We start from the raw sequence: 61,006 nt of genomic DNA, 5'->3' as shown, positions 1-61,006 counted from the left end.
GCAGTAAATTACTACCTGAACACTTCCTTCCTTTGTTTGTATTCTGAACTAAGAATCCTTATTTGCTGGGTAGAAGGGATTTCTTTGGAGATTGTTAATTTTAACTGGTGTTTTCAGCAAATGGACAAAATCACTGCAGTTTCATCCCAGCAGGTCTGTTAAGCTACATGAGGATTGTAAAATGTGGACTGCTCATAAAAGCATCTGTAAATTAGAGGAAGGAGAGGATTTTCCTCATAAGTTTTAGTAGAGTTTATGTTCTACATCCAGTAAGATAAAGTCAGCCTTTGAAATCTGGAGTTGTGTGGAAGGCTTCTTGCTGAAAGGTCAGAGCTGTGTTTGTGCACAGCGTCCCCTCACCAATGGGAAATTTCTGTCAGCTCCCCAAAAGGAAGAGGTGGAGGAGTGCAGTGACCCTGGCTTAGAATGTAAAAATGCAGATCAAACGTGTACCTTTGCATTGCTTTTTTTTGGAGTGGGATCAGACTTGCAGCTGTGTCTCAGATGTAATAGCAGTATAATGTCTGGCAGCCAGCACAAAAAACTGTTGGTGGGAATTGCCTCTTCCTGCCTTCAAAATGCAGAACCTGTGATTTAGCTTGAAAATGTTGATCTTTTCAGATGAATCACATCTGTGTGCATAAGCTCTTCAGCCAAATGCTTCTCTAATCAGCTTCTTCTCTCCAGTTAGATAATCTGTTATCCTGTCTCTCACCAATGATACATCCTTTCCCAAAAAACCCTGTACTTGTGGTCCAAGCTGTGGTCCTGCCTGTAGGTCCGTGGAGGACCACAGCATTATGCTGCTCTGTCCAAGAACAAGGAAGTGCTTTGTGATCTGGTTTTTCCCACATTCAGGTGGGTGTGTGACTGGAGCAGTCCTTCTTTGGTACATTGGCTCAGCATCAGTTCCAAATGAAGTGCCTTGGCAGATCTGTTCCAAAGACTGCAGGTGGTGGCTCAGTGATACCAAAGTGAATTTCCAGACTCCTACTAGATGCTTCAAACTGTGAATGCCACATTTCCAATTACGTAGCCTTGGAGTGTGTTTTTAAGCTGTTCTGCTATTGCAAGGAATCTTTCCAGCATTTTAAACCTGCTTTTGTGTGTGTATGGTTTTGGTTTGGTTTAGTTTTTGTTTATTTTGTTTTTGCAACCTACCTATAAAGTGAGCACTTTGTCTTCAAAAATTTATAGTCATTCTCTTTTACCTTTGACCATTTTTGGATGCTTTTTGGGTTAGTCTCAGTAAACATACACATGGTTTGCATTGATTGGACTAAAGCACTCAGCAGTTTCATGCATGCTTGTGCTGATCTTTGGACATGTATAGTCAGGTGCAGTTCACATGTTGCTAGCTGTGCTTACTACCTATATTATTGTATTCTAGGCGTTTTTCTTAAATTTGATCTTTTTCATGGGTGCCCTAAAGAGTATTACGATATTTTGAATGGGATCAAGTTATTGGTGTTGCAGTTCTAGGCGTGAAAAATGCATTGTCTTTTTTTGTCCTGAAAACTTCTGACTTTGGTTTTCAAGAACAGAAATGAGAACTTTTGTTTTCAGCTGTATTCTGTGGAGATGAGAAAACGCTACTATCAGGCATGGACTGTCCCTCCCATCAGCAAGTCCAGGTACATCCAGATCATAAATTACTTGCTGCTTCTTTCTTTGGGGTTTGTCACTTTGCAAAAAGTCTGAATTCAGTGGTGTCATGCTGTGGTACAGAGCACTTGCCTTTCAGGTATGATTTGGTATTTTTAGTAAGATTGGTTACTTTCCTAGGATGGGAGAAAACAAAGTGTGATTGAGGTGGACTTTGGACATCAGCCAGGAGCCATGCCTTGGAATGGGAGCAGGACTGGATATTCAGGAAGCCTGAGCAGCACTCCTGCCACCAGTGCCACTCTTTGGCCCGTGCACAAAGCCCAAGTGATCTGTTCAGTCCTTCAGAGAAAAACATTTGCAAACAAACTTGCAGCATCCTGCAGACTCCGAGGGTTTCAGTTCAAGAGGTTAAGTTCTATTTACCAAGAGAAGTTCACCATCCAGCACAGCGTGTACACACTCACTACCCTTTTGTGCACTCTGCTTAAGCCTCTCAGAAGGTTTCATGCTTCAGGAAGGATTTTTTGCTCCTCTAAGATGCTCTAAAATCTCAGGGTTGGAAAGAAAAGGATGGGAGCAGTGTGATTTGTTGCAGTTAAATTATGTCATTGTATCATTTGAATTTGTAGCCACAGCTCCTGTTTGAGGATGGCTTGATTTAATAAGCAATTTACTCTGCTGTATTAACTGAAATTGCTATGTCATGCCTGCAGTTCTTATGACAGCTCCCATTATGTTTGTAACGTTTAAATTGCATCTGTGTTTATGAGTAGAATACTGGGATTTTCTTTTTTTTTTTCTTTTAACTCAGATAGCTCTGGCAGTGTACAGTAACAATACTGCTGTGTCCTGATCTGATTTAGATAATTAGAGTATATTTCTCCTTGCACTCTTTGAGCATTATCAGCAGAAATGGAGGATACACGGGCTGCTTACATTAATGAGCAAACCAAAGGTAAAATGCCACAGAGTAGCAAGGGCCACTTCCCTCTGTATGAAATGCAGAATTTACGTTTGTGTTGCTCTGATTTATCAGAGACCAGAAAGAAAAAGCTCAAACTTGAAAAATTAATATGACCATGAACTACAGTACCTGTCCAAGTGGACAGCAGTGCTGTGTGATGTTTTGGGACAGAAATGTGCAAAGAAGGGTAAAACTTGCTCCTTGTGAAGGTGGTGTCAGACTTGCATAAATAGTGCTTGGGTAAGATGATGGTGGTGCCAGCTGTCAGACCGCAGACAGCCACAGAATGCAGCACTATTTCTGTGACTTTGTTGGTGGTTAAAGCCCTGCTCTGACTAAATTTTTTTATTTTATTTTTTAGTGGCCCCAGCTTTTCTAAACATGTTGTGGCCCAGCATCAATGTACTTCATTTGTTACATGCTCAGTTGGAAGCCTCTTATTTATGAAAAGGAGCATTACTTGGATTCTCAAATATGTAGGTGCTTAAAGTGGCGTTTTGTTGCTGACTCTGCAAATCTTCTTTTTTTTCATTGATTAGAATGGTTCTGGTGGCAGCTGGATTAAATTAAGACTGAAGTCTCTGGGCTAAAAGCCCTGATGGAACTTTTGTGCAAAGGCTGCATTTCTCAACTTTGGCACTTCTGCAGACTGCCCGCACACAATTATGTACTGTGGACTAAATACCTGCAAACCTTCGTCTCTGATGAAGCCATTTCCACAGCAGCTGTGTTTTATTGCAGTCTGCTTTAAAAATAACTAGCTTGGATTTAGACCAAAAAATAACATGGACGAGTCAAATCCAAGACAACTGAACTGTGTCCAGCTCAGTGCTGCTCTGTCAGTTTGGCCAGAGCTCAGACAAAATGCCAGCTCGAACTCAAAGGAGAGGGAGTGGCTCTGGGTCTCAGTATCCCTTGCTGCAGCTTGAGCCAACAACTCGTGTCTCTTGGTGTCCAAGCACAACTTGGGAATTTAGAAACACAGATCAGTGTCTTTTGTAAATCTCTGGGGTCATAACATTGGTTTCTGAGCTTCTGTGTGGAAAAAATCTAGCAGCCTCCAGGACCAGCCTGAAAGTGTGGCCTCTTGAGCAGCTAAAATACAACTTACTGATGGTTATGCCTGCTTAGTGGCTTAGACAATTACAGCTGTGGCTGATGCAACCAGTTGGGAGAACTGCTTTGTGCTTACATAAAAGGCTGTGCATGGAGGGAGCATTCCCTGCAGTGAAGCTGTTGGCTCTTGTAAGGATCATGGCAGTGCAGCTCTGCAGCTCCAGCTACTGGACGTGGAGGCCTTTCTCCAATGGCTGCAATGACAAGGCAGGGAATGTTGCATGGGTTAGTTTGCTGCCTGTGTATGAAGTTGGATAACATGGGATCTGGCACAGCTGTCACCAATCTTATCCTTGGGCAAAGCCAGCAGGCAAAGATGGGAATTGTTCACAGGCTCATGAATTGGGCTCCCCCACACAGATAAAGGGGAGAAACCAAAGGTCAGGATCCCTCACCAGTTAGTTTTGCAGCTGGTCAGCAAATGCTGTAGACAGTCGTGACATGCCTGTACGCCCTACAGGAGAACTGAAGGATCTGTGACTAGCATGGTCCTGGACAGAAGGTTCAGTTCCACTGGGAGTATGCACAGCTATATTGCTCACTAAACTATCTTCTTTCTGCAGCTTTGTTCCCTCATGGTGGCACCTGAGCATTTCTGCAGTTTGCTTTATTGCAGCTGAAATTCAGGCTGTCTAGCCTAATGTGGGATGTGGGCTGGAGTAGAGTCAGGAGAGAAGTGATCCCCAGTGGTTTTGTGTTTCCACTGCAGTCATCCCTAGTTACTGATTGTGCTTGGCCCAGGGGCTCTTGAAGATGGAATCTAAATTTGCCATCACAATGGGCAGAAAAATGCACAGCAAATTACAGGTCATGACAACTTGGGATTTTGTATTTTACTGCATTCCTCACACTGTTTATCAATAGAGTCCTCTCTGTTTCTGTATGACCTGAGTGTTTGCGGCTTCTGAGGGGGCAGGGGACAACTTCCACTTGAAGCCAACCCAGTGCAGGGAAGCTTCTGAGCATTTGGGTTGATAAATGGAGACCTCCTGTCTGCTGTAACTTGGTTTTAAGGGGCCATTGCCTGATCCAGAATCCAGTGTGTGTATGTGTAAATAGCATTTTAAGAAGATGCTGGCAACAAGGGCAAACTAACCAGGAGTGTGCTATTATTTCTTCTCCCTCATGCAGTTTGAGAACAGACAGCTGACTGAAAACCCAGTTTGTTTTTCTTTATGTGTGAGAAAACAAACACTCTCCAGGTTGAGCATGCACACAAGGCCATAAATCCCTGGGAAGGTGCTGCTGAGGTCAGTGGTTGTGTAAGTGTAGGTAGAGGATGCTCAGAAGAGACACACAAGCATCCCAGAACCCTGACACCACACCGCAAAGCAGGGTGGAAAGGGGCCACACTGAAACCACAGCTGAATGCTCTGCTATAATTTTTTAGTTAAGGTTCCTATCGTGTACTTCTATTTTTAACACAGTTAAAATTAAACTCTGCAGCCAAGGCTGAGTGCTAGAAATTCTTTCTTAACTACTTAGAGCACTGCCAGCATCTTTTTAGACAACTTTCTTCTCCTGTTCTGCAGCCTCAGATACAGGATACTTCAGCTATATGAGATAGTAAGTATCAGCTCTCCACCCTCAGGCCTGACCTCCTAAAAGACTTCCAGCAATGAGTAGATGAGATGGTCGTGAGTGTCTGGTGTCAGCTTTTAATTTGTGAGCATTTTCCTTGGTCCTCTGTTCGTGGATAGTAACTGCTGAAAATCTGCATGAAACTGTCCTTAATTCACCCTGCCTGATGCTGTTGCACAGATGGCATCTGCAATCATTAGATCAGAGAGCACTGGAGTAGCTAAATGAGATTTCCAAGTTGGGGTCAAAGCCTCAATCTTCATTCCAGAGCTCCAGCCTTGATACAGCCACACTTGGGACAGCCTCCTGGCCAGCAGGATGTCCTACATCGAACACTTCAGAGTCAGGCTCTGCCTTCTATCCTGCAGACCCACCTGTCCTGTAGGGTTGTTTTATTTGTCTTTAAATAGCAGAAACTAAATTCCTTGAGGCTCTTGCTTCTGCTTTTTTAATGTGCTCATCAACTGCTCTAAGTAAATATAAACCAAAGCTGTTTGATTTGCTCAGTACAGTGCTCCACTTTTTTTTTTTTTTGTTTTGGTTTATTTTGAATTTGTTGTGAGCTCCATTTAGGGGAATGGGAAGGTGGTGGTTGTTTAGGCTGCTGTATAAGGGCCTTGGCAGGCAAAAAGGATCCCATGTTTTGGCTGTATTGGTTCAGTCAAAGGGGTGTGAGGTGACTGATGAGCCCCTTAATGCAGGCTTGGATAGTGGGAGCAATCTGAGCTGGCCCAACTGAGCCTTCCCATTGCTAGGTCTGAGCACTGCCAGCTACCGCTGCTTTGAAGTTGGTAGCTGGTATCTCCACAAATGTTAAAAAGGTTCATTATCTGGATCTCAATTGGCTTAAATCACTTTTTTCTCGTATCAAAAAGAAATTTACGTTTTGAGTCTGCAAAAGATTTTAAAAATTTCAGAACTCACTGTTTCATAATATAGTGCAAAATTTATAGACTATGGCTGCTCTTTACCTTCCCTGGAAGGAAAGAATATTACAATTATCCCTTTTTAATCTTTTTTGTTATCCATTGTCTCTGGCAGCTGGAGGTGAAAATAGATTGAGACTTAAATCCCAGAATGGTTGGAAGGGACCTTAATATAATTCTGACCCCCACTGTTACAATACAACACGGAATGAACGACACTTACATGTTGAGATGTTTAAGGCGAAAAAGAGCATTGTTATTTTTTGACTTCAATATTTATAGAATTCTAAAGGTGACTATGGATTGGAGGATGAAATTGTTACTTCTTTAACTACACTGGTTAAACTAGCAGTTTATCAATTTTTTCTTTTTCTAGAAAGGACTGCAAAACAATCATTATTTACATGAAAAGTGCATGAGAAACTCTGTTACAAAAATGTAAATATCAGAAGGCTTAGAAGAACTTTAGAAGCACAGGGCGACACCCCACCATGGGCAGGGACACCTTCCACTAGAACAGGTTGCCCAAAGCCCCATCCAACCTGGCCTTGAACATTTCTAGTGATGAGGCATCTACAGCTTTTGTGAGCAACCTGTTCCAGTGGTTCACAGGAAAGATGTTTTTCTTAATATCCAATCTAAACCTGCCCTCTCGTCCTACCACTACATGCCCTTGTCCTTCTCCAGCTCTCTTGTTGGCTCCCTTGAGGAACTGGAAGGTGCTGTAAGGTCTCTCCAGAGCCTTCTCTTCTCCAGGCTGAACAGCCCCAACTGTCTCAGCCTGTCCTCACAGGTGAAATGTTCCAGCCCCCTGATCATCTTCATGGTCTCCTCTGGACTTGCTCCAACAGCTGCCTGTTCTTCCTGTGCTGGGACCCCAGAGCTGGATGCCGCACTGCGGGTGTGGTCTCACCTCCCCTGCCCTGCTGCCCACAGGGCTTGGATGCAGCCCAGGACATATTTGGCCTTCTGGGCTGTGAGTGCACGTTGCCAGGTCATGTCAAGTTTGCCATCCCCCAGCACCCTGAAATCCCACTTCTTTGCACAGCCGCCCTTCTCAAGCCTGTCCAGATCCCTCTGTATGGTATCCCTGTCCTACAGCGACCATGCCATAGATTGTCATCAGAGAACTTGCTGATGCATGAGGGAGCACTCAATCCCACTGTTCTTGTCACCAGCAAAGATGTGAAACAGGGCAAGGCCCAGTGACAACCCTGGACAGTCCCACTCATTACTGGCCTCCATGTGGACATCAGAATATTGACTGCAGCTCTTTGAGTGCAACCAGCCAGCCAATTCCTTATCCCCTGAGCAATCCACCCATCAAATCCAGGTCTCTCCAGTTTAGAGATAAGGATGCCATGCAGGACAGTGTCCAGTGCTTTGCACAGGCCCAGGTGCATGATGTACTGACACAGACTCTACTCAGAGAGAACCTGGCTGATGATTTTTAACAGGTTTTGCACACATTAGTAAAGTATAATTCTATAGTAAAAGAGTGGCTAAGAAGAATTAGCCCATAGAATTATCAGCAGTAGCCTTGCTACATTAATTGAGATGCTTCCTTCATCACCTTATTTATTACTCTTCCAAGTACATTGTTGGTTTGATTTCTCTTTTCAAAAGGCACCCACTGCAGCAGTGAGGAACTCAGCAGAGCAGCATCCAGCTGTGCCACAACAAACATTAACCTTTGGAGGACCACCTCTGGGAAAACTGTGTTTTTCTAAACTGAGGGAGGATTCTAAGATTCAGGATTTCATGGAGAAACCATTGTGCCTTCTTGTTTCTTGCTGCCACGGCAAGGATTGAACAGAATTCCAGTAGTTTTGTTGTATAATCTAAACCTTTATTGACTGAACACTTACAGAAAACTCACACCACTCTAAGTCAAAATGGTTTTGCTCATGATGTGAAAAGTGATAGTAGAAGTCTTAGTGTGAAGGTCAAATTACATGAAAATCCTGGGCATGGTGTGATTTGGGAGTTTTTGGAGGTTTAGGCTTTTTGCTTGGCTTTTGAAGGGTCACAGTTTTTGACTGCAGTTGTGTTACTGCTTTTTATAAGCTGTAGGATGATGTTTGAATTGTAAAGGTACTTTTTAATGAATAATGGGTATATATTTTATTCATTAAATGGATTGAAAACCAAAGGAGTTTTTTCCTTCCAGTGAAGGAGTTTGCACTTGAACCTCAGGCAATTTGTACAGCAATGTCCTCCTCAGGACACAACATCAGCATTGCCACTCAGGAGGAAGAACTGCCATCAGCCTACTTTGAACTAGTGCTGCAAGCACCACATTTGCCCAGGGTGACTGAAGTCCCAGGGCCACACCTGCTGCACTCCTGTGACAATGTCTGCCCTGCAGGCACATCCTAAAGAACAATTCTGAAGGAGTAGCTGTGAGGCCCAAGGTAGGTGCGATCTTTAAAAAGTATGGCTTAGCAGTCTCCAGGAGGGATTTAAGAACTTCAAGCATCTGGTACTAAATGGGATTTATTTCCCCACTACATGAAAATTTGACAGGCTCCTTCTTGTTGCATTTCTTGTTAATGGCTCAATCAGCAAAAGCTGGTTGGGATGGGGAAGTTTATTCCAGATCCCTGCATTTCAGTGATTACTGAAAGCCAGGAACTGAGAAACAAACTGTGTAAAAAACCCAAAATAAAAACTACCAGCGCAAAACACCCCTTAGGATTAAGCAGTGGAGAAGGACTGAACCCCAGCTGAATCCATGTTCCATTCCTAAGCAGTACAGTTCCAAACTGCATGATCCAAAGCAGTACAGTTCCAGATGACAGGAGAAAACCATGTGCCAGAGCAGCAGCAGCCCTGGGCATTGGGTGTGTGTAACATGGGGCCAAGTTCTTGCCTCCAGAGGAAAAAAACCAAACTGGAGCTGTCCTCTTCAGGGCCAGGAGCTGGACTCCAATAATCAACTCCAGCTATTCTGTGATTCTGCTTGTTCTGTTGTAGGTTGTACAGGGCTGCCTGTACATCTGCTGTTCTGAGCCTCTGATGCCAAAATGGGATGTGACCCTCAGAAGGGCTCAGGTACACACCCCTCAGGCACTCCTCAGAACTGAGAGCATGCACAGCAGGTATGTGGGTGCAGAACTGGGAGAAGGTGAGCAAACAATCTGACAGGGTGAGATGCCAGCACTTCTGTCTGTGGCACTACCCTTAGGCTCACAGTGAAGCAGCTCATGGCTTCATCCTTTCCCCTTTTCCCAGAAACCAGGAAGAATGATAGCAGTGAACTTTTTGTTCCCTTCTGTTAAGGCATCGAGGCACATGTGGGCTCCTCAATGACTTCTGGGTGTTTTAATAATTGTTCCTGTTGTGCTCACAATGACAGTGAGTTATGGTGTGCACGCCCAGACTGAGATTGTGATTTGAGATTGTGAATTCCCCTTCTCACAAACAGGCAGACAGAAAAGCTGAGTTTGTACCTGCTTTATTGGAAAACTAACCCATGCAGTTTCAGCTCTCTGTGTACTCACAGACACCTCTGGGAGCTTGTTTCCCAGGGCTGTGTGGAAATCACATTTCCAAGTGCCACATCAAAGCATGGGAGATGCAAATGGCTGTATCCTGCTTTTCTCTGGCCCATCTGCCTTTGGCTGATGCATCCAGGGAAGGCTGGGACTTCAAGCTGCTTGAAGTATATCCAACAAGCACAGTGCTGCACAAGGAGACACCAAGGTTCATTTGCAGACAGAACGAAGCACATGCTTCTTTAGTTGCTTGTGTGCTTCTTCTCTTGTGGCTACCCTGACAGCTTCTTCTCTAGCAATTGCTTCACCAGAACAGGATTGGACCGTCCCTGTGTTTTCTTCTGTACCAGACCAATTAACTTATTTAGAACTTTTGGATTTCCTGCCTTTATCGCCATAACCTTTAAAGAAAAAAAAAAAAAATGCAACAGACACCATTGTTACAGGAAAACTGAACATTTTCACTCATTCCCAACCAAGGTATGAATATTTTTGTTGTTTCGCCTATTGTGATAAAAGACTACATTTTGGATAAAGTGTTATTTATAAAAACTGCCTTCAGCCTTGCAATAAGCTCCTGCTCTGCTCCCATGAGAGAACAGCGAATCCCTACAGCATCAGGGCCTTACAACTAATAGAGAAAGCTCCTCTTATTGAAAGAGTCAGAAAATACTTTTGGATTTTACAGTGTCTGCAGCTTGAACAGCAACTTCCTGGAAAAAAGCCAGAGAAGTGAGATGGACTTTCCTTGCTAATAGGATCTACCATTTTACTGAATATAATGTTCTGTTATAACAGGTAATTTGAAGCGAATCAAAATCTATTTGATAATATTGGTGAGGTCCTTCAAGCACAGATGTAGGTGTTTTTTCTTTCCTTCAAGCAAGGACTCCTTTACAACATGATGATTAATTAACTGGTAAAATATGACCTCCTATCAGACAGCCTTTGATGCACAATCACCTGCCACATTGCAAGGGCCATGTTTAAAAGCTGAAAGGATCAGAAATTTCACCTTTGGGCCTTCCTAAAGGAGATGCTACTGCTGAAAGACAAGCATCTGGCTACTGTTTGTGTGGCAGGGAAGGCATTCTCTACCTTGCCAGAGTTACTGGGCAGAACACAATCAATGCAATGAAACAGGATGACATATTTGCAGATGTTCAGGGAAGGGTTGCAGACACAGGAGCTATGCACTGTACCAATACCAAATTCAGATGCAAATACTGCTTCTCATTACAGTATCTGAATTATTGTCAGTCTAAAATCTTCTTTATTATGTTGCACAGTGGAAAGGACTCATTACTCTGGATCTGCTAGAAATTACCTGTGTGGGGCAGAGTGCAGTACAGTCCTGGTCCTGCACTGTCATAAAGTGCTCAGTGTTGGTTTGAGCAGCTGTTTAGAAGCTATTTTGTTCTGAAAAAAATTACTCTCAAAACACATTGAAATGGGAGCGTGCTTATGGACCTTCCAGCTCCTGCACTTCCCAGTCAGTTCTCTCCATTCTCTCCCTCCCTGCCTATGCTTTCATACCAGCCTGGCAACACAGCAGCACTTTTATCAGGCTCTGCAAATGAGTCAAGTCGGATGGAGGTCATGCTGACCTACTGCAAGCTCATTTTATCAAAAGCTCTTGCAGAGCTCTTAGCATCCCCCAATGAGATCTGGAGTGGGCGGTATTGTTCTCAAAAGATGTTAATGTTTTTTTCCAAATGGCAAATGGAGCTAGACATTGTTTATATTAGAAGTAGGCTATTCACTTCTGCTTTTACATTTTTGCTCCAGAGAACATATAAGCACTTGTTTTCATTTTGCTTTTTATAAAGCAGATTATATAGACTCTGTCAAGATCCCTTCCCACTCCTCCCCTTCATGATCAACAAGGGCTTTTTCCCTTTTTTTCCAGCTCAGACCTTGTTAGACTGAGCCACACTGGCTGCTGTGTGTCTTTCAAGGAGATGGGGAAGAGCCAATCATCCCCCACGGGGAAGTGTTTGTGTTGCTGCCACAGCCCAGCAGAACAGCAGAGTGGGCAGCAGCTCTGGAGCTGCTGCTGCTGCCACAGGGCTCTGGCTCCTTCCCACCCCACAGCCACTGTCAGGCAGGAGAGGCAGCGAGGCTCCTCTCTTTGGCAGCGGACAGAGACAGGGATATGGCAAAAAGTCAGATGCAAGCACAATTTCTGCCTTGCCAGCTCTGATACAGTCTCTAATTCCATAACTAATATATGCCTTGCTGGCAGGTAACTTCAGCTCCAGAACAGTTTAACAGTGTTGCCCCAATATCACAACAGATGACATAAAAATCAGAGTTATGTGGCTGGGTGGCAGGGTCAGGTTAATGGCAGTACAGCTGGAGAGGGACAGAGCCCTGCAGTTTTGCTTTCCTGCATTAAAGTTTTATGGTCTCTCAGAATGACTTAGCACATTAGCCAGACTGGTAATTTGTTTTGCAGATCATTTTGTGTAAGCTTCAGTTTCAAAAAACCCACTTAGTAAAATAAGAAAGAAGAAAAGCTTGATAATATCTTGGCAGCAGCTTTACTGCTATGGCTCTAGAGCTCAAATGCCATCTAAAGGGAAAAAGAGAGAGGCTATTTTAACCCCCTTTCAGTGCCACAGACTGCCACAGTGCAGAAAGTTCCCAGCACCATCATAATCACCTCATTTTTGTGTCCATCAATCACTGCCTGGCAGATCTGTTCAAGCTCTTTTTGATCCTGTAACAGTTCAAGTTTCTGTTCTTTAACAATTTCAAGGGGAGTCTTCCCTTCTCCCTTCCACAATTCTGCAAGCACCTGAAAATCACAATAAAAGCAGCAAAGGTCAGTGGCTTGCCTTACCAACATCATTTACATGCAATATTTCAGTTATGGACCCAAGAAGCCCTGTTTTTGCTAAGAGTGGATTGTCTAAACGAGAACAAGCCCAAGATTTAATCATGTGCCTCTGAAAGAGCGCTTGTACCTCCCTCCTCTTCTGCCACCTGTACTGAGACAAAGCATTGCCACTTCCTGCACGAGTCCAGGCTAATGGCTGGCAGCAGGTGCTGCAGCCTCCCCAGCCCCCCAGTGCCTCTGGGGCCTCCCCAGAGGGGATTGCTGAGCACAACCCCCTGCTCCTCTGCCAGTACTCCTGCTCTTCTCACATCACTCACAGACCTGCCTGGGAGCAGCAAGGAAATGCATCTCCGTGAGCAATGGCTCTGCCCGGGAACTGACGATTAGCTGACTATTGTACCAAGTCCAATCCCAGGTAACTCATCCCATTACCGGGCCTTGCCAGCAGGCTGTAATGAGAATATGTATGACAAAGCAGAAGAAAAATGGTGCCAAGCAGAATGAATGCAGCAGCTCCAGCCCACCTATGCATCATCCCCAAGTACTGGACTGCTGGGCAAACCCAGGCCTGTGGAATAATCACTTGTTAATGCTAGTGTTTTCCTATATTGCAGCAGGACTATTGCCCTGGAATACAGTCGAGAGAAGAGAACATTTATAAAAAACCAATTTCCTTGGGCAGTCATTTTCTGTATTCCCTTTGCTTTTATTTCAGGGCCGTGGGAGGAGAGTAAGAAAACCCTTATTAAAACAGCTCATTGTGCTCCATCCTGAGCTGAAGATATAATTGTGTATTTGGGCCATTGCTGTGTCCCAATATGGAAATGCATGTCATGTCAAAATTTCAGCATTAAATATTCCCTGTAGGATGAAGAAGAGGCTCTGATGGGAAGACAAGGAGGGGCATCCAAACTGCGTGTTAAATAATTTGCAGGGCAGCAAGAGAACTCAGGTAGAATGATGCACATGGGATGGGATCTTAACTACCCCAGCAATTTGCTTCAGCATGACAAATTTCTGGGTACAAAAGACCTTTGGTTAAAGAGTTCTCTATTTCACAGCAAGTATTCATACAATTGCTGCAAGAGGGTATTTGTTTGCCAGTCGCACTCTGAAGCTTTTTATGGGATCTTATCAACTCTTCTGGAGACCTTGTGAGAAGGTAATGACACACAGCTGTACTGTGGCAACTACTTCTTAAATTCTCCCTTGAGAGAGGGCCAAAGGCAGATCACAATATTGAAGTACTGATAAGCAGCCAGAGATACAATAGCTATAAGTAACGCTTTCAGATCTTTACACTGAATAAATCAGTGCTGTATATGATGTCTTCTACAAGATCTTCCTTCTAGTGTGACATTTAAAAATCATCATGCCAGTGCTAGCTGGAATAACCCTAGAAATAAATATATCATATCCAACAGAGATTCAGCCTGTCTGCAGCTGCTTGCCTTTTTTGTGATGATGTTTTTTTGATTTTTTGGTTTTTGTGGGGTTTTTTTGTTGTTGCGCTCCACTGCTACTCCTGGCAGCCCTTCTGCTTCTTCTCTGAGGGATGAAGCAGGAAGGTTTCTGTCCCGGAGGCCTCCCAAGGCAGCCATACTGTGTGTCACCTGTCAGAATGAGCCCTGTCCTTGCCAGGCACAGCACAACCTCCAGCAAAACACCCTGGACAGTCTAAAGTACTGCACATATCAGAGTGGACAATGAATAAGCCTTTTCACTCTCCTGGAAAAAGGCAGATGGGACTTTTAGGACTGATATGCATTCAAGCAGGATGCCATGGGCTGCAGGAATGGGAAATCTACAACGAACAAAACCTATGCAGCCAGCCATGGCAGAGTTACCCAGGAGCAACACGTACATCAGGCTGACTTAGGTCAGGCACAGGACAGCTTGACAGTCAGAGATCCAGCTCTGATTCCCTGTTATGCCTATGCCAAATATTTCCTGGCAGTGAAGAAAGCTTGCCCATTAGAAACCTTGAAGGCACCAGATTTTCTCTGTGACAGCTGCATCATGTGTCCCTTTCCATTTGGTAACAAGCGTCTCCACTTAGTAGAGCAACAATGTTATCAAGGCCCTTGCTTGTTTACAGGTATGTAGGAAAGCAGAAAGAGATGTGGCCAAGACCTGTCAGAGATGCACTTTAAAAAAATGTGTTTCTCCACTTGGCAAGGAGTGCAAATCTAAAGAAAGCAGTTCAGAAAACGATTTCAACTCATTTACACAAACTGCCTGCACCAGCACAGGAGGATCAAATTATGAAGTCTCCAGAGCCAAAACGTGAATCTCAGGCCTCATTTCCATTCCTGAAATCTCAGTAGCTTCTACTATTGATTCTTGCCTGTGTGTGATTAGATTTTAATCATGTTCTGTGGTCTCCACCTATGCAGGCTTAGCAGCATTGGTCAAGATGAATTAATCAGGACTTGCACGTCTGGCTGTCATGGGCATCATATCAAACATTTTGCAGCTGGTGACCGTGCCAGCTGACTGCTGTGCCTAAGAATGCTCCAACTGGAAACCCTATCTGCAGTGATTTGCTGCCAAGGACAGGAGGAAAGCAGCAGGTAGCACCATTCCAGCAAGTCCTGTGGGCCCCTCTCCTTTCCAGGGACGGAAGCTGTCATGTCTGGCGGGTGTCCCTCAGCCTCTCAGAGGAGCCGGGGGCAGGTTGGGTCCAGTCCTCCAGATGGTGTAGTCATGATTGTCAAAGCAGATGGTTCTGTTTAGATACGGGTACTGTACTCATTTCCCTACTATCTACTTTAAAGTCGGGGTGCCAAGCAGATCTGTTGAAGTTATTCCTATGTGGGTGACCTATGCAACTGCAGAAGCCAGCAAAACCCAAGGTCTGCTCTGCTCCATGGCCTGCTGGGCATGGATCCCCCATGAACCAGTGACAAGTGTGTCCATACGGAGTTGCTCCAGGATGGCTGTTGGCAGCAGGGACAGGTTTCCACTTCCCTGGCCCAGGAACCAGCCTCCTCCCATAATGCCGTAACTCACAGGCAGGCATGGACCTGCTGCCAGCCTGGCAACTTGAGGAGCAAGGCCCCATCACAGACACACTCCCCATCAGCCCTGCGTGAGCAGCACTGGCTCCTCACGCTGTGGGCTTCAAAATGGTGCCTCTGGGCTGGGCCACAGGCAACATGTATCCATCTGATCCAGGACATGCTCACCCACAGCCCCACGTGCCTGCAGAGTTGGAAGCTGCTCTCCCTTTTGCATAGGCATGCCAGCCTGGAACTGCGTTGGAGACCTCTGGAGTGAGATGCTATGTTTGATGGCAAGTTGGACATGAGCTCTGTAATTATCTACATGGTAATTATGTGAGCACACAGTGCCCTTAGCTTAGCACTGCATCCCACCGCACAATGCTCAGTGTGTACAGCCAGTGCTCACAGCTTTTATCTGCTTCTTTTACTGCCTTAGACAGCAGAGCCCAAACACAAAACCTTTTAAATAATTTAGGTGGTTAACAGCTTCCCGCAGCGAGCACATATGTGTACACATGTCTATGTGCTCACCCCATCAGACCCGTCCCTCCTTTCCCACTGGATCGGTGTCTGCCACTGCAGATCATGCTCCCCTCCCCAGGAGCTGCAATTCATCTGCTGGTGTGTATATATAGCCCTTTCTGCCCTCGGGCATTCAGCGTCTCTGCCTACTGCTGAGAATTGTTATAAACATTTGTTACTCTTCTGACATCCAGGCAACCAAAATACTTTTCTAAATGTGGCAAGGTTTCTGCAGTTTGATAGCATCATCACCGGGTGAGGGCAAACTACTGCGACTTCTGGGTCCAGTTTCAGATCCCTGAGGACAACATGCACATTACAAGGAGTTGGTAATTAAACAACAAATGCATTTCTGAAATTCTTGACACTTCACAATGTGTCAGAAGTGCCTGGCACACAAATGTATCACAAAGCAGAAAATCCCATAGAAGAGCATTAGTACCCTGTCCCTACCTCCACAAGGAAGAGATTCAGACTGGAGTTCTGAAGCTTCCTTTTCAAACACAGACACCAAACTGATGGGTGTGCCACAACCCCGCAGGCAAAGAGCTGCTCTGCATTCCAGTGCTTTTCCTATTAATACTTTATCTCCTTTTTGAAGCTTTTACTTTTCCAATACAAAATTTCCAAACACACATGCCTGAAGCCAGGCACTTAAATCCCTATTTATGACGTCTGTCTTATGCAGCTGGCTATCCACAGACACAGACCAACTTAATTAAGAACCAAAAGCATCTCCAAAAAAAGAAAACAAACCAGAAAGTTCATTCACAGTTCATTAACAGTTTCACTGATAAACACTGAAACAGTCACCTAATGCACTTAACTAGAGTATAATAATTAATCTGAAAAGACAAATCATTCCATATAAATGAGCTTGCAACAATTTAAGGTGAATGACTGATTATGGCCCATCACAAAAAACCTCTAAATTTTGTCTACAAACACAGCAGTACTGTTCCCATCAAAACCAGTTCACAATTTTAAATATAAATCATCAAGAGCTGCTTTTTCAGACTGTCCTAGGCAAGATGAAAATAAAACAACCCAGCTTTACTTGCTTGAGAGCTTCATGACAGCACTTGTTCAAAGAAGCAAGGATAAAAGAAAGGCCAGACCTCTGTCACTTTTGACTCGGGTACACCAATGCAGAACTCTTTGTGACTGCACTTGGATGAATTCTATCCTTTCCCATTGCTAATGCTTGGGAACGTAGACTTTACTGTCCCTAGGAACCCAGTAAGTGATACTCTCATCTTAACTGCAAGCCATGGATGAGCTCCCACTGACCTTTCACGCAGGCCTGACTGGAATCGTGACATTGAGATCTACTGTCTGCTCTGTTCAGAAGCAGGATTTATTTGAGTTCAGTTTAAGTCTACTATTCAGCTTCTGTCCTCTTCTAAAAGTGAATATGCAGATATGTCTCTAAGACTTTATATAAACATGAGGCATTTGCATCTATTATATTTATATAGCATAGATACAGAAGCTGTCCTTTATCAACAGTGTAGGTAATTTCCCTTTAAAGCAATCATAGTACTGCAACACAATCATTATAAAATTGCTACACAACTGAAGTAAGCAGCCAAAGATGCAGAGTACAGCAAAATCAAAAAGGTACTTACCTGCTTTGCTGCTGTAGAAGAAATTTCTTTTTTTTCTAGAAGGTTCAAGAGGTCAGCCAGGACAAAAGAACTGACTGGGCTAGGAAAAAAGTGGGCAGAAGTTACCTCAGAGAATAAGGTGCTGGAATGTATCTGTGCTACTGCTGCTTGCCTAAAGATCACACAGTTCAGCATGACAAGCTATTTTTCCTCATGTTCAGTACTAATTGGTAAGGCCTGACTATGCCTTACCATCATCACACTCCAAAGACTAAACACTGACTGCTGCTCTTAACTACATGATCCTCTTGTCTGCCATGTATTTTTCTAACTCCATTCAGCAGGACAGAGCCAAGGCCTGTGCAGGACTGCCTGGAGTAACAAACTTCACAGGGAGCAACTAAAGCAGCCATGAGCAATGGAGTGACAAGGTACCAGTCATGAGAAAAGGATCCCTCTGTCTCACCACTGCAGCAATGAAGAAGACTGACCTTTCCTTTACTGTAAGGGAATGTTGTTTCAAGTAACTGAGCAGGTCCTTTAGAATCCAGCCGATCACCTTCTTTGGCTTCATTTGGGTCTGTTTTACCACACTTTCAAAGAATTCGGCTAGTCCCTCTTCATTCTGTTTAGAAAAAGTTAAATGTATCAAACGGATACTGGAGTGCAAACATGATTACAGAATCACAGAATTGTTAGAATTGGAAGGGACCTATAGGAATCACCCAGTCCAACCCCCCTGTCAATGCAGGGTCACTTGGAGCAGGTGACACAGGTTACAATTAACTATACAATTACACTCAGCACATAAATGCTCAGTCCTAAAGTAAACTTCAGCTGTGAATTCATGGCAAAGTCATATGACTTTGGAGTAATTTTGTTAACATAACAGCCAACAATCTTATGCCTAGAACAGGAATATACAATTTATCTGTCAGCCTGTCTGTTTCAGTGGAACTTCCAACAAATGAGCTATTAATTTTATCTTAACGCCTCCCTAAAACTTGCATTTGGACAGAAGTTTTCTCATCTTTGCAAGTGTTTTATGTATAATACTAGAAAATACAATGCTCTCACAAGCTGTCATGCTACCTTTTACCAAGAAGAACTTTTCCCTGAAATTGTCTGCAACTACTTCACTCTTGATCCTGAAATCACTTCTATTTATTTTGGCTTGAACTAGTAAGTTTAGTTTGCATTTACCCTTCAGAGATATGGAAAGGTCATGTGTAAGAAGCAGGGCTTTATTTTTCAGTTTTTTTCTGAGAAGCTATGGTAAGCTTTTACACAGCACACTAACAGCTCAGAAGATATGACAGTGGGAGATTCAATTTATAGCCTAAGTGAAATCTGAGATTGTTTTTAGAAGAACCGATACTGCACAGTCTGTTGAATGCTGTGCTGTTTGTCATCAAGGCACTGGTGGACTTTAAATGCAGCACAGAACTCATTAGGTTTACTGAAGGCTGAAGAGGTATGAAGTGGCAGCTCCTACCTTTTAAAGGAGGAATCCAAATCCAGCATGCCACTGGACTTCTGCAGTATGTGCCATAAACACAGAGGAGGACAAGCCAGCTCTCAGAAGTCAGGAGCTAACAGCTTAGAGAGAGCCCAGGAGCTATTCTAAGTATACACTCATCACAGCAAAAACATTTCTCAAACACATACTGACTGTAGCCAGATCTCTGAACAGTTATGAAGAAAAAAAGAACAGGGTAACCACAAAAAGCCCAAGTTCTCCACTCACATCCCATTTGTCCTTGTTTTTAAAGGCCATTTACTGCCATAGCAATACAGAATTTTAGATTTCCTTCTCCAAACTTTCACAACACAAACTTCCAAAAGCTCCGGACACCACATATTTCATTGATAATGATGTATGGCTTTTGAGAAGACTGCAAACTACTGATCTCTGTTCTGTGAAACAAAACAAAATGTACCTAGATTAACATCAGTGCTGTAAAACTGGTGTGACAAAAATCAGACCCATCCCCTTCACCTTGAGACCATGACTGAAGAAACCAAGTTCTCAGCCTGGGAAACCACTGAGGTCTCTTCTGAACCAAGGTAAACTTTCTAACTCCCACTAGTTATCTATCTGACACACACTGACATAATTCTATTCTTCCCCCCTATTCTAATTTAACTAGCAGTTACTCTCTAATCAAATTATGCAAAACTAAGGCTAAATAGACTAGAGGAACAAATTTGACTTAAAAAAAACAGTAAAGGAATGACATGATTACCAAAGCACAGTAAACTTGATTAAAAACTGTGTGTGTTAAGCAGAATTCCTAGAATGATGTATTGCCAAGTACTGTACTCTTTCTAATTCACCTCAGGGTTCAATAGCACAAACAAACACTCATTATTTAAATAGTGGGTTCCTTTACACAGCAACGATTGTCCAATCTAGGTAGGAAAAAGTGAGCATGTCTGAATGCTGGGTTCTTTACACATGCTGCAGAAGCTTTTACAAACATTCCAGGCAGAGTAGGTCTAGCTACAACATTATGCACAGGCAAATAATGTCTGCAGATGCCACACGTCTGAATGCAGCTACACAGCTCAGACACAGCACGTCCAGCACTTCCATCATGTACAGCCTACAGAGTGTATCCCTAGCAGTGGGCACATCCCAATTTCTGTGTTCTTACAGCCTGGCTGGAGTTACAGTTCTGATCCTGCTGCCAGACCTCTGAAAAATCAAGGACAAACATATGCAGCCTTTGCATTTTAATCAGATCATTTCCAGGCAGCAAATGCAGAGAAGCCCAGGAAAACTCAGGGAGACAGACTTACATATGCTACCAAGTCTCTGAACCCCATACTCAACTACTTGTGCACACATAACCAGAAACATTCCCCAAAATTCCCTTGCATTTCATTTTGGTTTTTTTAAAGGGACTGCCATCTTCTGTAGCCAAAGAGAAGGAAAACCCAGGAATGCTAGACTGAAATGAGTACGGCAGAATGTCAAAACATCAGAATGACTGACAGAAATGAAACATTTTCCTTGTTTTCTTGTCATATTAAAAAAATACAGACATAACTTGATTAGCTTCAGTTTTTAGATACTGCACTACTTGACTTCAATTTGGTTTACATTTTGGGAAACTTTCTTCCAAAATTCACTCCAACTACCAACATACTCACAGACCTGTCCCTTGCGGCAAATCTGAGGTGAAAACTGCACGCTCCAACAGGATTTACAGGAATGCTGACTGCCTGTTCTCTCTTCATTCTGAATACTCTACTCTGAACTTCATTGAAAGGAAACCAGAAATCTGAAATAGCAGATTTCATCACGTGTCTAATCCAGGTCACTCCGTGCTTCCATTACACACCAAATATGCTGTAATTTATTCATGTGAGTCTCACTGGCATGAAACCTGACATACCAATATTTCAATCAGATGCAAACTTCTTTCTTAAACATGGTTTAAAATTATGATTTCATAGCAGTGAGATGCAAAAAACCCTAGTGGTGTAGTGATTTCAGGTACCTTTTAAACAAATTTAAAACAATACTTCATTTTACAGAATACCAGGGACATTGGGACTGTAATGCAAACTTATTCTTTTAAAGACCAGTAATGTTTCCCAAAGAACTAAAGAAGAAAACTGCTACAATGTTCACAAATAAAATGTAATTTGCTGCTTTGTTATTCCCATTTTCACCATCACATTTCCTACAATAACCAACTGTGAGGTAACAACTGCTGCAAAAATGTACAAGACTGTCAGGGGAAAAAAAACCCAGAACATTGAGGCGAAAAGCAGACCAGTCAAAGAAAGTTAAAACTTTTTCCTAAAGCTTCTTGTAAAATGATTTGCATTCTAAAAGAAGCATAAGTTCAGCTGCATACTAACATGTCTGAGAATGGCAGGGCATGAAACAAAATGGTCAAAACCAATTTCTCCAGCAACTCACTTCTGACTGTTTGAAGGAGTCACCAATGTGATTGTTCCACCAGGGCAATCAGCCCAAGTGGAGCAGACACTTTTATCTGACTAAGCAGAAGACTAGTACATCCACAGAAGACTTGGAATTCCCATGGCAAAGGAAGCAATCAGACTGGTTTTTCTCATGCTGTGCTGTGGCAATTGATCTGTTTTCTGGTTGGACCTCAGCATGCATTTTGAAAATGAAGCATTGCATTAACACATTAATACATTAATGTCTGCATTAATACACTAATGTCGTCTATGCCAATATAGCTTATTTTTTTTACTCAACAGATAGCAAGATGAAAATATTGTAATACCATAACTGGCAAAGTTGTCAGAGATCCTTCTTGACTGATGTATTTGCCAGCTTACCAGTTTACAGAGCAAAACAGAAATTGCATGAAGAAATTGAGTACCCAAACACCATGGAGTGTACATGGCTCAAAGAATTACGAGTAAGAATAATTCTGCATGAAGAAAAATCAGAAACATCATTTATTTCTGCAATTTATATAAAACTGCCAAAAATGAAGGCATTTACCCATAAGGAATTTCAGATATGAAGATATTAATAGGGCACTTCTTCTCTTTCAGTATATCCTGTAATTAGGCAAAGGAGGAATCTCAGTTTCTCAACACCACAGTATGTACAGGCAGCTCCTGTGTGTGAGCACAAAGCTCTGGAAGCAAGCTCAGGAGCTAGCCTGCATGCTGGAGTATGCGTGTTTGATTGCAACTTTGGCACAAAGTGCTTTCTCTATCAAACCGGTGCAGAACAGACTTTGCATTTTAGAGCCATTCCTCTACAACTGCCATTTATTTAATGAGCACTCCTGGGCACTCTAACCTGAAAGAATGCTCATTAGATGTGTGCATCTGGCCCTATCAGCAATCCTGTGCAGCCTCTGATGCAAGCTGAAGGCAGCGGCGGCCACGGCGCTTCCCGATGAATTAAGGTTAACGGGTGTCCCAGAGCACAGGCAAGCAGCTCTGCTGGGGAGTGAGCAGGCTGATATTCTAATGCACAATAAAGGAGACCTGCAACAAAGAATGTGCTCGCTTCATGCATTCAAATGGATGCATTAGCTTATTACAAGCTGAATCCCAAATTTCAGCTTGGAGCTCGTTAATTGTCTTTCACGTCGCAAAAAGGAGAAGGGGAAAAGCAAAGGCAATAAAGGATTTCAGAGAAGAGCTGAAAGAAAGGGCAGTTGATGAGGCAAATATACAGGGCTAGTTGGCAGAGATGACAGAAGCCACCCATACCAGCAACTTGATACCCACAAAAGGTGGGCTGACGCCAAGTGAAAGGAGTGGGTGCCCTGGGCATGGCTGCCACGGAGTTTATGTTCTAAAGAGGGTGCCATGGTTTGGATTTGTGACCACAGCAACACTGACAACACACAGGTGTTTCGGCTACTGCTGAGCAACTTTCTTTCCCACAGCAAACAGACCAAGGATGAGCACAAAGCCAGGTGGGACAATCTAACAGCCAACCCAAACTGGTTATATATTCCCTGCCCTGCTCAACAAGGAGAACTGAGGGAAGTGCATTTTGGGGATGTAGGCAGTGTCACTGGCTGCAGACTAGCAGCACATCAGTCTACTTGTGGAGTGGTGAGTGATTGTATTTGCATCATTTTTAGGTTTTCCCCTACTCCGTTCCTTCACTTAAGTGTTTTTCTCAAACCATGAGCCTTACTTTTGCTTTTCCTAATCTCCTCCCTGTATTACTGGCTTGGAAAATGAGCAAGCAGCTGTAGTACTTAGCAGCTGGCAGGACCAATGCACTGAGAGGAAGAAGTAGAAAAATTCAGAAAAAAAGGATGCAGGACCTATCTACCCTTTCTACTCTTATGCTTAATTTAATAGGTTAGAAATATGGGAAAAAATGCATGCATGAACAGGAATGCTGGCAACAAAATCATATTTTGCAGCTTATACAATGAAATAGAAAGGTAGGAACTGCTGACACCTCTCAATACTGTGACTGCAGTCTTGTGACATTGATGAGAATTATGACTCACCTGCCCATCACACAGTCTGCAACTCACTAAAATGGCACAGCAGCACAAAAGCAGTTTTCCTAACAGCTTTCCTCAGAACACAGAATCATTTTCTTCCTGTAGATTCAGCCTCTGTACAAGTGTATTAAATTACAGACATACAAAGAAGGGATATGAGGTAGTTATGTGCACTGTTCTCCCTTCATTTATAGTCAAAGGAAAGGATCTCCTCCAGAGGACAATTTAAAGTACTTACAGTTCTGCTCTGAATCTCACTCTGAAAAAGCCCTTTTCCTTCTGTCTCCACTAATGACAGTGGTAACCAAAGCAGGACATTCTCCTAGCTTAGCTGGGCATGTGAAATGTCTAATCTAGGATGAGTATACTAACTCCCTCCTCAGAGTTACCAGTGGCAAAGAGAGATGACAGTTTGCATTTAAGAAGCTCACAGTCCTCTAGAATAATTTTGGAAGTTATGAGATTTTGCTGTCAGTTCCTTATTTGTAACAGTATTTGCCACAATGTTTCCCTTCTCATCCCCTCTTCTGAACCTATCCCTGGTAAACTGCACTATGAGGTCAAAGTTGATACAGTGCAATCATTTGGGATATTTCCCTAAGAATAAACGTGGAGGGAAGGAGGGGAAGTGTTTCCAATAATGTGGATGGTAGGTCAAGGAGCACATGAAGCTGAAAGATTTAGACTTTGGATTTTGATTCATGTTCATTAAATATGGTCAATGTGCCCAGCCTTGCAGCAGGCCCAGAGCTGAAGAGCAGACACTTGCAGACAAGGGACAGTATCCAGAAGTTGTACATTTGTTGCAGTCAGTCAGTCAGGGGTGCAGCAATGTCTAGACAGACAAGATCAATATTAAGTACCAGTTATCTGACTGCACTTTGCATGAGAAACACTTCTTGGCACACTGTGTGTGGTTCATTTTATCCACCATTCTATGTGTATGGCTCCGTGTACAAAGCATGCATTGGACACACTTCCAACTTAGAATGTTCATAAGGACTGACAGCTGGTTAATATGACATTTGTAAATCTTTTCAAGAACCATGCACCTTTGAAGTTTCTAGGCTTATTTTAGCATTTGATCAATAGACCTACCAATAAGGTGAAGCTGTGTTCAGGAAGAATCCCATACTGTTCAACAAGCTTTTTCCTCTTCACACTGGGGAGGTCGGGAAGTCTCTCATGAATCCAATCAATATTTATCACTTGCTGATGGTTCATATTAGCTGGCAAAGATTTTGCATCATACAGAATCAGTGGGGGAAGGTTTGGCTCTGGCATGAACCTAGTAAAAATGAAGAAAAACTCCTTTATAATTATTTTCACTCAGAAGCTAAGCAACAAGGAATAACATTTATATCTCAAGTTTTTACTTCCCTGAAAGCTGTATCACCCTTTCAACTAAACAAAATATTGAAAATTAGAAAGCTGGTATATCACTGATAAGTAGAAAGAGATCAGGCCCCAAATTGTTGCAAAGCTTCTCTTTCTTTTTCCTTCAGCAATTTTCCACCAATTGCTAAAGAGTTCATAATACAAAAGGGGTAATTCAAACACTTCTGCACCAAAAATAATAATAAAAAGTTCCAACAGCACCAGTAAAAGATATGGAAACAGCCCACTCTTTCTGGCATCAAGCATGAATTACAGACCTGGGTAAAAACGGGAGTGGGCTGGCAGGGAAGAACTTGGATTGACAGCCAACTGCCAGGAGTGATCTGGGCAGGTTGCAACCTTTTCCAGCCAAACTTCAAAAATCTTGATGAAATCTCATGCTGTGCTAAAAGCAAAGTTACTGTGCTCAGCAGGGTGCTATCACAGAACAAAAGGCTCCCTTAAAGAGAAGGCCAATTCAAATGACTCAAATAACTGCGATTGAAGCAGAAACTTCACTCTTACATGATCAAATGAGGGGTTTGAAACCACTAGAATAAAGGGCATTGAGCTATAATGACTTCTATTTAAAATCTGCCTAAACACAGATTTTAAGATTAATATATAATGTGCAGCACTAAGTTACAAAAGACCCTAAAAAACATAGTTTATAGCTCAATACTGTTAATAATCTAAGTACTAGTAATAATCTTTATGGTCATTTTTTGAAATATCTTAGACTCATCAGTTTTGTCTAGGTTCTAATGAATTTTCTTTTGCATTTTTTCAAATTAGTCTTTTTGAATAAGCCTCATGCCTGCCCCTCCCATAAAAGGGAATTCACGAAATTATCACTGCTGCATTTCTACAAAAAGACAATCTAAAAAGCAGATTTAAATTCAAAGTTTGTGGGATGTTTTCATAATTGTTGCTCTGCTGTAGCAAGATCAGTGGTAGACTAAAAGATCTGACAGGAACACAGAGCTGACAAAGCTAAGAGGCTCTGGAAGTTCTCCTGCTGGAAGGTGAACTCTGGGATCAACAGGAAGCTCTCCCAGGGATGCAAAGCTAGGGAACTACCGGGAAGACTGGCACTATGACGGCCCCAAGCAGCTGTGCTGCTGCCTTACAGTGTTGCCTCAGTTCCCAGCAGCATTGCTCTGCAAACAGGACTCATGCCTTGTCCCCTCAGCCTCACAGTTAAATCCTTCAAGGGTGACTTTATGGTTCAGTGTTTGTCATCTCACACTTGTGAAAGGCTAAGTACTTAGCAAGGTAGCACCTTCATTAGGTCTACAAAGAACTTCAAGGTGGAAACCTGCCTATGAAATGCTGACACCTTTCAATAGCAGCTAGGATTTTCAAACAGTGTTTGTGATCTGTGATCACAGAATGTAAGGATGGAGAGGCAGGGCTGAAGCTGAAAACTGCTCCCCTCTGTATTTACTTAAAGCAGGCGCAATGCTCAACTCAGAAATTCTGATGTTTTATGTCAGGCATTCTTAAGAATACACTTATACTGGCCATACAGTAAACCTTCAACTTTCCCACTTTGAGCTGAAGTACTCCCAGCCTAGTCTTTGGGAAAGGTCCAGGGGTTTTACCAGAAATGAGATACAAATCCAGATCTGAACTGCTCAGACTAGCACTGATTTTGATAGGTCTCTGCCCCTTCCAGTGGAAGGCAAACTTCCAACACTCACTGTACTGACTAACCTGGCATCCTTATTACATTGGCTACACTTCAGAAATGTAACAGATTTTCAGTTTGTCTAATGTTAGGTCTATTAAAAAATACCTATAATCCTGTTTTCCTTCTTTGTCTCTCATTGGTATTGTGCACCTAAAATAAAAACAAAACAAGATGTGGTAAGAGGTACACTACAGAGTTAGTTTTATGGCAAAACCACAACCCAAAAGCTTTGCCTCATGAAGATTAGGAGAGCCTCTTAAAACCACTTCAAAGAATAAGTGCATGTAAGAGAGCAGCCATTTTCACAGACACTGCTTGATGCAGGACACAATCCATTGTGAAAAAGCCTCAGCCTTAAATTACTCCCTAAGAGGAGACTATACTTGTGAACATTAACTTCAGAAGACACAAGTTGAGCAACACTACATTACAGCTCCTGATCATGTCACTAGGTATATGTGGGCACTCAAAAGCAGCTATTCCTATGTTCCTCCCAAAATAAAAACTCACCCAAGCTTGGAATCAAAGGCTCTCGTTTCATTCAAAATTGTCCCTCCATTTTCAAGTTCTTCAATTTGCCTCTGTATTTCATAGTCTGACAGTAATAAAAGAAAAAAGAGTAAGCTTGTTAGACTACACTATTAGCTTTAGTGCACTCCACTATTTCATTTTTCACTGCTACGCCATAACGGAAGACTTCGTTGTTTTAACCTTAATGAAATCAACAGCAGTAGTTATGGGCAGAATTATCAGTCACTGTCTCTCTCTCCAGCACTGCTTCTTTCTTTGTGTGTTTTCCTCATCTGCTTTCATTTCCTTTAAATGGAAACCATTTTCTCCCAGGCACTGCAGTCCAATCATATATTCCTGGTGACCTTGCAGTCACCCAGTTCAGTTTTCTTTTGGAGAAGTAACAACCAGCTTTTTTTTCCTCATACCCAATCTGCATCTGAACTTCACAGACATCACACACCATACTCAGTGGAAAGCAATCATCTCCACTGGAGGACAGAAAACCACTGCTACCATATTTTAGTCCATGCTAGGCACTGAACCACCTGCTTCGTTCTTGTAGGCAGAGGTTTTACAGCAAAAAACCTGCAGACTAACACTCCTGCTCCTCCCAGAGTATCCCATACTAAGATTTATTCTGTCAGGGAGCAGCAAGAGTGGGGCTGCTCCATAGAGAGGGATAAGCCAGGAGTGAAGGGTGGCCAGAGGCCAGGCCATGCCCTCATGGTCTGATGCGGTCCCACGAGTCTGAACAGTGTGAGCAGGGCAGGTGCCACCAGCAGAGTCCTCTGACAGGAGCTGAGGGGATGAGCTGAGTCCAGGGCCCATTCAGGGAGCTCAGGGAGAAGCAGAAGGAGCTAAGTTCTAGGAACAAGACTACAGAACAGGTCCAAGGTCCTTCAGGAGCCATGACTGAAAACTGGCACACCTGTGACACAGCCATTTAGGCAAAGTCTGAAGGCCCCAGCCTGAGCCTAAATGGGACTCCTGTCCCACAGGCAAGGCACATGGAGGAGACACCCAGGTAAAGTCTGTCAGGGCATTTAAGGCCAATTACTGCACTCAGGAGCCTGACATATTTCGTGTCAGACCCCATAAAATACCTACAATGCTTTTGCAATGAAGCAACCATCATTTACCTATTGCTTTTGCCAGAAATCGTATGCTATTGATATTCTTCACTTCAGTCCTCACTCCATAAGGCTCTCCAGGGTGATGCACAGAAACATTGGCATCCACTCTCAGCTGACCCTCTGTAAAAGGAAATTTTATTAACAGAACAGTCTGCCCTGTACACTAGAGCTAAAAACCTTGGCATGCATTAATAAACTGCATGTTATGTGCAAAGCCTTAATAGCAGACTTCTCTATGTTCAGAAAGGAGTAACAACCACTTAATCATAGCCTTCTGTATGTGATTCCATCTCAAGGGACTGCCTTGAATCACTCAAAATAGTTTTAAATCATTGCTCATAATTCCTCTCAGAAAACTGCATGATGCAGTGCAGCACAGATCCTCTAAGCCATATAGTGAAAAGAGCTTCTGATTCACAGATCTTAAATAAAGGGCAGAATTAGACAAGCAAAGTGGTGGATTGTGAGCTTCCATTCCTCTCAAAGCAGCACAAAAATACCTTTTGGAATTACAATTTGATGGATATATACTACCCTAGCATGGAACACAAGAACTTAAGGTTATGTTGAACAGATTTACTAAGGTGTTCTTGGAAATTTACAGCTCAAGGACAAAATGTGAGCAGCAGTGGATTTTTTTGTAATTTTCTTTCTCCCCTTCAGGAAATGACAATCTTACCCCCCAAAATATCCCTGGCTGCCAATGCACTCTCAGTCCAAAATGGATCAATGTCCTTAAAAATTTTTAGTGACTCAACCACAAGGAAATAATAATTGTATCTTTCTAAGTATTGTCCCTCTAAAGACATCTCTTCCGAGAAGAAAAGCCTTGCCACAGTTATAAACTTCAGGGAATACACAAACAGGAGAGGTTGTATTACATCCTGGAATCTTAAGAAACATTCTTTTCCCCATATTACACACTGAACATCTGTAGCCTTTTCCTGTGGTTTTTTTAAATTCATTTTTTAATTTGAAATACAGATAAAAAGAAACAAATGCCTACTGATTGGATACATTATAGTATTGTAGAATTATAAATGAGAGTGCAAAATGGCTCAGAGTTAAAACTGTGAAGATGCTACAGCTTCAGAATCCCTTCTGGTCAATAGATTTAAATTTTCTGATGAGGCCTTAGTACAATTTGTAAAAACAGGCTGGATGACAGCACACTAATTTCCTCTGTCTTCACAGAGCCTTGCCAGACATGCAAATGAGACAGAGATGCTGGAATGACCCAACATCTCTTTCAAGGGAAGTGTTTTGCATGTGCTCCCTCTTTGGGGTGAAACTTGTACTTGTTCCAAACGAGGAAGAGCCTTGTCCTGCCCTTGCTTCATTTGAGACGTGACCTGTTTCTACTCGGATGTAGGTGTCAGTGTGACCAGACAATGAATTTAATCAGGCATGAGCAAAAGACCCAGGCTGCAAAAGTTCCTAAAAGAAAAAAAAACCCCACAAACAAACAAACAAACAAACAAAAAAACCAAGAAAAGGCTTTTTTTCTTTAAGCCCAGCTTACTTCAGCTTACTTTCCTTTCACTTTACAATGAGAGCATCATTTCATCTGTTTGTTGTTAATGAAATAACATCTGATAAAACTGAGCACATATCTTCACTGTACATACAAAAGCCCCTAAAACCTTCACTTAGAAAGAAAAAAAAAAATCCACATACTTTTATAGCTACCTTTCCTGGAAGAAAAATATTTCCAGTACTGGGATTCTCATATAAAGTCAGAAATCTCCCTGCAATAAAAGACACCACAATGCAATTCCAATGGCAATCTTAGGGCCAAATTCAGTAGTGAAAAATGATTGTATATATGTTGGCCCACAAAGGCCCTTGAAGTAGCATCCAAACTGGCTGCTTAATACTGACAACTGTGCCTTATATGACATGTGGGACACTTGTGTGAGAAGAGATTCAGAGAAATAGATAATGCCTCGCTATTATTATTTCCCGCTACATTAAATTAAAGTTGCATCAGTAGCCAACATTTATTGGATCCCGTTTATTGTGTGATGCATAGACCACTCTGACTCAGTTTTCCAGGAGATATCCACTTGTATAATGGACTGAATTTGTTGCCAGACAGTGAGGCCAACTGTCACAGGCAAAAATATAGCTTACACTCTGAACACTAATAAGCAGCTGCTAATTGTGTGTGAAGAGGATGAATGCCTTTAAATTCTTAAGCAGATGTCTGCTGTATGCTACCTGTAACCATGTGCTAGTTGTAGATTTTGGTAACATTAAGACTGAGGAAAAGTGGCATGATCTGAATCTCACAATTAATGAGACAGAATCACCAGTGAGGAGGGCTGAATGCAGGCTATGCTTCTGCACATCACCTGTTGTGAAAATTGGGGCCTTAAAATTACAGAAAGAGCTGGTGCCAGAAGCAATGTTTCCTGCAAGAGGAAGTGGTCTCAGAAATATAGGTAATTCTGGCTAAAATTAATCCCAGCACCCATTTCTGTACATGCTGTTGTTTACTCCATCTCATCCATGACACCAGCACAAGTTTACTGCCCACATCAATTTTATGACTAGCTGAGACTTGACACTTAGAAGATGATCCATGCTCCCACTACTGTGTCCCTGTGTCCCTTCCATACCCTACAATTAATCCTTGCTACCGATCTTCTGTGCTGCAGTGCTGTGGCAAGCAAGACAGAAAGAGATGGAGAGAAGCACCACAAGAACCCTGGGGATGTTTCTTCCTGCCTAGCTTCATCCTGTAAAATTACTGTGCGAGGAAACATAACATCTAGCACGGCAAAGCTCTGCAGACAAAGGCAGGCCTATAAGCATGGCAGACATTAGGACAGACTGAGGATTGTAAAACAGCAGCTAGAAAGGGCTATGCATTATAAGCAGCCATAGAGCAAAGTAACTGGAAGCTGCAAAAGTCTTGCAAATGCAGAGAATTACTGGTGACAAGGGAACATTCTGCCCTCAGTACCTGCCATGACTGCCTGGCTGCTCCCAAGTGTTTGCAGAATGAGCTGAAGCTCTCTGACTGCTGCAGCTGCTTCTTCCCCACAGCACATATCAGGCTCCATGACAACCTCCATGAGACCAACTCCTACCAGGAAAAGAGACAGGAGATTTTCAACAATAACTTTTGATCTTGGCATATGAGAGTGCAACTGGCTAACACATGAAAGAACTTGGACTTCTTTAAAAAAATATATAGAAAACACATAAATCCTCATGTATTATTTAGTAACTGTCACAATGGGCCTAGCTGCAGATTGCTAGAAAAACTTTTCCTGCTATTTTTTTAAAGTAACTGACAACTGCAGACAACCCCCCACCCTTTGATGACATGCAGATCAGAAGGACCCATTCCTCTAGAAGGACTCTCATTTAAAGCCAATTGGCTTCCAGATGCAAGTGTATTTATCCTAAACTAATTCTGGAGCAGGCAGAACTGTGAACAGATGTAGTCTAGTTCTCAGCTTCAGGACCCAGCTTTCAAGGAACCCGAGCAGCCACAGCCCTCAGCTCCAATGGACACCAGAGTACTTCGTCTCAGTAAGGCCAGGCCAGCCAGGTTGCTGCCCATGTTGTGCACTCCTTTGGATCACTCAATTTACAATTTCCAAGTTAAAAGAGAAAATCTACATTTCTCCAAAGCTAATAATTAAGAGAAATGTCTGACTCATGCACCAACAGATTCCAACAGCTGCTCTTTCTATACAGAAACTTGATTTGCTGTATCTGTAATATTTAACTTTTTTTAACAACACATACAGTGCAGAGCTTAAATAGCTGAGTGGCTCTATGTGACTGACACAATTTTGAGCAAACTGGAGCCAAGAGATTTCTAACTTGCTACTGCCAATTGCCATCAACCAACAGCAAATGGGAAAGGTTTACTGGCCGTTAAAAAAATCAAGTATTCATCTGTTTCCAGTGTAACAGTCATTTTCATGAATTATTTTTTCAAGGAGAGAGCCACAAAGCTGTTTTTATTTTTTGCCTGTTTCCTGTCATCTATTTACCTTTAAAGACTCATCTTAACCCAAAAGGAGGAGAAAAACAGAAAAATAATCCAAGCCTACCAGCCCTATTCAAGTCCACAAGGGTTTGGCTCCTTGTATCATCATGGAGACTTTTTCCACTGTCTTGCTCCAGCTGAATTTGTTTAATCCTCACAGTTTTGGTCACCATCTGGCTCATCTTGTTGTCTATGCAGAGACTGTATGACAAACTTCCATTCACTGCAATAGGAACTCTTTGCTGAGTGATTTGATAGCCAGCCTGTCAACAAAATTAGTTTTATACACAACTGAAACATTCACTTTTCAGAAAGCAGAGCAAGTGCAAATATAATTGACTAAGAACAAAACTGAAAATGCAACATCTTTCAGAGTGACCTATATAAGAGAGAATAAATGCACATGTAAATTCAAAAGTAACTTTGCTTAAATGGAAAGGAAGCAAGCTAGAAGATGAGTCTAGAATTCAACACAATGGTAAGAAGCTGGAAGGCTGGAAAAAATACGAGGACTCCTCAATAACAGACAAATATACAGCACCATACTAATGCTGAAATAATCAATAATCAACTGCACAATCTCTTGCCAAGGATGACAAACTTCTCTGATGCTGCCCTGGGGCAGGAAATGGACTGGAGGAGATTGTTCCATGCCTGTGGTCCCACAATCATGTTACATGTTGTTTGAAGCCAGTTACTGTACTTCCATCCCCAAGCTGGGGCTATCACTCATCCTCCCAACAGGCTGCCTACCCCCTTTGTCTGCTCCAAACTGTACTCATTAGAGGGAAGGGGTGGAGGTAGGGAAATCAAGAAAATGAGAAAGCTCTATTTCACTAATGTAGCAATTTAAAAGATAAGACACTGCAACCCCACACAGGACACACAGCTGATAAATGCCACCTCACGCCTGGGACTCCACTCAAAGGGGGAACTGCTGGCCAAAACAGTGGCTGCCAGTGACAAGGTATTGGAATAACTGCAATGATGCAAAAATAGAGAAGTGAGTCAATGACAGCTGAGATGGGGTCCCCTTTACTTCCTCCTTCCTTACCTGCCTATGGCACTAGTGGTGAAAACGAAAAAAAACCAGTCTGCCAGACACAAATTATTTGGGAAGAGTATTTGCATATTTTGCAGGGATGACAAGCTCACTCCAAAATCTAGAGATGGTGAATTCCAGGGCACTGGAATGGAGAAGAGTGGTCTGGCCCTCTCAACACCACAATTTATATATGCAGTGAACTGCATGACCTACTAGACATAATCACTGTAAGAAAAAGAAATAACTGACTCTCTGCAGCCTATGCTAATCACAGGCTCTTCTCATCTCCTAGAAGTTCTCATTAAAATATTTTTTTTACAGCCTGAAATATTGAGTGACAATAAATAATATGAATCCCATTTCCCATCCAAAGCCCTGTTTTCAGGAGTAACAATAATCCCATTGTCAAATGACCCTAAGAGCTGGATTTATCTGTTCTATTCAGCTCATTAGCCTAAAATCTGCATCTTATTACAGGGTTCCTGACTAGACTGTTCACTATGAAATGTAGGTCAGGCAGTTTATTGTCAGTGCTTAAACTGCAGAAGTCAGTCAGTTAAAAGCCAGAATTACATGTTTCCAACTAATAAAACATGTCAGCATCTCCCTGACCAAATCTCCATGCTTATGTAACCAGAGGAGCCTGTAATTCATGTCTGCAGAGTCCTACAGTTTCTTCCACCCCAAATGTTCTCTTGGACACATGGACATGCACTCTTTCCCAGGACAGCATTCATCCATAAATCTGCTATCAGCAGACTGATAGCAGCAGACACCACAAGAATATGAGAGTAATTTCAGTTTAACAGAGTAAGCACTAAAAGTAAATTGCTAACAATTTGTCTGTGATGTTTTGATGTTCCTTCATGATGTGTAAAGGAATTTCAAAAGTCGTATTTATTTCCTGCTATTTCACCTTTTTCCCCTTCAGGTCTTGAAGTGGGCTTTCAGATAGGTCTACATGTTTAAAAAAAGTACTGGCAATTCAAACTGCTAAGTTTGCTTTTCACATTCCCAGCAGGTCACTGCACAGCTCCCAATAAAAGGGCCTCTTAATGGCTTACAAATATTTGCAAAGTTATCCCCAGAAACCAAATCAAAATTATAGCAACTTCACAGAAGAGCCACAAGTTCACAACCTAGAAAAAAATAAAACAGAAATCCGTTCTGAGATCCAGGTCTCCACTGGACAACTATAATATAATTCTCTTTCTAAGGTAGGAAGCAATTGTATTTGAAAATGTTTTGTGTAACTTCAAAATATTTTCAATACCTGAACAAGGGTGGGAAAGCAAGTAATTTGGTTAATACAGCACCTCTACAGATTTGTCTGGGATCTGAGAGGTCTCCCACTCAGCTTCTCTGGATGTCTGAGACTCCTCACCTAAAGAGAGGATAAGCTAACATGCCCGATCTTTCCCAAATAAAATAAACACACATATTTTTATTTTCATGTAATCAGATCTTCACCCCAAAACCAAAGAAACTAAAAATAGCTTCCTCCCTTTGACAGATTAATGTTAAACTGAACATTCAGTACCAATAAGCTCACACAAAAATAAGTTAAAGATTAGAAAGGTTTAATATCATTAGAGAGAAAAAAAGGCTCAAACACTGCTGCATCCTGTGGCAAGGATAGAAGTCAGGTTCTTAAACTATTTCAGTATTTCTACATCCATATCAAATGCAGCAAAATACATCTGACTTCCAGTGGCACCTTGTACACATATGGAATCTACCAACAAACCACACTGCAAAGACTCTATTCCTCAGTTGTTTTGTTTTTTTCATTTATTGGAACCATGACTGAGAAAGTTTTGAAGGGAAATTAAATATTTTTAGGTCCCTAAGCACACACAAAAAAGACCCTACTGTGTTTATTCTCCACTGGAGCCTGTGTTATTTATACATTCACTTTAAATGAAGGACTTTTATCAGATTGCTTTTACCCTACAGACAATTAGCACAAAACACCAGGAATGGACAACTTAAGGGACAAAGCAGCTCCAGCTCCCAATCCAATTACATTAGGCTACTGGAATTGTGCAGCTAAGCAAGGAGTCAGCAATCAGAGCAATCATATTCAATCAGTGAGCACAAGGGTACAGCTGCCTGTTCCATCAGGGCACAGTGCAGCATCCTGCTGGGGTGAGCAGAGCACTGAGTGAAAACAGAAGCAGCATCTCTGCACTCCTCCCCTACTGCCATCCATACTGCAGACTTGTCCTTCCCAGAGCCCAGGAGGGACCAGCCACACTGCATACTTACAGGCAGATCTGCATAGAAGTAGTGTTTTCTGTCAAACAAGGACTTCTTGTTTATGCTGCAGTTGAGAGCCAGGCCTGTCATCACTGCTGCTTCTACACATCTCCTGTTGAGAACCTAAGGAAACATGACACATGGTTTTGCTCACATACTCAGTATGTTACAAATGTGTCTCCCACACACTGCCGTATAAGGAGTCTATATTCAATTTCACTTGCCTTCAGTCATCATTAGATCTCTTTCTTTGTGTGGGTAGCTCTTATTCATCATTAAAGCTGCGGCAGCTATAAATCTGCAAGGCTTTACCATGAAAATGCAAGCTATTCAGTCACTTTGTCATACCACATATGGAGGTGTGCACTGCTCTGGCTCGCTACTTTTGCAAACATTCAGTGCTTTTGAATCTTTTGAGGATACAGGAGACAAATCACAGCCCACGATAACTGACTTGTAACCAGCTGTCAGCTCACACTGGGAATTTGAAACACAGGATTTGCATTAGGGGCTGCAGTGCTGTTACAGTAGAACACTTCGGAACACCTGTAACCACAGAACCACAGTGAATTTATGAGCATCGACACATACCATAGATGATAATGCTTTGCTTAACCAGGATGAAATGATGCACGCTTACTTTGCTAAAACAGAACCCAAAAGACAACAACTGATCCCATGGCTACAAGTATACATGTTTCCAGCACCTAAGAAACCCATGTGATAAAGGTTTTGCAGAATGCCAACAAGGTCTTCACAAAGAAATAAAGGAGTTAAATGCAGTTTTTCACCATGGACTCATCGTTCTCAGCACTACACCCTTCCATCTCCTCAGCAGGGTCAGGATCCAGAGGATTTCACTCCAAAAACTACTGACAAATCATGTTTTTTTTCAGATGTGCCCTTATTAATTTAACAGTTCGTTTAACTAACATCAAATGGATGGAACTGAAAAGGAAAAAAGACTGAATTTGTCTTACTACAATTCTGACATGCTCACACTTACGGCATTTTGAAACAGGAACAGAACTTTATCCATCTTGTTCTGCACTGTACAGCTGCCAAGAAGTCTATTTCCAGCAGGACCATTAAAGGAGCACATTATGTAAAAGAATGTACATGACTTCATCTGCATTGACCAGAACATAAAAGGCTTAAATAATGTTTTCTTCCATGTTTCTGACAGTATTTACTTTTTATATTCTCCAGCCTGATTTCTGAAAACATATTAAGCAGCTGTACATTTCCCATCATCCCACATCTTCAGCCAGAAAACGAATATCTATATTTTATTTATTTAGTTTTTAAAAATCAGAATAGTAAGAGAGGATATAGGCAACTCTTCATGTAACAAAAACTTTAAAATTGCTTATACAGAAAAGAAATTAAATATTTAAGACATTTAACAAGGGAACTATCAGATCTTTAGTGTAGCTATATATGGCTAACTAGAACACATCATCTGTTCAGGCATATTTTACTTATTAAAAAATTTAAGAGATACATAAAGCAAATTCCAGAAAAGAAAAAAGGAAGAACAATCTCCCTTTGAAATATCAATCCACAGCAAAATGCATGCAATTAGTCCTGAATCTAATCTAAAGAAAATTGATAACTACAAAATATGAATTTATTTTAGCAGCATAACTGCAGTTCATTATATAGTAGATGCTCCTGTTTTCAATAATTAATGCTTCTAGACAGTACAGATGCTTTTTTTTTACTGTTTAAGGAATTCTGTAACAGTTGTAGTCAAACTGTTCGATGTTTAAAATATCTTCGTATTTCTAAATATACAGGCAAATTTCCTCTTACTAAACCCTTATGGCACAATCCTGTTCAGCTTCACAAATTAGTGAGGACCTTTGCCAGTCAGTCCTGTAATAAAACTGGCCACCAGAAGCCCATTAAGTCTCTATAAGGACTGGCAGACTCAAAACACCACAGCTCCAAAGCAGTGAGCCAGTATCTTGCTACAATTCCTGACAGTGCAGGGGTTGTGACTGACTGCAATCAGTGAACAAGACAAAACCCAACTCCCAAGTCACAGCCACTGAAAGCTCCATAGCACTTCATTGCTCTTCAATTTTTACTTCAAACAGGAGAGTGTGTATCTTACTCAGTGCCCTAAGGGATAACTGTTTTGAGGTGAAAAAAATAATCCCCATATATACACTACTTAAACCAGAGAGATCTTTTGCTCTACTGCTGATGAAACATTTTGGGGGCTCTGGGGAAAAAGTGGCATAAAAACATGAAGTACTGATTATTTTTTATGTAGTATTACCAAGAATTCAGATGACTCTGATGTGTATGTGTCCCCAGTGTACTGGATCATGGTAGCCAAATCACTGTACATGCTCCATTACTCACTCAACTTCCCATGAACTTCCTTCACCCATCTCAGTGGTGAGAGAAGGCCTTGCAAAGCAGATCTTTCATGCTATGGCACATCAAGATGACTACCATGCCAACCTGCTCCCTCTGCCCTGTGTGCCTTTAATAAAACACAACTCAAACCCAACCAGATGACCCTCCTCTTCTTCAAAAATCAAAACTTCTCTAATACTACTTCATATCTGAAGTGACTTTTACTACCTACTGCCATGACCAAGGCTGTAAGCACAAAGCACTACTACCTTTCCTTCAAACAAGCCTTGCTTTTCAAATAATCTGCAGTGATAAACACCAATTCAGTACGTGAAACTTCCCATACTAATGACCTAGAGTAAGCCCTCCAGCTTGTTTATGCAGTAAGCTGTTATTAAGTTGACAGCTTTGACTAGCACCAAAGATTTAAATTACTGGCTTGAACTGACAAGCTGCCTGTCTGCTGTGTTAACAAACTGCTGGCCTTGAAAGCAAGCTGTGTAGTTCCTGCAGTAGCTATGGACAAAACACAATAGTCTATAAAGACTTCTTCAATATATTCTTCTAAATGGGAAGCATCCCTCCTAGTATTTGAAAAAAATCCTACAGAGCTATTACAAAAGGAAATGTAAATTGTTTGTATTGGAAACTCGTGAAAAACCTAAACAATGGCATCACAACACCAGCACCATTTCCCCTGTAGCTCTGGTCTCCTGCTACAGCACCATGGTAACTGAGCACTAAAGGAATGAAAGAACAGTCCAACCAAGATCTGTTTCTGCTACTTGTCTATTCTTTACATCTAGACCACAAGTGGAAAGACTCCTTTTAAGAATTTATCTTTATCTGCAAGTTCAGTTTGGTCAAGACCTTGGTTTTAAATACAATATTCAATAGCTATTCAAAACTATACACAATACCTTTGATGGCACAAATTCCCACCAAAAGCAATTTTCTAACAGCTTTTTCTTTAACATCAGGTTTAGTCCTTATATTAATATATTAAAGAAAGTTGGCACCCTTTTACATAAAAACATATATTTCTATATTTAGTAAATTACCATGCTTAGATTTTAACGAGGGTAGGTATGCAGCTTCTTGTTTTGCTAATGAGTATTGTATAGGATAATTGGGGAAAAAAGAAGAAATATATAAAAAAATCTCCTGGAAAAAGTTTATTTTTGCTACCTCTTACAAAAACCCAATCATCTCTGCAATAACATTTGCACCCAGGAATTCTGTCTTACAGAAGAAAATATTCCTTGTACTAAAAACGATAAAATCAAAATAATTCCCCAAAAATTTGTGAAGTTTTTTATTCTAGGTCACACATTTTTATAAAGTAGATTTAATATTCACTGGCTATCTTAAAACCTTCAGTCCTACTTACAATCATGAAAAAATCAGCATTAATCAGATTAACTACAGGACTGTTGATCTAAGAAATATTTAATTTTAGCTCCTTTTCATTCAAAATAATATCTGAAAGAAGGAAGTAGTACAATGTACTCAGCCAGCTCTCTGTAGACCAGACACTAATCTTTAGAAACCTCAACAGATATATCTAATCGCATTTTCAAGTACTCCTATTTCATCTCACTCTGATTTTTATTTGCTTGCACTAATGGATATACCCAGTCTTACTATTCTAGCTGTGTTAAAAGTACCAAATTGCTGCAATATATGGTTCTTTGAAGTGCAATCATGAGTTAAACTTCAAAATAGAATACCCTAGCATGTACTTAGTCCCAGTGTAATTGAGGCTGTTCAGTCTGACACTGTAGATGAGTGCTTACTGCTCTGCAGCATTCTGCCTTGGCATCCTCCCACACACAGAGAAGGGACCAACTGGAGCTATGCATGTACAGAATGGAGATACAATAATTCAAGAGCTGACCATTTCCCAAATTTATTTCAATGGGCTACAATCAGACTCCATCCCTTGAAGGATGCAGTAAAATTTAAAAAACAAGACAACTTAAGCCCTGTAATTTCTTAGGTGTTCAAAGAACACACAAACCAAAACCTGAGGTCCCAAATTTCAGGGAAAATTTTAAAAACTTCAGTTTAGTGTCCTCTGCACTTACTCCAGCATCTACTTCACAGCATGTTTGCTGCCCCAGTATGAGCATTATGTTCTTATCTCTAAGGAAACGAGAAGACAGAAGGGTAAGAAGCATTAGACATTTTAAATTGAGATCTTAGCATTATCAAAAGAGATTCCAGCTAAAGAGAACAAAATGGCAACTCAGAAGCTGCAACAGCAAAGGCTATGAGGGGCATTAAACATACCTAATGCACTTTGCAAATTTACCTTTCCACAGTCTGGCACCAAATCCATACATTGCTAGACAAAACATATTATTGCTAACCTTGTCTAGTGGCAAAGCTGGTTTGTGGTGATGCAGCATACAATGATTCCAGTCATATATAAAAAACTAGGCAGTTCTGCCATCAACAAGCAGCCAGCTCCCAAACATACTGCTTCAGGTGTACTCAACAGAGTAAGAGGGCACACTTGCTCAAAGATGAAGAGCTTTTGTCACAAGGCTTAGGATGGAGAAAGCATCTTCCAGTGTCAGTGATGACCAGAAAAATGCAGCAGCAGTAGGGAGAAATGCTGACCCCTGGGAGCAAGAAACATGGAATGTTACACCAGGTACAAAGACATTTCAATAATGACAGAATTGAAGGTTTCTCAGCCCAACAGGAGTTGCTAGAAGAAACACAGAAGGAAAAATCCATTCAGACCACCGTGCGGGCAAAGTGCTCAATGGTCTCAATAGAATAAATTCGTTTTCTGGGAAACAACCAATCCAGATCATATCTTTGATCCCATCAGCAGCATCTAAAAGCAAATAAAATTCTACCATGCAAGATCAGTTCCAAGCAGGAGAACCCACAGAGAAGACAGGACAATGCAATGGTGATACAGGGGCTCATGAAACTCATAACCAAAAGCTGTGCTTATGTGGTGTTCCCATAAAGAAGTCCAGGACCTCTCTAACATCCATGCTCTCCTTGTTGACATTAGTCTTTTGCATCTGCCACATGGCATTTTTTGACCTGTCATAAGGATGCTCCCTCTCTAATGCCAGCTGGAATTTAAGTCACTGCTAATACTATGTGACCCAGGGCACATTTCATGCAGGAAGATCCAGTGATAACATCTCACTGCTGCTGGAGGTAGGAGACATTGCCCAGTGTGATGGCTAAAACTTAAATTACAGGCTATGATCAAATCCAAAGGCAACAAGATGTTTAAGGAGAACCATCTCAGACCTTTCTTCCTACACTGAGTTCCCAAAAAAAAGGGCTTTTAAATATGAATATCATCTGCCTTCTTCAACACAACATAGATTGTATAGTTCCTGCAGTAGCTATGGATTGTTTAATTTCTTAAATGAAGACACTCAGAGCATTTAGGACAAAATAGTCTATAAACCAACTCCTACCCTGTTTTTCCTTGCAGATGTTCCTTTGCTCGTAGGCTTGGTGAGAGCCAGCTGTGTGGTTTTCTGAGTTGTAACAAATTCAGACCTTTGATCCCCATTTACTGTCATTTTCTATTATTTCAAAGTCTTGGCTATCTGCCCTCTGCTCCTTGCAATTTTTGTGTGCCTGAGAGCCCACACCAAACACACACTAAACTCTCAGTCCTTTGCCCTGACTCCCTCATTTCTTTTTTCTCCAACAGCTATCTCCCAAAACATGCTTATTTGTTCTCAGCCATCTTTCCCTGCAGGCTGATCCAGAGCCCTTAAGTGAGCACAATATACAAATTAGGAGTAAACCAGAAGTGGTCTGTTACACAGAGATAAAAGATTGTACTAATTTGGGAAAACAATAGGCGACATAATGCAACAAGTCTTGCAAAGAACTATTAAGAAATTATTTGAGAGAAATTGTAAGAGAGCAAACAGAAATTACTTGCTTTTAACAAACTTGTTCTGCAATAGCAGAACCAACAGACTAATTTCCTTTAAATAATATCCCTAGTTTGTTTTACTTAAGCAGTGACCCCAAAACTCTCTCTCCCGTGACTCCCATCCTCTCCTTATTTCATCAAACATCCCAAAATGAGTGTAAAGTGTCACAAGTATCTGAAGAGCAGCAGCCCAAAAAAAGCTGAGATAAGTGGGGAGACTAAATCAATAATTTCTTCATATGCTTGCTAATATAGTCATAACAACCCTCTACAAGGGCTTTTGGAGTAAAAACCCTCTAAAATTTTTTGGAGTAAAATCTGGCTGAACTTGGCAGTAAAACAAGCATTTCTTGAAAAATAGAAAACAATATCCTTCTGGCAGAATCTGCATATGTAACTAATAGAAATCACTTGCAGAAGTTTACATAATCCTCTCAAAATCAAATACAGTCATATTTAAGGTGGCAAGGTGACTGATAATCAGAGAGAACACAAAGAAATTAATTTTATCCCAGGAATTGATTACAGCCTAATTGCGCCAAGATAAGTTTCCAACAAAATACAAAAACCTGACAGTTATGCAACATTACTCACCAGACAGCTAACCATAAGATAACAAAGACCCAGTCTACAATTATCTGTCATTACTGTCAGACAATGCTTCCCTAAACACATTTAATGAAAAACTCTTCAACGAGACAATTGTTAAGAAGAAGAATGAAGTAGCAAGAGGTCAGTTTGCAAAGTTAAAATGCTAAGAAATTGGTAGAACCATGAAATTTTTGCTTAAGAGAGCACTGCCAACATACACTTATATACAACATACACATATATACAACATACCACCTTGGATTTCCTCAGATGGAGCCCCTGGAACCAGACTGTCTACATACTGTGAGGAAACGAAATCAAATAAAAAACTTAAGGATGCCAGAACACCTATAGTGACTGATAACAGAGGTAATAGAAATTTGCAACAACAAATCCCCTCTCTGGTCCTACTTAAAGAAATTCCCACCCACTGAGAAAAGCTACTGCAAAAAGCTTATGTGCATCTCAGCAGCAATTTCCAAATGAATTCAGAAAGGGGCACACTGATACATCATGCAGTTGTGCTGTTCAGAAGTGTCCAAGATGGCAGAATAACTGCAGTAATAGGACTGTGTGAAAGAAAGGAAACAAGATACTGCCAACTCCTGCTCCTCCACTCAGAAGTAGAAAAAAACCTATGTAAAACAAAAGGTAAAGAAATTAAAAAGAAACTAGAGAAAAGGAGGTAAGAGAAAATACACAGGCAACATCATTGATGCACTGAAGGATCTACTGAAATAGGTGATAACAAGATGTTGTATCAACTCGATGCTATTCTAACAGGCAAGTTTGCATCAGCCACAGGGACCTGTTAAGGATGAACAGTAAAGCCAACAAGAACAGAGAGTTCAACACTTACTGAGGTGCTGAGGACACAGCCCAACCTGAATTGTTAGCTTTGACAGAAAGATTAAAACACCCAGAATGAGGGTCAGAAATACTCACAAATATATGAGACATAGCAAAAAGTGAGAGAAAATGTTACAAGAGACATCTTCAAAGCTTGAGAGAGGAGCAACAAATGTCACAAAATACTTCAATACACAAGAGCAGAGAGTCTCCATGGGAAAAAATACCCCAAGTATGATATAAAGTTGAGCTCAGCAGCTGCAGTAATGGAAGAAATACAACATTTCTCAGACCCCAGCGAAGGAGTTTGGTACCAGAGGTAACCCAGAGGCTGAGAATGATCTTATGGAGCACAAAGAAACAGAATGAGAAACAACCTGCACCATAACCCAGTCCTGAGTCACCTGAAGTCAGTGGCTAATCATCTTTCAAAGGCTTCTTCTGAGCAGTACAACAGCTTTGAACTGATTAATAGTTCGAAATTTGGTAGGCAGGCTTTAATTCAGCATGAACTTGGACATTTAAGGGTCTATGAACCACAAAAGCATCCTCAGAGAGCAATGGTTTAAAAGCCTAATTCGCTCCTCTAGTACTTTTTCTAAATTATTTGGTATTTTCTTTATAGAAACTTTCCGGACTGCAAGCCCAGCAAGCTGGGACTGTGTGAGCAAGAGACTCCCAAGCACTGACCATACAATGCATGTTACAAACACAAATATTATCAGGAAAGAAAGGACTGCAACAGAAAGGTACCATCAAATTCTATTAAAGTCCTCTTTTTTCTCCTAAGTGCAATTACTACAGTTTTAGTGAAATAAGTAATGAAGAGTTTAAATGAACCTAGACATAGGTAAATGGCTTAAAACAAGCATGAACTCACTTTTTCCATCAGGCATTGCCACTAATTTATTTTTAGAGGAGAGCTCATGGATACAAAAACCTAGCCATCATACAGTTTCAAAGAAAAGAAGATGTATGTAATGGAAGCTAAAAAAACAATCATACAAAGATCAGAAGATTGCTAATTCCCCATGAAAAGTGCACACAATTAACACTGTAGTTATCAAAAGTCAAGCTAAGAAGCAGGCTTTTTTTCAAAACAAAGTAGTACAAGAAGGGAGTAAATTCACATTGCATGCCAGCAGGAATGTCAAAACAAAACTGAAATCACAAGTTGGTAAAGCAGCTGTTGCAATCATCAGATTTAACAGGCACAGGATACAAAAAAAAAAAAAAAATCTAGTTTCAAGCTGTAAAGTATAAACTCTGGTCTCAAATGCTGTTTCTGTTCCAGTATGAATAGCTGACAGACAGATCCACCAAAATCTCACACAAACCTCTCAGAGCCTTTGAAAGCAAATGCATCAGATAAATCCGGTATATTCTGATGAATTCTAGATGCTATTTAAGTCTGGTAAACCCAAAACATCTGGGAAAACACTGGGTACCTGCCACTGCCAAGAACAAATGGAAGCACCCTCTGTAATGCCAAACTGGGTATTAGCCCTGCCACATGCCTGGGCAGCCCCTCAGCAGCCAGCACTGCTGGATCCAGGGGCTCTGCAGCGCTGCGCTGGAACTGCCGGCTTCGGGCGAGCCCGGGCTTGGCGCTGAGGGTGCCAGAGCTCACTGCCAGAAGGAACAAGGGCTCAGAGCTGCTCTAGCACTGCTCTCTTCCTTGAGAAGGAGTGATCTGCTTGCCCCAAGTGTTTCTGAAAAGTCTCTTGTAAAAATAACAAGATAAAACAGAATGCTGTTCACACTAAGAGGAGAATGAAATTCAAATACATGAGAAGATATTAAAAAAAAAATCAAAATATTTAGGACTGTAGGGCTAATCTTATTAATTTAAACTTTGGATATGTAAATCCTAGATTATTTCCTTATATACTTACCTACAAAGGATTGTCTACAATAGGATCATGGTTTCACTTCAGTCATGCCAGAGACAAACCCAAAATGTATGACAAAGACTAAGCACTGACAAAAAGGTTTCAGCCTTTAGCTGCTAGATCTACTATCTGATTTCTGTGGCTGAGCTATAATTAACTTTTAGTCAGACACCTCCATCACAAAAATAGATAATTGTGGATTCTTTTTCTGTGAGCCCAGTTTTAGCTTTAAAAATCTTTCTAAAACCTCTCAGAATTTTCAGAGCCTAAACCAGATTGGGAGGGCAACCACCTTTATGGATCCTCAGAAGAATTTTATCCAGTTTGCAGGTGTAATGCACTATCTGCTACCATGTATAGAATGGGTCTTCTGAAGATACCAAGCCAAGAGCATTGCCACATCCATTCCCAAGGTAAAAAGCCCAGGCTTTGGCAAATTTCATGAAATGAAATTAAATGTATGGCGTCAAATGTAGTCCCAAACTGTCAGTGGACAAGGAATTGGCTGTGTGGTGGCACTAAAAGAGCTGTCGTCATCTGTTCAATGTCCAAGTGGAGACCAGTGACAAGTGGTGTTAGGTGGTCTCAGTGGGACCAGAGCTGCTCAATGTCTTTGTCAGTGACAGGGACAGGGGGATCAGGTGCATTCTCAGCAAGTTCACAGATGACAACAAGCTGTGTGGTGTGGCCAACAAGCTGCAGGGCAGGGATGCCATCCAGAGAGACCTGGGCAGGCTTGAGAAGTGGGCCTGTGCAAACCTCATGAAGTTCAACACAGTCAAGTGCAAAATCCTGCATCTGGATCAGGCAATCCGAAGCACCAATATAGGCTGGGCAGCGAATGGACTGACAGCAGCCCCAGGGACTTTCCCAGGTTGAGGAAATGCTCAGCATGAGCCAGCAAAGCACACCTGTAGTCCAGAAAGCAAACCATGCTCTGGGCTGCATCCAAAGCAGTGTGGGCAGCAGGGCAAGGAGAGGATTCTGCCCCTCTACTCACTCTTGGGAGTTCCCACCTGGAGTTCTGCATCCTGCTCTGGGATCCCCAACAGAAGAGGTACAAGCACCTACTGGAGAGGGTCTGAGGAGGGCCATGAAGATTACCAGAGGGCTGGAACACCCCTCCTATGAAGACAGGCTGAGAGAGCTGGGGCTGTTCAGCATTGAGAAAACTCCAGAGAGACCTTACAGCTCTTTCAAGTACCTAAAAAGGGCCTACAAGAGAGGCAGAAGGACATTTTACAAGGGCTTGTGATCACAGGACATGGCTTTAAATTGACACAGGGCAGGTTTAGGTTAGATGTTACAAAGAAATTCCTTACTGTGGTGTTGAGGCACAGGCACAGGCTGCCCAGAGAAGCTGTGGCTGCCCCATCCCTGCAAGTATTCAAGGCCAGGCTGGATGGAGCTCTGAGCAGCCTGGTCTAATGGAAGGGGTCCCTGCCCATGGCAGGGGGCTGGAACCAGGTGACCTGTAAGGTCCCTGGCACTCAAACCTATGATTCTATAATCATTTTTTTCTGTCTCATGCCAAATAGGAGGGCACCTCCATAGCTCCTCATGCCTGTAGCTGTCTCTCAGAGGCACTTTACGAGAACAACACAGTGAAATGGCCATGCCACTTCCACTGTGATGACCCTCCCAAGGCCTAGCTGCAGCAGAAGGATAAAATAACCTTACAGGAAGCAAATATAAAAAGAAAAGCAGGAGGAGGACTAAACACATTCTTGTAGTTTCACGTCTCCTGTGTAGAGCACAGCAAAAGCTCATACCAACACTTACTGTGACCCAGAAATGCACAGCAACCTGAAAAGCTCCCTTCAGCACCATCACTTCTGGTCCCACTGTGAAGATGCAAATGCTAGGACAGCTCTCAATCACAGCCATCTCGTTGTCACACAGTAAATTTAAATCCTTGTGACACTGAAAACTGTCCCCTATAGTTGTCAGGTTAAAACAACAGTCACTCCATTCTAGACTCAGGTCAACTACTGTATAAAAACTTTGCTTTTTTTTTTCCATTTTTCAACAAAATGCAGTCCAAATGAAAGACCAAATATCTATGTTCTAAGTAGTCTTATTAGTCAATAACCTAACATCTATTAAAATGGCTTTTGTTGGTTTGTTTTTATTCTACAAATACTCTGAATTTTCAAAAATTACCTTCCATCTTTCAAAATTTACCAAAATTCAATTCTGCTTCAGATCCTATTGCTACGTACAAATTTACACAGAGAAAACAAGCCCATCTGATTCCAGAGCAAATGCTGGACTCAGCAGCAGCAGGTACAATGGGAAAATGGAGCTATGACTCCTGACTGGATTTTGCATCACATTGCAATGTGCAGGAACATGTATTTTGTAACATCCACTTTCAACTCTGTTTTCACCAGTACTACAGTAAGAAAAAAATCTTTCTTCTCTTTGTATAGATAAAAGCAGCTAGTAGAACCTAACATAGCATCACTACCTTAAAATTAACCTAACCTCTCTGGATTTTTTCTTGTCAGGTGCAGCTATTTTCCCTACCAAAGCCCACATGTACTGGGGTCTTCTTACAAAGGTCATATCAAGCCTCATTTTAAAGCCTCATTAATAAAGAAAAAAGATACACACACATACATTGAACCCTTAATAAACAGTAACATAGAGAAAAATTAACCTCCTCATAAATATTCATTTTGTTCACTCAAGAACAGCTTTTCTACTTGACTGAAGATAAGCATTAGACAATCTAAGAGAATTTCTGTGCATTAACAGAAGGTTAAATAAAAAGGTCCAAAACCAGAATCTTGAACTCTTTTGGATTTTATGACTAACCTAGCCCTGCCCCCAATGAAAGGAACTAATTTTCTGTCTTTAAGTCTAGCTAGACTCTTCTAAAACCAAATTATTGCATAAGATTCCCATTATCTCCATACAGTCAGATGTGAAACTCAGCTCTGAATTGCCACTGCAACCAGAGGAAAGTCCCAATTTTATCAGCATCTAAACTTCACTTCCTTAATTTTCAATACCTTTGCAAATACAGAAATAAAAATAAAATAATAACAACATAATTTCTCCTTTTAAGGATCATGACTATATCAAGACCCTAAAAATCCAGCCACAAATTAGTTCTCAATTTTAGGTTATCTGAGGCTGTTTTATGGTGATGAAAAATTTCAACTAGATTTTAAAAATACATTTCTATAACTGGATTTCAAATCTGCACTTTAATGAATATAGTCAGTGAAATGTTTCCACTTTAAATAATTAGACCCCATCTTAGTCTCTGCAGAGTTGTTGCATGTGGCAATGCTAAGTCTATTAAATATTTATTTTCACTGTATTGTAAGAGCTTATGTTATAATTTTTTAACTTTTATTTTTGAATTAAACTTGTTAGATACTCAGAGAATTCCACAGCAGTACTGTCATAGCCATCACAGTTATAATTAAGCTGTGAATTCAAACACTTATTAAGTTTTCACTAATAAACCTTATTGCTATGTGCTAGCTAGTTATTCCGACCTATTAATCCCCAATGTCTCACACACATTATTTTTTTTTTAAATAATTACTTTGCTCTGGAAATAGGAATGGTTGACACTTTCCTAAATTGGAGACTTTCTACTCAGGAAGCAAAGTAACTCCTCAGTGAGACATTCCAAATGGCAAATGACAGCTACATAAACAAACATATGGCAAAACAACATCAAATGGCCACTCAGAAATCTAAGATGTTCTTCTCTCACTGGGCTTTAGGCATCTCTCATATTTAAGGAATTTCCTGTGTGGCATGCTAAGCAAACACACCCACTCTGGCCTCAAAGAAATACCACAACCCATTCACTATGCTGAAGAGACACTCCTGATTTTTCTCCTTTGAGGGAATATAATGTGTCTGAGGCAATAACTAGGGAGTGAGGAAATTGAAAAGAAACAATTCTAGGCATGTCATGTTATGAAACAAACAGAAATCAGAAAAGTAAGGAAAATAGCCATATATATGACTTTAGTCAAATCCTGGAAAGAATAAAATACTAGAACCAAACACAAAGTTGTCTGACATGAATCCTGACATAAATGAAATTGCAGCTTAACTTACTGGTAAAGTTCCTGGTAAAGAGGCGTCAAAGAAAGACACCAAGGAGTTGGGAGGTGCTGCAAACTGGACTTGGGAACCAGAGAAGAGTTTTGAGTTGGAACTGATCTGTGCGTGAATTTCCAGACCCACAACTGGTACCCACGGAGCAAGGCTGAAAAGGAAAGAGGAGAAGGGAGAAACAATTTAAACACAGATGATGTTAAAAACCGTGGAAACTTAGAAGAATCAGGAACGCTTAATTTATGGGAAAAAATTAAACTGTAATTGTAAAAAAATTGTAAACTATGTTTCAAATACATCTACACCGTAATAGGAAAAGCTGTGCTGTGATACTGGAGAACAGAGGCTATGGGGAATATATGGCAGTGTTCATTATATGCAAAAAAGAGTATCATAAAAAATGTAATGGTTTAAAACTTTTAACTTTTCCTTACGTGAGAAATCTCAGAGAAATTAATGAGGCACACTTGCATGCTGGATGAACTCTAATTTGGTGCCTTGTGAAAATCCCCAAATCATCATAAATATGAATTACTTCTCAGGTAGTTTGATAAATCTCCAACAGACAGGTGGCATAATAAATTATGTATTCTCTGTCAGATAGACACTTGCATGCTGGGAAAGGTGGCTCTCCAGAGCAGCGTTAGTAGAATATTAGCATAAACATTAGTAATCTGGTAATAGAGAAATCATCATTTCAACCAGAGAGCTACTGTTCTCTGAATGTATTCTGCAGAATAAAGCTTCTCCATATCATCTAAAAAGTAATTGCAATTCTCACATCCATAACCTTTATATGGACAAGAGAAAAAGGTCACCTTTACAGTATGAATTGCTTGACAGTTTCTGTAAGTAATTATCTGGCCTTGTACAAATGAAGTGGCACAAATAATATTTCACTGATGGAATCACATTTCTGTGGCAGAACACTTCAGCAGTATGAGTACCCAGATAGCTATAGGAGACAAGCAAGCTATGGAAAAACATCAAACAAATATATCAAGTACAGTGTTACTTCCAGAGGTGAACATTCTACATTGCCAAGATTTTAGTTCTCCATCTGCCCTCCACCAGCTGAGGACATCCCTACAAACTAGCGATGCAGACGCCACTTCTATTGATGCTTTAGGAAGAAAAATATTACCACGAAAGATTAAGGTTCAGATGTTTAAAGGAGCTAATACATTTTCTTTCATTGAAATAGTATTATCCTTCAGTATTTTCAGCTGATCATACAAATGCTTTGAGGTTTGAGAAATAATGTGGGCTTTCTTTTACATTTTGGAGGCAAATTATTCCATTATTTCCTGTATTCTTCAGAAATGCCTTTCTGTTATATCATGACATTAAAAATTACACCAGGTTTTGCCTAATCAGTGTGTTGGCTTACACTCAGAGATAAAGGTACGTGCACCAGGCAGTTCTTCAATCCTACTAACAGCACTGGTGAGGCACCTGCAGCTTCTTGCCGCGTTTGTTCACGGATTATGCTTATCTGTGTCTGAAGAATCAGCAGCACACTCACTGCCTGCACAACTTTCTGGAAGCGATCAGCTGTGCACACCCCCGTGGGACACCAGAGAACTTGTTCAGCCCGTGACTTTCAGCTGCAGCAGAGACAAAGCGCTCTGCTTCAGGCACACCGCCCGCATCTCACGGTACTCCTCTGGAAGGAAAAGCCTCTTTCGGGCTGGAATAACCCTGGAAACGCGCTCAGGAAAGCCGGAGCAGCGCTCGCCGTGGCTTCCCGGCACACGGAGCGCTCGGGCAGCCCGAGCTGCGGCTCTCATGGCAGCCCGGCGTGCCGGAGGGTCACGGCCCCGCCCGCGGCAATCCCCGACCGGCCGGGCTTCGGGGAATGCGGGACAAACGTGCGCTGCCCGCACCAATGCCTCACACCGCTCACACGCCCGGATTTACACCGGGCCCCGCCGCTGTCGCCGCCGCTGCCAAGCCCGGAGCCCCGGACCGGGCACTAGGGCACAACCAGCTCCACCGGCCCCTCTCCCCGCGCCGTCCCGGCAGCGTACCCGCTCTTCCCCGCCGGCACCGCCCCGCCTCTCGCGTTACAGGCGACAGCCCTCTGCCCGCGGGGGAAAGGGCCGGCCCCGGGCCCCGACTGCCCCGCGCCGCGCTGCCGCGCCCGGCGCCAGAGCCCGCCGCACCCCCGCGCCGCCACGGCCACCAGGGCCGCCATTGCCCTGCCAGCGGCGACCCGGCGCCCGCAGCGCCCCCTGGGAAACGCAGTCCGAGATGGCTGCGCGGAGCGCGGGCTGTGCGGGCGGACTTCAGCTCCCGTCAGGCCGCTGGCCTGGCGCCGCCCCGCCCCGCCGGCGGGAGCTGGGCCCGCGCGTCCGCCGCTTATCCCGGCAATGCTGGAGCGAGCCGTGGCGTTGCGGCTTGACCTCTGTTTAAAACGCGTTAGGGGGCTCAGATCCTTAAAGTGCTTTGAATGTGGTTTTCTTCTGGGCTCACGCTTTTACAAAACCGGCTGCCGCTTTGTCGGCGGCCGTGTGGGGGCCGTGGGCATCAAATGCTGCAGTGCCACGCGGTGAACTCGGGAGCTGAACTGTCAGTAGGGCTGCAAGGTTCAGTCCCAGCTGGGCCTGGGGGTGCTCTGTGGGAGTAAAGGACCTTGTCCAGGGCATCTGCAAACATTTCTCATGTTTACCTAGCACAGATAACAGAATTAATGGCATTGCATCCCAAACTGCGGGTGTGTGGAGCTTAAACGGGAATGAATATGAATTGTAGTTGCTTATGTCATCTGTGCATTGTGGCAGCGACTGCCACCAGAGGCTGGGCAGTCACACACTGAGTGTCAGTCACACACTGAGTGTCAGTCATACACTGAGTGCCAGTCACAGTCAGTGAGGGTCAGTCACACACATTGAGGGTCAGTCACACACACTGAGTGTCAGTCACACACTGCGAGTGTCAGTCACACACTGAGTGTCAGTCACACACTGTGAATGTCAATCACACACTGAGTGTCAGTCACACACTGTGAGTGTCAGTCACACACTGAGTGTCAGTCACACACTCAGTGTCAGTAACACTCAGTGAGGGTCAGTCACACACTGAGTGTCAGTCACACACTGCGAATGTCAGTCACACACTGCGAGTGTCAGTCACACACTGAGTGTCAGTCACACACTGAGTGCCAGTCACAGTCAGTGAGGGTCAGTCACACACTGAGAGCGTCAGTCACACACACTGAGTGTCAGTCACACACTGTGAGTGTCAGTCACACACTGAGTGTCAGTCACACACTCAGTGTCAGTAACACTCAGTGAGGGTCAGTCACACACTGAGTGTCAGTCACACACTGCGAATGTCAGTCACACACTGCGAGTGTCAGTCACACACTGAGTGTCAGTCACACACTGAGTGCCAGTCACAGTCAGTGAGGGTCAGTCACACACTGAGAGCGTCAGTCACACACACTGAGTGTCAGTCACACACTGTGAGTGTCAGTCACACACTGAGTGTCAGTCACACACTCAGTGTCAGTAACACTCAGTGAGGGTCAGTCACACACTGAGTGTCAGTCACACACTGCGAATGTCAGTCACACACTGCGAGTGTCAGTCACACTCTGAGTGTCAGTCACACACTCAGTGTCAGTCACACTCAGGGTAAGTCACACACTGTGAGTGTCAGTCACACACTGTCAGTCACACACTGAGAGCGTCAGTCACACATTGAGAGTGTCAGTCACACTCAGTGAGTGTCAGTCACATACTGAGAGTGTCAGTCACACACTGCTTGTCAGTCACACACTGAGTGTCACACACTGCGAGGGTCAGTCAGTCACACACTGCGAGGGTCAGTCAGTCACACACTGAGTGTCAGTCACACACACACTCAGGCTGATCGCTTCCAGCAGAGGACAGTGGTGCACACAGGCACTTGGAAGTATCCTGGAACCTTTGCAACCTCTTGTCTTCCCAAGATCCAGTATGAGGTACTGAATGGTTCTGAATCATGCACAAGATAATTCACACAATTAAATAATTTAAGAAAATGTCTTATGAACAGTGTTTCGTAGCAGTGGTTTTCTGGTATGTTTGTATTTCTAACAAATTACCTGGAAGTGCTGTATAAGATGAACCAGTTGAGAGAGTTCTTTTCATCAGACATTGATGTATAGTTACTTGTACCATATACCTTTTTAAAATTAATTTTTCACATTCCTTTTCTTGGAAAATATCCTCCCCTTGTACAAGAAAGAGTGACCAAGGTAAAATTCCTTTCCAATTTACAAGAACTGACCAGGGGTAATCTTGTACATGTTGCGGAGATAGAAAGAACATTGGAGTGGCCTTTTTCCTTCTCTCCTGCAGGAAACTTATTCACACATTAATATAATATAATTCCCTGTGTAGTAGTCTTTGAGCCAATGAAGAACTTTTGATAATTCTGATTTGAGGAAAACCCCATTTCCATTTGGACTTAGAACTATTTAAGAACTTTTGATAATTCTGATTTGAGGAAAATCCCATTTTCATTTGGATGTAGCAGGGGCCTATGCAATGTCTTGTGGTGAAAAATACTTTTCAGACTGAAGCTTTAGTATGTGGTTTTTACTTCTGCAACAAATTTATTCTCTGTACAATTGTCCTCCATAAGCTCTGGATGCAGTTATTTTCTGATACTGTGTAGGGATTGGCAGGTCACTTCAACCCAGCTGTCAGGATAGATTCTAAATATAGCTCCAAAGTGTTTCTACTGGGGTAAAAATGTAAATTTCAGTTTATTTGACTTTCTTTTAAGTCTGTTCTCCTGATGTAATAGAAGATTTCATAAATAGACGCTAAGAAGTTAAAACCTAATGAATATTAAAGTCATGTCACTTAAAGCCTTACTCTGCCTTGATTGCATGGACTTCTGCCCTTTGCACATATTTTTTAGAAAGGAGTAGACAGCACAAAAAGGTTGAAATCCATCACAAACAATTTTTCTGGAACTTTTAGCTGTATTAGATGTTGTCTTACGGAGAGAGGAAGACTGGGAAGTGCCATTGTTTGTGATTTAAATTATCTCTGTTATTTTAATTCCGTTCACAGAAAAAAATCCCATTAGAAGAACCTTTGCAGCCTTTTGCCAGTAACCAAGTAGGTAATAAATGAAAACCCACACATCCATATGCAGGAAGCTGGTCAATCACAGGGAATAATTGCCTTTCCCAGCAGCTTACTTTGAGGTGGGAAAGGCTACATATTTGTTCCTTACTGCAGTGTGTTTAGAGATCACGCTGTGGCTTGGAATAGGAAAATAGCACTGCATAAAGATTGGTGCTATGATAGTTCAGCACTATGTAGACTCATATCTTAGAGAGGGTAGACCCAGGGGACAGTTTGCTCTGAGTCTCTTGTTACTGTAGGAATTTAACCAATGTCTGAGAGGAAATTGGAATTTTGCAGAGAGCAAAAACCCAACAGTGTATAATTTAAGCCATAAACAAGCAATCTATCCCATTCATTTGAAAGAAGATCCCTCTGCATTTTAGTTTCTAGGGTCTGAGCTCTAAAATCTGTTTTCTTGCAGATCCTTAGCACCCATACTTACTCCTTTTGGGGACTGTGAGGTCTCCTTTTGGAATGGCAGGGAATGGGATATTCAGACTGAGGTGTTTGTTAGATACTTCACAGGCTGCCTGCAGTGTCTTTTTTCAGCATGTGAAATAAGGAACAGACAGGAATCTCTGCTAGATTTTGAAGCAGAGGTTGTGACTTTTGGAAGAGTAGATCCATAGTCTATCAAAAATTCAGACATTGGCCTGCAGGGAAGAGTAACAAAGCAGATTGCTGAGTCTGGAAGCAAACTATGGTAAGAGATGTTTTCAAGCTTTTAGGCCTCTAGGATCGCCTCTATACCTTGAAAGACGTTTTGTTTTGGGTTTTTTTTCTCTAGGTGTATAAAGAGAGAAATTTTCTTTTTTTCCTGCAACTTTGAACTAATAGTGACAATGAGCTGTTTCAGTCTGGAATATGGATTCAACTTGTCTATCTACCAGTAATGGGATATGGCAAATACAAAAATGTGTACTTGATCTTGAGGATTGGGAAAGGATATTTCTGTTGACCACAGGAAAGTATTTAGGGACCTAAGAGCGGTACCTTGTATGATCTGCTGACGATGTAGGTATGCATACATGGAGTGATAGATTGGGTAATATGAACAGCCTTATGATTTGAGGGTTCTTGTATCAAAGTGCCATCAATTTCCTAATTGGGACATAGTGCCATTTTATTTTATTTACCAAAATTGTTATAACTCATGAGTTGAAAAATAAGGGCCAGACTCAGATAGGAAATAAAACACCACAAGAAATATTAATGCACAAGCAATTTGTATAAACAGTAATGAAAACATGTAAGTTACATATAGGTCCTGGTGTGGAAGCTGAATTCACTATTCCTCAAGGCTGTGTAATTGAGGAGAACCTTGGATCAGCCATGTAATATTTGTGTATTACCACCTTTCTGTATTGGTTTCACCTGGTGTGCCTTGCCTGGGAGAGCTGCACTGAGCATTGGCTACACCTGTGGCTTGAATCAGGTGCTGGCAATCCTGAAAGCTCTCACTTAGGGGCACACCACAGCCCTTTGTCTTGGGAGTCTGAATTGGAAGTGAAGTAGCTCCTGGGCTTCTTTTAGCTGAGGTCTGTGTAAGCCTCAGAGGCAGTGTTTGAGGAAGTCCAGTGCCACTAACCTTGTCTGAGGGTGAGTACTACCCTAATCTTATTCTTTAGTAAATTAAATCCTTGTTTTTCCAGTGTGAAGTTCCATTATTATAGGTATGAGAGGATTTCCTAACATATCAATGCTGTCTTGGTATTGCATCTTGATTAAGTTGTTGGAAAATCTATGTTATGAGCCTCTGTTACCTTTAGTATGATTCCTAGTTGCCTAGGGTTTTGTTTCTTTTAGTTGAAAATCAGTATAATTTACGTACAGGGTGATCACTCCATTAGATTTGGACCTGCTGTAATGCACAATGTTTTCTAAATGTTTGAGTTGTAATTCTGGAACTATGTCAGGTTTATACTTAGACATAGCTCAGTCTATCAGGAATATGTTATAGTGGTTTGTTTTTGTAGTATGTTTTTCCAGCAATGGAAATGACATTTGGAAACAGCAGAGGCTAGGCTAAATCATCTGTATTAAAGTCTAATAAACTTATTGTGAGGACTGTTGGTGATTATTATGCAGAAGGAAGTGATTGATATTTCAGCTGATCTAAATTTTACTACTATTCTCTCTAATTGTATTGGTATCTGCAAGAAAACCTTTAAAATATCTTTCTAGCTTTTGATTTTTTACTTTGGCCCTTTTAGAACAAGGGAGAATATGGGGAAATCATATAGAAGTGAGACTAATTTATTCTTGTATTTAATCTGCATTGCATTTTTATGTAATGTTCTTCTGCTTATAATTTTCAAAGAGCTTTTATGTCTGAGGCCTGTTGCTTCCTAAATTAAGAGCCATAACTCTTGTTTTGCAGGCTATGACTTTATATATATATAAAAGTCATGGATCTAACATTGCAGCAGTGTACAGTTTCACATAACTGATACTCTAACAAGAACTTTCATATTCTCAGTTATGAGATTCCAGCTGACAGCCCAGCCTAGGAAAAAATAGCCACAAAGATCTATGCTAAATTTGTTAAAGAAGAAAAATTTTAGCTGAACAGTCAAATTTGGAATATGCATCAAAGTGTTTTCCATGACTAGGACATAGTACTAGGAATCAGCAAAGCCTTCAATTATTATTGACTTCTCTGTCATGAATAAAGTGAAGGAATCGTCTGAAGGAGTTGTCAGGCAGCGTAATGCTGGGAGTAAGCTGGTGATAATAATATCATTAGTTTAGTCTAAAATTAATTTTTTAATCAAAATCAGTCTAAAGATAGTCTGAAATGTTAAATTCTGTCAAGCTGCTGCTTATAAGAGAGCAATTTCTTTAAAACATGAGATTACTAGTAGGTTGAAGTCAATCTGAAAAGGTGATATTTAAAAAAATTGTATTCCACAACTTAGCATGATGATTCCAAGGGCTGCCTTTATTGTTCTCAACACTAAGGATTAATTTTAATTGTCTAAAGCAATAAGGATGTGAACTAAAACTGTTGTCCAGGTGGAACTTTGTGATTTATTACTTCACTAAAAGCACAGCAGAAATGTGAATGAAGGAAAATACTGCAGGTAAGTGTCCCAAAACTTTGAATGAAGTTGCAGGTCCTGAAGTGATACAGCCCTATCTTTTCCCTTTGCAGGAACACAGACTTCTGTTTTACTTATTTAGGATTCTTTTTACTACTTTAGGATTGGTTTAGGCGTTAGCTCATTATTTTCAAAACTTTTTCTATCTTTGTTGCCTTCAAATGTATACACCTATACATTGTGTTATGTTTAAGCCAGGCAGGCTTGAAGAACACCTGATGTTGGACGCTTTGTCCTGCTGGATATAATGTTTTCACTCTGGAACATGGAACATTAATTTTTCTTTCTTTAACTGCATAGTTGCACTGCTCTCTTCATCTTCACACAGTGCCTGTGGCATTCAAAGCAAAATCTGGTTTATGTTCTGCTTTTTACTATTAAGTGACAAGAATGTTTATGATGTGTCTTTGGCTTTTTTCCCCCCTGTACTGTATTTATGCCATACCTATGTGCTTGGTAACTTTTCTTACAGTGAAATAAAAAATGTAACCATCACTTCTTCCTGAGAATGAAAAGAGGATGACAGTGCCCTTGAAATTAAACATCCATCTCACAATTTGATGCAGTTTTGGGTTGGTTTTGGGGTTTTTGTTTTTGGTTGGTTTTTTGTTTCCTTTCCTTCAGACTCCTTGCTTTTGCATCCAGATTATGATTTCTCCATGGACCTGGTAGAGATAGTGTGTTAGTCACAGGCATTAACTTGCCTGTGCAGGTGGAGACAGATTGTGACAAGCTGGAGAAATTAGAGCCTTTGGGTATAAAACAGGCCAGAACACACAGAAGCAGTACAAACATATTTTCTGTTTTGTTGTTTGTGTATCTAGTGCCTTAATATACAGTACTGCCAAAAAATTTCAGTCAAGGGTTTCCTTGTGAGTCATTTATTCTGTCCTTGGTCTTTCTGTGGTGCCATCAGTTCATACTGACTGGTGTGAACTGCTGCCCACCAGTAACCACAACTGATGTCAAACAGGCTGATAACTAACCAGAGCCTTTTATTTCATTATGAACTTCACCTGGGAGTTCTCCCTTCTGTTGAATGTGACCTGAGTTATCCCTTGCTCATGGGGTAACTTGGCCCATTGAAGACTCCTGGTGTTTTATACATGTTACATCAGAGGTTTTTTTCCAAATTATTATTTGAAAAAAGTATGAATACTTGTGCAGTCTTGTGGATAACAGGCATTTTAAAGTCTTGTTGCAGTGTATAAATTACATTGATAGTAGAATACCTATTTTAGTATTACTTTAAAGGTAAGGAAAATAACTGAGTGCTGGTATTTTGGTTTGGTTTTGTTGTTCAAGTGGTTTGGTGGGGGGAAGGAAGTTGGGGCTTGGCATCTTTTGATTTTATGTGAAGTTTGTCCAATATGTAGAGTTGGTTTTTTTGTTTGGGGGCATTTAGGGGTTTTTTGGTGTGGTTTTCCTCTTTTTTTTTTTCTTTTTTTTATCACCTCAGATTAGATGAGATTAGATTCTTCCATTGTGGAAGTGAAATTTTCTCTATCGAAACTTTTATTAACTGGTCAGTCAGTAGCTACTTTGGGACTGAAGTGCTTCAGCAAGTGATTTCATCATCTCAGATTAGATGAAATCCTTCTGTTATAGAAGTGAAATTCTCTCTGTAGGAACTTCTATAACCAATCAGTCAGTAACTGCTTTGGGACTGAAGTGCTTCAGCTTCAGTAGCTGATTAGTAAACTGCAGTCTGAAGCCAGAATGTAAGAGGTGTTGTGTGCTTTGCACATATTGGGGCAATGGCTCATTAAGTTTTAATACACTGGATAATCTTTGAAGTTTGTATTTCCTCTTTGCTTTGTCCAGGATAGCAGCACATGCAGGGAATGCACAGCAGCACAAGATACTTAGATTGTGTCAAAGGGCTGCTTCTACAGGACTTGTTCAAAGAGAGCTCTGGGGGATTTGAGTAAGAGTTTGGGTGTGACTCCCCAAACCATTGCTAAAACAAACCCAAAGGAGGTAGCATGTGTTAGATAATTGCAATAACAACTTTGCCAAAGGGACTTTAGAGACCGTTCTTTCCAGCTTTGCCATATGTCCTTCTCTTTCCTTTCCAGATGTTAGCATTTATAGGCTGGTAGCATAGCTTTCTCTTTAGAAGTATTTTCTTTCTGCTGATGCTCACAGTAGTGGCCAAAAGTAATGGTAATGGCGTAAGAATCCATTGCTGGCTTTTGTTCTGTCTTCTGTTTTTTCCTGCTACCGTGTAGATTAAGGCAATGCATGAGGGATGGCACTGGAAGCCATTTCCATCGGGGTGGTATCTGTAGGAGAAGGGATTCTCTGCCAAGGCACGAGGCAATTCTTGTGCTGTTACTGCATGTGAAGAAGAATCTTTCTGGTGGGCCAGGCCTGCAGTAGCAGCTATATCTGAAGGTTGCATGGCCTCAAAGACATGCTTTGGATTGTGGCTTCCTGTGTTACTGAGGTGGAAATTCTATGGCACCTTGTTTTGAATAGCTGTGCAGCTGCCTTATGCATGGCTGAAAGACATAGATCTGTGTATCAGCACATTCTATTTTTCCAATTATGATCTCCTGTCTCATGGTACTAGATGGGAACTGTCTAGTTCAAGAAGCATTTTATTTACTTCTATATGGGTTATGCAAAGCTTCCTGTTTCTTTTAGGTCCTGTGAGCGAGAGATTTTTACCTCCTCTTGGACTCTTCTTTCTCAATGCGTGTCTAGTTTTGTGGGGTTTTTTTTCTCCTTGCCATCTTTTGAAATATGGACACTTGCATGTGTGATTATGTTTACTTGGTCTTTCCCAGTCTTCATCTGTTTAATTTTAAATCCATTTTTATTCTTACACACAGAAAACAAACCTCAAACATATACCTCTAGCCAGGATGTTTTTACTCTAATATAAGAAGAAGTATGAGAATTTTCATTAAAAATATAGTCAGTGTATCTGCTAACCTCTTCACAAATGAACTTATTGTCTCTTTTTACCAGAATGCTTGAAAAGTTTGCAAATGCATGATAGCAGCTTAGTAAATAATCAGCATATTGTGAATGTATCTTTTAAAGGCCAAGGAATAGCATAAATACTCTTTCAACTTGTGGATGACATAAAACATTTCCAGTTGGATCATGTATAGAGTAATTACTTTTGACAAGTTAATTTTGCAAGTGTCCAATTAAGCTATTCATTCGTAGCTTATCTCTTCACAGTGTGGCTGTATTCACTTAGCTGTTCAGGCTTGAATTTCTATTGTGCATTTAAATATGGATCCAAATTCATGGGATGTGAATTCATTGAAAGGGCAGTTCTTAGTGTTGAGAGTTGAAACCCCCCAAATCACATCACAAGACTGACTTTAAATCAAGAAGGATGTAAGGCTATATTTTTTCTTTTTCCTTT

At 41.6% G+C, this 61,006-nt stretch overlaps 1 protein-coding gene across 1 annotated transcript; it reads right to left on the bottom strand.

Moving 5' to 3' along the window:
• Positions 1–9,636: 9,636 nt before the first annotated feature.
• Positions 9,637–60,025, bottom strand: GATB (glutamyl-tRNA amidotransferase subunit B). Its single transcript, XM_054295381.1, has 15 exons — positions 59,846–60,025; positions 55,514–55,621; positions 51,422–51,798; positions 49,392–49,542; positions 35,682–35,795; positions 32,433–32,631; positions 31,328–31,450; positions 28,366–28,479; positions 27,224–27,308; positions 26,819–26,863; positions 24,742–24,931; positions 18,160–18,293; positions 17,690–17,768; positions 12,358–12,492; positions 9,637–10,093 (listed from the first exon to the last, which is right to left on the bottom strand). Exons 1-15 carry the CDS (start codon positions 60,023–60,025, stop codon positions 9,965–9,967), a joined length of 2,163 nt encoding a protein of 720 aa, XP_054151356.1. The 3' UTR covers positions 9,637–9,964.
• Positions 60,026–61,006: the final 981 nt, after the last annotated feature.

Source organism: Melozone crissalis, unplaced genomic scaffold (genome assembly GCF_028551555.1).
Source record: "Melozone crissalis strain CALT ecotype California unplaced genomic scaffold, PUWL_Pcris_2 ptg000006l_1, whole genome shotgun sequence".
Classification (NCBI taxonomy): domain Eukaryota; kingdom Metazoa; phylum Chordata; class Aves; order Passeriformes; family Passerellidae; genus Melozone; species Melozone crissalis.
This window is presented reverse-complemented; position numbering and strand designations above follow the sequence as displayed.

Bases quoted from the DNA above. Each gene is read 5' to 3' on its own strand.
- GATB (XM_054295381.1), bottom strand. From the start codon at position 60,025: ATGCAACCTTCAGATATAGCTGCTACTGCAGGCCTGGCCCACCAGAAA. The intron at 26,864-27,223 runs GTGAGTTTTTAT...TTTTTATTTTAG, and splicing joins GCCTTTGATTCCAAGCTTGG to GTGCACAATACCAATGAGAG. The intron at 10,094-12,357 runs GTGATTATGATG...TTTTCTTTAAAG, and splicing joins TTGATGGACACAAAAATGAG to GTTATGGCGATAAAGGCAGG.